The sequence below is a fragment of the Henckelia pumila genome, chromosome 4 (genome assembly GCF_033568475.1).
Source record: "Henckelia pumila isolate YLH828 chromosome 4, ASM3356847v2, whole genome shotgun sequence".
In the NCBI taxonomy this organism is placed as follows: domain Eukaryota; kingdom Viridiplantae; phylum Streptophyta; class Magnoliopsida; order Lamiales; family Gesneriaceae; genus Henckelia; species Henckelia pumila.
Window position 1 is genome coordinate 31,631,875 of NC_133123.1, and position 72,089 is coordinate 31,703,963.

At 36.4% G+C, this 72,089-nt stretch overlaps 5 protein-coding genes across 12 annotated transcripts; 2 read left to right on the forward strand and 3 right to left on the reverse strand.

The window, feature by feature from the left end:
• Positions 1-7,173: 7,173 nt before the first annotated feature.
• Positions 7,174-8,495, reverse strand: LOC140866608 (uncharacterized). Of its 2 annotated transcripts, XM_073271636.1 has the most exons (2): positions 7,474-8,495; positions 7,174-7,443 (listed from the first exon to the last, which is right to left on the reverse strand). In XM_073271636.1, exons 1-2 carry the CDS (start codon positions 8,380-8,382, stop codon positions 7,357-7,359), a joined length of 996 nt encoding a protein of 331 aa, XP_073127737.1. In that variant the 5' UTR covers positions 8,383-8,495; the 3' UTR covers positions 7,174-7,356. The 2 variants fall into 2 exon arrangements, with proteins under 2 accessions (XP_073127737.1, XP_073127736.1); XM_073271635.1 differs by having other exon boundaries at positions 7,174-8,495.
• Positions 8,496-9,978: 1,483 nt separating this feature from the next.
• On the forward strand, positions 9,979-19,258 carry LOC140859951 (uncharacterized). 7 transcript variants are annotated; one of them, XM_073262606.1, is made up of 9 exons: positions 9,979-10,362; positions 12,451-13,335; positions 14,146-14,231; positions 14,850-15,011; positions 15,103-15,494; positions 15,857-15,926; positions 16,069-16,247; positions 18,577-18,653; positions 18,763-19,258. In XM_073262606.1, the coding sequence occupies exons 1-5, from the start codon at positions 9,997-9,999 to the stop codon at positions 15,245-15,247; spliced, it is 1,644 nt and encodes a 547-aa protein (XP_073118707.1). In that variant the 5' UTR covers positions 9,979-9,996; the 3' UTR covers positions 15,248-15,494; positions 15,857-15,926; positions 16,069-16,247; positions 18,577-18,653; positions 18,763-19,258. The 7 variants fall into 7 exon arrangements, with proteins under 7 accessions (XP_073118707.1, XP_073118705.1, XP_073118708.1 ...); XM_073262604.1 differs by lacking the exon at positions 16,069-16,247 and adding an exon at positions 18,322-18,498; XM_073262607.1 differs by lacking the exon at positions 16,069-16,247 and adding an exon at positions 18,322-18,498 and having other exon boundaries at positions 14,871-15,011.
• On the reverse strand, positions 15,488-19,079 carry LOC140859952 (protein CONSERVED IN THE GREEN LINEAGE AND DIATOMS 27, chloroplastic). The gene is made up of 7 exons (XM_073262611.1): positions 18,852-19,079; positions 18,290-18,442; positions 18,008-18,085; positions 17,447-17,542; positions 16,463-16,498; positions 16,035-16,213; positions 15,488-15,949 (listed from the first exon to the last, which is right to left on the reverse strand). Exons 1-7 carry the CDS (start codon positions 19,077-19,079, stop codon positions 15,787-15,789), a joined length of 933 nt encoding a protein of 310 aa, XP_073118712.1. The 3' UTR covers positions 15,488-15,786.
• Positions 19,259-19,930: 672 nt separating the features above from the next.
• On the reverse strand, positions 19,931-23,404 carry LOC140865644 (uncharacterized). The gene is made up of 9 exons (XM_073270361.1): positions 22,858-23,404; positions 22,622-22,766; positions 22,234-22,402; positions 21,889-22,147; positions 21,601-21,689; positions 21,281-21,463; positions 21,093-21,178; positions 20,774-20,858; positions 19,931-20,535 (listed from the first exon to the last, which is right to left on the reverse strand). Exons 1-9 carry the CDS (start codon positions 23,045-23,047, stop codon positions 20,401-20,403), a joined length of 1,341 nt encoding a protein of 446 aa, XP_073126462.1. The 5' UTR covers positions 23,048-23,404; the 3' UTR covers positions 19,931-20,400.
• Positions 23,405-27,194: 3,790 nt separating this feature from the next.
• On the forward strand, positions 27,195-29,767 carry LOC140864943 (BTB/POZ domain-containing protein SR1IP1). The gene is made up of 5 exons (XM_073269383.1): positions 27,195-27,413; positions 27,506-27,575; positions 27,732-28,349; positions 28,431-28,970; positions 29,056-29,767. The coding sequence occupies exons 1-5, from the start codon at positions 27,307-27,309 to the stop codon at positions 29,614-29,616; spliced, it is 1,896 nt and encodes a 631-aa protein (XP_073125484.1). The 5' UTR covers positions 27,195-27,306; the 3' UTR covers positions 29,617-29,767.
• Positions 29,768-72,089: the final 42,322 nt, after the last annotated feature.

Here is a 72,089-nt window from a genome sequence, read left to right on the forward strand (position 1 = left end):
TCTTTAAAAAGATTATCCATCTTTCTTTGAAATATTTGGGGTGCATTAGCCAATCCCATAGGCATAACTTCCCAGATATAATGTCCTTGTGGTGTAGAAAAGGCTGTGAATTTTTTACTGCCTTCTTCCATTCGAATCTGGTAAAATCCAGACTTACAATCAAATTTTGAAAACACTCTAGTATTTCGTACATAGCTAATTAGATGTTCTCTACTGGGTATGAAGTACCCATCAAACTCCAGGATTTTATTAATACCTTGGTAGTTAATAACTAACCTGGGTTTTCCTCTTTTTATTTCACCATGATTTCTGACCAGAAAACCTGGGCTGCTATATGGTGAAACTCCTTCTTTGATTAGACCAAGGTCCAAATGTTCCTTGATAATCATTCGCATATCCCTTTGATCTGTTATGTTCATTGGGATAAGCTTATATCTGACGAATTCATACTCTTTGCCTTCCTTTAGCGTAAGACTGGCTTTGAGTTGATTTCTATCCCACCATGCCAAAGTATGCTCGTTGTAACTTTCTTTGAGCCTCTTTTTGACATCTTCAAGGGATAACTTATTTTCTAACTCTATATCACTGTGATTTAGAGTTACTTTGAGAAGCTCTATATCCTCTCTTTGGATTTCTTGTTCTGTTGTTATTTTCAACATGGTTTCTCCAAACCTTCTTGGATCTTTCATTTTTGGGTGAAAAAGTTGTCCTTTATCACCACACTGGCTGCGAAATATTATAGGTATTTGTCGATAAAAAGCAACCTTGAGTCGTTGAACGATAATTTTATGATCACAAATTATAGTGAACATAAGTCTTCTTGACTCATTGTCTTGTGTGTACTTTTTAAACATTTGTAAGAAGTTATTTCCTAACAGGATATCAACTCATGTATCATGGAAATAGATTGGTGGTGTCTTTACCTTGTACCAAGGTGTTTGACCTGCTCCTCCTATAAGGATCTCTGCTTGTTTTATTCCTTTGCAAAGAATTAAAATTCTGAGAGAGAAATCTCATCCAGCAATTTTTTGCAATTCTTTTTCTCATTCTTCAGGGAAGACTCCTCTTTTTGCTGTACAAATTCCTGCTCCCGAGTCAATATAAGCTGCAAAATATTCAGCCTTATATTGTTCATACAACATCTCTATTGGAATGTATATGGAGAAAGGACTTGTTGTCATTTTTTAAAGGGATTACTAAATGGCCCCGCCATTTTTAACAGACTGTGTTGTAACTCAGTAATCCGATTAAGACTATTTACCTTTAGTTTTCTTAATGCCTCAGAAGGTAAAGTATGGTTACTTATTTCCACTTCTTCAATGTGTTCTAGTAAATCATGTTCATGACTTACTAATTTCAACAATTGCTTCTTCCTCTGTTTGTAAACAGAGTTTTCGAATCTGATTAAGGGATTGTTCCTTATCCAATTCTCTTGGTTTTCCATCTCATAGAATTTTTATTGAATCCTCCAAGTCTTTTCTTTTGCCATAAACTCTATTCCTTTTTCAAGGCGTTTCCACGGTTTATGGTCCTCTAGAAACTCTAGGCCAAGAATGAGCTGATCCACTTCTTTTCCTGGAATTCCACAGATTTGAACTTCCAATTCTCCAATATTTATTAATCCTTGGTAAGTTCCTGTTACCTGCTGCTCTAAATATTAAATCGAGTTACAAGAAAATTGGTTCCTGTGAATTGTAATTTCGAATACTATTTGAATTTTTTCCATCCTTCTGGAGATCTAAGTTTTTCTATTATTGAAAACTCCTTTTCTTCTGGTGGAAATTCATGAATAGGAGATTTTTCCCACATTCGACTTGTCATTCGGTCACCTTGGAAAGATAACCTTCGGGGTTCTATTTTTAGATCTCTGTATAGAACCGGTTTATCTTGTATTTGAATGTCTGTTTCCTGAATTAAAGGAAACTCGATTCTTTCCGGGTATATTGCTTGAGCAACTTTTCCAAAGATTTCTGGAATTTCAATAAACTCATTTCTAATAAATAATTCAGAATGATGCGTATTAGAAAGAGCATATGAAATTTGATAAGTAATAGAATATGGTCTATTACCTTCCTTCATTAATCTTTTTTCCTTGAAGTTTTGATGCAACGTCAAGGCTCGACTAAAGTCTCTGTCAGCTAAATTGTAGGCTATTCTTGGATAAATAACTCCTTCAATTTTTCCTACACATAGATTTTCTGAGATCGTACCCAGAACAGCATATTAGATATTCCCCATTCTTTTATCACATACTACGATATCTATGGATGAATCTATTCCTTCTTTAAAAGTTGCATTGATCATTATTTGGATTGCTCCAATATGAATCCAAGACATCGTTCTTGCTACCTCACTTTTCAGCTTTTGCAATTTCTCTCTTACTTCTTCAAAAGGAATTAACTGCATCTCTATTTGATTACTTGTTAACTCCATCGGGATTGTCATTTCCCTTCTGGATACTTTGTAAATCAAATGATGTCTTCTTTGTCTTAGCCCTAGGTTGCCTAAGACCCTCTCTACTTGTCCTGCCGAAAATCCTTGGTACTTCTGTAATGTTGGATTTTCTCTCATAATCCTTTGGACCATATTATGAGATATCGTGGTTTGACTAAAAAATCCAGCCAAACTCTCATGTGTTTTGTGTCGAAACACTTCTTCTTTATTCTGATTCTGATTCTGATTCTGATTCATCTTCAGATTCATCTTGGCTAAACAATATCTCTTCTTCGTATATACTTTCATCTGAAGGGATATCTTCAAATTGATATACTTGGACTAGATCTTGAAAGAATACTGCATCATCCATATCTGGTGTTGCTTCAAAGAGTTTAACTCCCTTTTTCTTGTTTTCTGGACAGTTTGTAGATATATGTCCTCTTGCTCCACATGTCCAGCAGTTGCAATCCTTGAAACTTTCACTTGCTCTCGTATGAGTTCTTCTGAAAGTTCTTCTAGATGGTGTTCTTCCCCTGTCTTGTGATGAGTTTGTTGCTGGGGATGTTTTTGTAGGTCCACTTCTTCTACCTGATCTATAAGATCTGGCCTTTTGTTTGGACTAAAATGTTCTTGGTTTCCAAGAACTTTTCATTCTTTTATTGTAGGGATTATTTTTGAATTTTTTCCTTTTAAATCCCTGTGATTTATTTCCTATAACCGTAGGGAGATCATTTTTTCTACAACATAGAGGATTATGCTTGTTAATACCCCTTATTTTCTTGTAGTTCTTCTGTAATGCTGCCATATGACACCATTCCGCCAATTTTCCTTTCAAAAAAGAGGCGCGTCTTGCCAAAGTATCAAGATTATCCGGAACGTATTCTTTTATCAGCATTTCTCTCCAGGGCTTGGCATTTTTGCGATAAATAGCTGAATGGCTACATTTTCTTCAACTCCCGAATTCCATCTGTATTTGGTGAATAACATAATATATTCGTCAACTAAACAGATATCATGTAACTCGAGGCTATACAGATCTTGAGTATATCTTCTCTTTTTCTCCGTATCTTGATTATTGAAATAGTCTACCCCTATGAATTGTGCTTTAAAAAGGTTGGCCATTCTTCCTCCAATCTCGCTAAGTGATTCTCCTGCTAAGATTGATTCCTTGGTTTCTGGCATGGTCATTTCCCAAGCTATCTTGACAGATCCCATTAGACTCATTTCCAGAAGTATGATAAATCCTTATTTATTGAGATCTAAAGTTCCTGCTGCTAATCTCATGGCCGATGTCCAATCATCTATGAGATCTTCTCTGTTTTTGAAGTCCAGAACATCCAGGTTTAACAACCCCATAAGGATGTATCGGGTCTAAAACGGTTTTTCCATAAGGAGTTTGATGTATTGGTATATTACTCCTTCTTGATCTGGTTCCTGCTGGATGTAAATTTTCTCCAACATGGAACTCACTATGTGGTTATTCTGTTTTAACCACATATCTCTGGGGATTTCCTATGAGTTGTTCACCCTCAGGAGAATTCATTTTTAGATCTACTACTTTAAGATTCGAAAAAGAATCTGCAAAATCTTGTAGATCCTCGATATTTAATCTTTCTAAAGTAGTCATCAGATAGTGTTTTTCTCTGATACTGTCTTTATAATATTAATCGTCAATTCATCATCAGTTAAAGGTTTTTGAACCATTTTGGTTTTACCTTTCTGATGTAACAGAGGTTCGGTACCAAACGAGAGTGGTAACCTTCCTCCTGTATTTCCCTTTCTAGAACCAGAAGTATGTTCTAGATTTATAATTTTAGTTTGAAGATCCTTTAGAGTTAAAAGAATTTCTTCTTGTTTTTTAAGGATTTCTCCAATTTGCCGAGGTATTTCATACAGCTGATTACTGTAATATTGTACCGTCTTTTGAATTTCTCTAAGATCTCCGGAGAGTTTTGAGGAATCTGGTGTGATCTCTATAAATTGAGAATTAGAAATCATATTTCTTAATCTCTTCAGAGAGTATAAAAGACCTAAGTCTCTTTAAGTTCTATTGTAAAGAATCTATTTTAAATAGATTCACTTGTTTATGGGATTTCATATAAATGACATCCTTCTGGTTCAAACTCTTGTTTGAATCCATGGTTTGTTGAAAATATCTTCCTCAACAAAGAAAATTATGATTTAATGAATAATATAAAGTCTGAATAAAATTACCTAGGCTCTGATACCATTTTCTGAGTCCAGATGGAATATTAATTATAATTGTTAGAATAAGGGTATTATAGGCAATTTTTATTTGAGGGACATATTAAAAAAACTATTTGTTAAATAAGGGACATAATTAGGAATGAATAAAGTGTTAGTATATTTTTGGGAAAATTAAGAAACTTTAAGGACGTATTTGAGTTTTATCCCGATAAAATTTAATAATATCATATATATATTATAATAAAAATTATTAATAATTACTAATATATATATATATATATATATGTGTGTGTGTGGGTGTGGGGAGGGGGATTGAGATTTAGTCCCCGCAGGGATGAGAATGGGGAATTCACGATAAGAAATTATGAGGATGGGTAAAAAAAAAAATTCAAGTAAATAATGACTTGATTACGCAAATTAATTTTTGAAATATACATTTTCAAACTCACATGTTTTTTGACGTGTGGCCATTATTTCTTTAATTATAAATGCTAACATTTTATCTTTTATTTCAACCATTTTGTCTATGTTGAGATCACATATTCTTATTTATTTGGTATACTACATACTTGTAGTATATTGAAGTGTTGTCGTGATGTCGTCCTTTATTTATAAGCAATTTCATTATATCAAATCTTCATTCTTGTGTTATTGTCTTCTATTACTCGTAAGTCAATATCGTTAATAATCAATTATGTCATTGGACGGTCTCTTTTATCTTTAATTTCATGTTAAGTTGTTTGAAATTTACTATTGCAATGATTGTTGCTAAAATTTTTGCTTGAATTTTGAATGTTTTCGATTAAATTAAAATGCTAACATTTTATGTTTTATTTCAACTGTCTTGTTCATTTTGAGAAGAAATATATATATATTTTTTATTTGGTGTTCTAAAAGCTTGTAGTATATTGAAGTGTTGTTTTCCTATAGATAAAGTATATTTTATTAATTAATTGGTAATAATATATATTTTTTGAAAAAAAATATTTACATGTCTTAATGCTAATTAAAATCAATATAATTTTCAACGTCGCAACTAATAAAAATATTTACAATATTTTCAAACAATGTAACTCTTATAGTTTCAATGTTCATCATTTACGGTCATCAATATTCTATATATATATATATATATATATATATATATTAACATTTTAAAATAAAAAATTATCAATAACTCGTGTAAACTTATAGATATAATGTTTAATATAGTTATATCTTGACATAATATTGATATTGAAACTTATACAATTATTACAGCTCAGATTTTAATTTCCATCATTTTGTTGATTAATCTTGAGCAATTATGACAATCTTTGTACCATGAATTCGTCTTATTTTCTATCTCATGTAGTTTCGCCCTCGTGGGGATTAAATCATGTGGCAATATCCGCGGAAAACTGACTATTCACTATTTGGGGATACTTGAAGAATGAATTTGAAATAATATCCATTAATTTTGATGTATATCAAATACATATTCTCAATTACAATTATATCAAGCTAACTTAATAATTGATGCTTTGAAATTTGCATTTTTTTTAATCATTTGTAGATCAAACAATTATTATTTTATCAAAAATTATATCTAGCGATAATTAATAAAACAATGCAAGTATTCGATCCTGCAATGTAAAAAATTTGGGATCATCATATCATTCAATCCAAATATTCCCTAAAAATTTTACTCAAACCAAAATTCTAGATGATTATCATCAAGATTGAAGCTATGGAATTCTCCTTCACAATATTGCTTGTTCGTCTCTGTTGATAATCCGATAACAATGACCTAAGGAAAAATAACCATGTTAGAGCTAGGTCAGAGGAGGAAACACCTCCAACACTCAAATCAACAACGAGAATAAAATTGTGAGGTAAAAATATTATCTAAACTAAAACTGGATTTAGAGACTAATTTACTTTTTTTTTTTCTATTTAAAAGAGGGATGACTCGAACTCGAGTTTCCGCCAGTATACTGGTCGAGATGTGGATTTATGAAATATGAGACTATATATCTAGCTCGGAATATATATATATATTCCGAGCTAGATATATAGTCTCATATATATATATATAAAAGATGTAATTTTTTCCCCAAAATATGTGAGTAATTGGAGCTTATCTTTGTTTTCTAACCAAATAAGAATATTTTGTCGTTAATAAAAAAGTACTTAATTAATTACCTCGCTTAAATATTAACCATGAGTTAAATTTAAATAAATAATAAGTTAAAAAGTTCATTAACTTCCATGTATCTATCTCATTCTCATTGATATTAGTTTGAACATTTTCAGAAATATTTTTTTAAAAAATGTAAACTCAAAAGGTACAATAATTATAGGCGTTTTAAACCGATAGAAATCTCTAGATAACATTTTGAGTAACAATATGTGCATCACCAATAAAAAATCATCATGTATATTATGAGAAGTTATAATCAACAAATTGTAACTCATTAATTAAATTTGATACAAACCATCGAACCATACATAATTATAAATATTTTAGAGAATAATTTTGGACTCGTTTTAAACACGGGTGGTATGATTATGATAATAAGTGGGTAAAAATATTATAAAATTGAAAGAACCTTAAAAAGCAACTATACATACATGATTACTTGACAGTAAAAAAAAACCAAATTATTAAAACTCGAATTAAATTAAAAACCCCACAAAAAAGTGAAGCATGCTTGAGAAATATTATTGGAATCATGTTTCCTCCGCTGTGTCTTCAAGCGAAAGCTGCTTTAGCCATTCAAATGTTCGATAATGGGTCCCCTGCTTTTTCGCCGCCTGCTGTTTCGGCGATTCCGCCGCCTGCACCACCACACCCACACTAGCTTGCTTCTCCATCTCGCTCGCGCTTTTCTTCATGCTCGCGACTCTCGAGCGAACTGTATCCACCGCATCATTCGAACAGTTGCATCCACCAAGAAAACCTCTCGCTTTCCTTTTCTGGGTGTCGGAGATAATCTTGTTGCTGCTGCTGTTTCTGCTGGTCCTAAGTTTCTTGCAGTTGGTGTTGGGAATGGGACATCGTGTTTTCAGATCCTGAAACGCGATTTCTGGCGGGGACGTGACTAAGATTCCCAGTCGAAGAATGTTCCATACCGATGATGATGATGATGATGATGTTTTCTTGGAGCAGATTCCGTTGTGGGTGCGTATAATTCCCGGCATGGGGAAATTCGTTCTGGGTGGCGAGCTCCGGTGGGAATGTAAATGGTTTTGCGGCGGATGCGGCAGCTTCCTCCACGGCGGAGTGGTGGCTGCGGAGCTGCGACTGCTGTATGAACGGTGGCTGCTGCTGATACTGCTGCTTCTGCTAGAAAACAGAGTGATCGAAGAAGAAGAGCCGTCGATGGATTCGGACTTGGAGATGGACCGATGGTACTGAAACAATCCTTTGTCAGAGCTCACAGAATGGCGGAATGGGAGAATCTGGCCCTGGAAAAACACTTCATTTGCATCGCACATTTCTGAATCGCCCTTCGACAGATAGCAGAAATGGAAGTCTTCTTGAGCTTCACTTGCTCGCAGAGGAATCCTTTCTTCTTCTTCTTCTTCTTTACGTTTTCTTGACAAATGATCGAGTGGAAGATCGCAAAACGAAAGTGCTTCTTCTTCTTCATCATCTTCATCTTCACCATATTCTTGTTCATGATGTAAATTCACAGCATTTTCCGTTGAATTCGCAACTGCCAATCTTTCTAATTTAACAAATTTATTCTCCATTTTCTCGCTCAAGAACTGGCCGGCGTCGAGAAGGGAAATAAGAATTTGGGTTTTACTTCACATTTGGGAAACTATATAATTACGTGGGAATTTGAGAAGATTACAGAGGACAATCGAATGTTGGGTTTGGGAAAAAGAAAAAGCAAACTGTACTGGTGTGGGAGATAAGATTAAAATAGAAGTGTAGATTACGACTGCTGGTGGGGTAGTTTTCTGGATATTATTATATATACTATAAAAAAATTTATATTCCTAATTAAATATTCAATAACATACTAAATCATAATTTGACCCACATACATATGCTTTTGGAAACATATTCGGTTCTTAAGCAAGCCAACGTTTTTTTATGCTTAATTTCGTATCAAATTTATGTAAGTTAGTAAATTAAGATTGATATGGTCGCTTCGTCACGTTTGATTTTAACTAATGATCTTTTGTTTGTAGGGTTATTGCTGCAAAATAAAATGAAAACAAAAATTAACCTTCTAAGATAATTGTTAATTTAATTGGGACTCGGGCCGGCTCGAAACCAACCTTGCTAGTGGGATTAATTAAGAAATTTATTGTGCCACGCTTCATTGTAAAATAAAAATAAAAATCAATATGCTCATTAAGTCAAATTGAATAATAGAAAATATATTTTTCTGTTTGGCAAAATTAAATAGTGACGCTGGAGTAAATTGGCGTTACGCAACCAGTAAGATATTTAAAATATATAAGATTGCATGTTAATTTAATTGGAAACTTGTGGGAACTTTTGTGATAACAATATGTTCTTTACCAACCTGGTAGGCAAAGAATAAATGAAGTAGGAGAGCCACGGATATGACATATATGTAAAGTATGTGAGGATAACATGATGACGAGGTTACAAGTTCAAATCTCGATTTCGAGGAAAATATTAGATGTAAATTAAATTATAGTTAGAAGTGTCTATAAGTCATGGGCATATTTTTAAATTTATCTTAGGGGAAGACCATCATCTTCCAGAATTAGTTGGATGAAGTCGGGACACATGCATTATTAAAAAAATAATAGTAACAAATAGGAGATTCGATCAACTTAAATTCTTCTTGGATAAGTACTTATAATAATTTTTATAAGGTTTTTTTAACAAAAAAATTTGTAAAAGTTTTAAATGTTGTTTTAGGAATAATATGCGTTTGGACAATTATTTCTATTAAAACATTTTAATCGTAATTTTTCTCAATTTTTTCTTGTTTGTGATTTATTATCCCTTTGATCCGTGTTTTTTTTTCATTTTAAAAATATTAAAAAAACAACTAGCAATTATTTTTTTGAAATTATAGTTGAAGAAAATTTTTGTAGAAAACATACATAATTTTTTTAAAAATCAAAATATGTCCAATTACGTACTTTTAAGTATTTTTTTCACTTATCTAATGAGACGTCTTTAATTTAATTTCTTTCTTTGGTCATTTCGAGACCTGGGCTCACGGGCCTATTTTTATATAATGGGCCATATTGATTATCTTTAACAGGCTTCAGTAGCCGCCAGCTCGTAGCCCACCAACAGTTTGAGAAAGCCCATGGACCTAACGATCTTCTCGATCACATCGTTCGTTTCCCCACTCGGTGCTAATCCTGGATATGGCGCATGTCACCAAATTCACCGCGCTCCGTATTCTTCTCTCCGACCACCGCCGTCTGGTAACTGCGATTCCGCCTAATCACGCATCTGATCACGAGACGAATTATCATCACGTCCTTCATAACTTGTACCTGAGATTCACGGGGAAACGGTGGCAGAGCAGCAGCGCCGAGTGGGCGACGAAGTCCGATTTCGCCGGGAGGAACGCGTACGATATCCTCGGGGTGTCTCAATCTAGCTCATTCTCAGAAATTAAAGCTTCTTTCCGTAAATTGGCCAAGGAAACTCACCCTGATCTAGCTCGTTCGCAGAGCCATACCTCTAGCGCTTCCGATAAATTTATCCAACTACTCGCTGCTTATGAGGTACTTTTATTTTCAGAAGATCGTGATATCATCTTTTTGCGTTTATCTTTTGAATTTTTGTTTTGATTTTCTTAGAATTGTCTGATATATTGGGAACAATTTTTTCATGTTTTCTTTTATGTATAGTCAAATTATCTATTTGAAACTTGAGTGTCATTGTTGCTATGTCAATGCTACTACCTTTCTGGTGGGTTCATGAGCACTATGTAGCTATTTAATTTCTGGACTTCAAAGTAGAGTATTCGAAACATTACATCATTTCTGACTTGATGCACGGTGTCGACAGACAGTGGTGTGATATCCTGCAAACAAGAGTGAATTTTGATGATCATCAACGTATTGGTTCAATGACTTGCTGTCTTTTTATTAGAAGGGATATGATGGGCTTGAGATGGTCTCATTTGAAATTAGAGAAAGTTTAAAAAATCATCTTTGTTTGACTAAAATTTTGAAGTACAACATTTTCCATTTTCTATGATAATAATGAATTTACTATGATATTTTCTGAGCAAAAGTTATGTCTGTTGTAATGTCCCTTCGTCAACAAGAAAGCACTGAATAGTAATTGATGCAGACAACTAACTAATGAAGTGGTTATAGAATTTAGATTCTGGATTTGACTCACTTTGGGAGTTCCATGGCTTATTTTCGTTGTTTTGTTCAGTACCTAGGATAAGCATGGGATTACTTCCAAATCATTCCTAATCAGATGTTCAGCTGCCAGATACCTAGCCTGTGTTGAACGGTGGACCCCGAAACTGTTGACATAATTTTCATAAAATATGAATTTATATCGCATTATATTGCTTATCCCAATCTTTTAATTTCTTATCCTATCACTAATTCATCCTATCATTCGAATCAAGTAGTACCCGTGACAAACTTTAGTAGTTGAGGTCATGTGAGGTACAGGAGCAGGAACGGTAAAAAAAGAAATAAGAAAAAGATTGCGAAGAGATTTGGAGGCCCTCCTCGAATTTCATTTCACCATACAGGAGAGCTGTTTTCTGCTACATATTTTACCACACTAAATTCTTATTATCTGGAATATATTAACAACTCTATAATTTAATATTCGATAAATTAATAACATCTCTAAAATAATATATTTTCTCAATCCCGACTTGGACCGATGTACTAGATTAATAATTTCGATAAATTAATTAGATAATAATTTTTTAGAAGACCCTTGCATAATCCTATAGTTCCATCAATATTATATATTAATAATTCACTAAAATTACATAAATAACTAGGGCAATAACGCGATTTAGTAAAGTATGATTATATTGTTTTTTTTCATGATATTTAATTATATTATTGTTTTTTTAATATGGTGAATTTAACTTGATTAATCTGTACAATGAATATTATTTAGTTATTAAAAATAGTATTAACTTATTTATGCATACAATATATACATACATATATATAATCAATTTTTTATATATTAATTCAGATAATACGATGTTAGTATTGGTGAAACACAATTACTTTTTATGTGATTAAATTTATGTTAGCTGAATATAAAATTACTTTTTAAAATAATAAATTATTAATTTAATATATTAATTAATACCTCTAGAAATTAATAATATTTCAAGGTCCCAACATTATTAATTTATAGAGGTTTTACTGATTGTCTTTCGGCGAGTTATCAGATTGAGGGTGAAAGATCCATGGATGAATACCATGACATGTACACCAGAATGTGCAGCCTGATGTATGCTCAATATCCCTCACTAAATTTTGAGTAATTAGGTATCCCTTGATTAGTCATCTGGAGATTTTTTACGAAGCTGAGATATGCATTATGAGAGATGGATTTCCTAGGGCTTATAGTGCAGGCGTGTCCAGTCCGTGATTCCTCATAAAATGTTTTTTTCTTTTTTCTATCTGGACTTGGTGAGTTATCAGACTTTGTGGGCTACTACCTTTGTACTTGCAGAAACCGTTGGTTATTTCTAGTTCTTTCACAAGTTCCATTAAAAAAGGTCACGCACGAGAAGTTTCTAGCGAACTTTAAAAAAACTAACATGTCCTTTGTTTGAGGATGCTCTAATTTGGTTTCTAACTGATTCGATTCAGATACTGTCAGACCCTGACAAGAGAGCTCATTATGATCATCATCTTTTATCTCAACGAACCTTTGTTGAAAGAAACTCTAAACGAGACCCCATCATCTACAACTATAATTCATATGGAAGCTCAGGCAAGAAGATGGAAGTTGTGGAATGGTTGAAATGGTACAGATATACGGTGAATGACATTTTGTCTGAAAGAAGAGTGATAGCTGGATCTGGTTATTTTGATATCCTGGAAAAGGATTTTTATTCGGCATTGCATTTGGCGTATTATGGACCTGAGATTGAGTCTCTAGATCTCCTTCCCAACTGTTTTGAAGCTGAAGAGAGGTCTATGCATACAACATCAGAGGTGTTACACTTAGTTTCAGGCAGGGACCTTTTTGGAATGGTATGTCTGGCCAGCAGGTATCCTGAGTTACCACATGCCTACAATGTAAAGCTAAAATCTCATATTTCGAGCTTGGTCCAATCTGCTGATAATGTGGGTCGACAGTTGCAGTCTGATGATGATGGTCACAAAGATCTCCAGAAGCAATACAACAATATTGATTATGGTTTATCTGATTCTGATGCCTATAGAGATCTTGAATTGCACATATCAGGGATAGTTGTCGCTATGGCTACAAGAATGCCACCTAAAAATTGTAATGGCCTACAGGATGAGGATACCGAGGACCAAATACATGTTAAATTGACGTCGAATGAAGAACTGTTACATGGGGGCCAGGTTTTTCCTGGAAAGAAACTTGCAGATCCTTACATTGGATCTGGGATTCCTCTGGGAATTATCAAAGGTTTGGGAACCTCCACTGAAGAAGGAACCTGCAGTGTGTACAATAGCACTGGCACCAAGACCCACACGATCGTGAAGCACCGGACGTTGATGGTTCGTGCAATCTCCTTTTGCTGCCTCCACACTTTCTTATAAAACAAGAAAAAAGAAGTGAAATTTCCAAAAGAAAATAGTGCCATCAAACCTTGTGCAACTTAAAAGCATACAGCACTTCCAGTGTGTAATCAGTATGAAATTTATTACATCTATGTCTTTTTGTTTTTTATTTTGTTCTGTGGCCGGGGTTGTGCTTTTAGGATGTTATCATATTCAGTTCATGTTCGAGTATTCTCTATCCAGCTAAATTATAGGCATTGAATTAATCATTCGTTCATGCAGATTTGCTAACTTGTGCAGTATATCTATGAGGTTGTTGCATACTCACACAGTCACACTCAACGCTGTCAAAAGATGATTTTATACAGCCATGGAGTTTTCATTAAAGACTTGTCATTAACTTTTATTGGTATCATTTCACATGGAACTTTACACCCTCTTGTATCCTGTGGAAAAATTACGTAAGCCATCGTAATGCCAAAGATTTGGGAATTGGAGCGAACTTTGAAATATTACGGTTCCATATACAGGAAGATGAACTGTCTGCCTGTTGTCATCAAACATTTAGTCTGAATTCACAGAGACTTGTAGTCTCATGCTAGTTGTTAGTTCTTCTTAATCTAAAGGGCAAAGTTTTACTCATCCTGTTTTGCTTCTAGAGCTATATGCATATTGTGTGACTTTTATGTTCATTATCTTCTTGAATTTGCAAAAGATGAAGCGCTTTTCATTTAAATTTATGTGGAATGCATTCATAATCATACAGATGCTCTGGTTCCATGCAATTTTTACACACATTTATTTCAGGTGAAACACCTGCATTGGTATCGAGTTGGAGAGAAATTCTCAGTTTGTGAATGCAGATGTAGTAGAGCTCGTCTGCCACCAAGCAAGTAAGCATCTAAATTTTCTTGAAATTTATGGTTAGATCACATGTAACTTGCTCCGATAAGTGTAGGATAATGGGAGATATCAATGAGAGATAAGTGTTGTCACTTGGGATAGCATCTTTCAACTTTTCTGAAATGTTCTGAATTCTGTCCACCATAATTTGTAAAGAATCAACAAAATGTTCGTTGTTGAGATCTTTCCTTGTTCTTTCCGTCCTTTTGCTCATTTCCTCCCATTGTATAAGACTGATATTCTTCATTAACAGTTTGCTTTGGATCGTTTGTAGACAATGCATGTAGCATTAAAAGTCAAAACCGTCTATCTCAAATTAGTATGGTGCTTTGACAGATGTCGGGGTATTTATTTACGTGCTTTCATATTGATCTAGTTGGCTTATTTCTCCTACTTCTCTTCATGCATTAGATAAATTCTTTGCTGGAAAATGTGGACAGAAGCATCATTGGCTGAATTGTGAATGCAGAAATATAGGTTCTGAAGTTCACAAATCATTCCATCAGCTTGTTATTAGTTAATAATTTTAGAAAATATTTGCTACATTTACTGACCTAGGGAGTAAAAACTACTAACATAGTTTTTCATTTGTCTTAATGTCATTAAAGTATTAGATTAGCCTGCTGCAGATTTTGGCTGTTTGAGCCTCGCAGTGCCATGCATGACGTAGGAGGTTGGTATGTTGAAACATTTGGAAGAGATAAGAAAGGAAACAATGTTCTAGACCAGAGGTGTTGGGATTTCATAGATACAACCGAACAATTTGAAGAGTATGTCATTTACACTGAAATACAATTCTATGAAAAATTGAACTCTTCTCAGTTTTTGCAATCAATTTTTGCTTATCAATGTCATCTGCAGGAGGCTTCATCCAGCAATGTACATACTTGCTCTGGCCTATAGAACTCTAGATATTGAACATGCAAGGAGAAGGAAACAGACAATTAAAGATAAAGTTGAAGAAAAAATGTCTAGATTATTCAGTTGGTGTAAGAAGCTTGCATAGGTTTTGCGCAGCTACTTGATATGATGAAACTGATGCTGATATATGGCATTATAAAGATGTCATGTATTGGGGTGTATATATATATGTTCTCTGGGAGAGCTTGTGATGAGTGGAAAGAAGGAAAATACAATTAAAGAAGCTTATAATGAAGGTCCATTTGAAGCAAAAATGAAATCAACATCAATTCGGATGACTTGGGTCTTGAAGATAATTGCCCGGGAAGAAACATCTCCTGGATTGAGACATGGTATCTTGAATTTTTCAATTTGTTTTCTTGAATATGAGCAATACCCTCCGGTAACTAGCTTGCACCATCTGGAATTCTTCATTATTTATCGAACCGTATGAATTTGATCAATTGCTATTGTACAAACATTGAAAAATCCAAATTAAAAGTCGCGTGATTTCTGCTATTAATGCTTTTAAGCAACTCTGAGATATCTATATTTTCTTCAAAATGTAAGCCAAATGATTTACACCACCTGAAAATCTACATCACCTAGCTTGTGCTGATCATGATTAAATTGATTTTCACCAACTCACTTTAGTAGGTCTTCCCATTTGCAATATTGCCCACCTGCTAATGCACGGTAAAACCTGTCTCTGCAGTAGACAGGCCTTCCTTCTGCAGCCTCTGCAGCCGCGGCTGCTAGATCTTCATCAGTCTTTACATCAACTGGTAATCTTAACAGCTCCTCCTTCCTATATCATCATATTGAAATTGTAATGTGTATAATTGCCATGTTTTCTCAATCGAAAGATTGGAGTCTCCACTGGTAGTTGTTACCTTAAATTGAATTTTGAGCTGATCTTTGCGACAGAACCATTGGATTGGTTTTCTTGGACAAAAGTGTTATGGAAGAAGTCCTCTACTGGTGCAGCAAAAATAAATAATGAAACAGCTGTAACAAGCAGCACTCCTGTTCCGACTAGAGTCTGCTTCAGTAACTTGATGACTGGCTTGACCTATGAACATAGATCGCAAAGTTTCACGTATACAGTGAGTTCTAATGATGACCTGAGTCACCTGACTAAGACTTTGATGGTCTAAGAATGAATTGATTCATTTTTTACTGCACAATAAGCTCTTGATTGATAATAGTTTTAAGGAATTTTAATTTCATCTTCTTTTTGTGGTCCTGTGCAAGCATAAATTATGTTGTCATCATCAAATTCGAAATCTATGAAACACAATATACTTTATCCATCTTGTACCTTATATGATCCCAGTAATCTATCACGAGCAAGGATCTGTAAACAAAAGAGAGAGAATGGCTGTGATAAGTACTCAAAATGAGTTCATATTCGTCTTTGGAGGTTTTGGCTCCGTAACAGAAAAATCTCTTTTTAAGTCATCCAAGGCAACAAATTGACTCTGGTAAATCTTGTTTTTTCTTCTTCATTCTTAATCCTAGACTGCCATTTGTTTCTGTAGTTGACCCATTTCATCTGGAGGAAATAATTGGTGGTTATTTTTTGTTTTGCATTTGAATTCCTCTCGACAACCTAATAACTTTCGATTGTTATAACTGTACCTGCATGTCTCAAGTTAGAATACTGTGGCGAGGAAGTCTATTTACTTAATTACTTTACTTGGCGAGGAAGTCTATTTACTTTTTTTTAATAACGTTTTATGCCTTGTTTTACTTCTGAAATTTAGCCTATATGTTAATCCTGGCAGGGAGTACAGAAAATAGTTTGATTGGTTGCTACTATTTTCCAACCCAGATACATGTCTCTTCACGTAAAGCAAGTGTTCCTAATTAAACAGCATATTTTTCTAATTTATTTCGATTTAACGGCACATGCTTCTTATAATATATCTCCGGTTGATCTTATATATTTGATTTTTTCAATCAAACAGCATAATTTTTCTAATTTATTTCAATTGGGCGCTAAATGTTGTACATTTTTTTTAAAAACAACCTTCTGACTATCGGATAATCAAATGCTGTTGCACTCGTTACAAAAAAAATCTAATAGTTCACACCGCATGAGTGGGATTTCTTTTTTATTTTTTGTGAATTTTCCATTTAAATAGGAAAGATTGAACTGCAGATATCTACACCAAAATTTTGAAATCTGAGAAGGCTGGGTCTCATGTATTTACATGATGCAAGGCAGATATGGAGTTTGAAATTGATTTTTGGGCAAAAATTTCATCTTAATGCGGTCAATATAATTTGAATAGGCACTAACCTCTGGTGGTTTCACCCACATTTGACCATCATACCATCCAGTTTCTTCATAAGGTATGACCGCCGATAAAAGCCTATCTCCAACATAGCTCCATCCCTGTCAAATTCATTGTACTAAGCTTAGGATGCATGGAGGCAATAATGCCTCGAATCTTGACATGGGAAAAAAATTATTTGAATAGGTAAATCTGCTCAGTTACACAAACATGAGACATGTACTGCTCTTTTGAAGATTTATGAGAGACGTCAGGTCTAGATTAAAAGAGAGGCATGCTATTGTCAAATTTAATATTATTCTGTTTGTTCCAATTACTAGCTAACACAAACAGACGGAGATGCAGAAACTTAAATTAGAAACTATGTCCTTTCATTTCTAGACTATTGAATCCATTTCATATGAATTGCACAACTTGGCAAGAGATCTGACAGTAGCTAGTTCAGCTGAGGTGGATGTAGAGTTGTAGACTAACGTTTCTACCTTTTATCTTTTTCTTTTTTGGTGCTACCTAATGTCGCGTGATTCATTAAGTCAATTAAATATTTCATTAGGGACTGGACATACCAGGTAAATCCTCAGGACAATTAAAGAAACAAGAAAAAGTGTTCCTGTACCAGCAGCAAGGAAAAAACGTAAAGGATCCTGCATGGTTAAAAAAGTGTTAGCTTCTTGTAGTTTCAGAGAATGGGGTAGATATTTCAACACTAGAACTTGAATGAGTTGCCTGCATGGAGAGTTTGGTTATCATGCAATACAGAACCCTTCGTGGCCATCTGTTTCCTTAATCAACCTATATAAACTTTTAACGTAACTTATCCTTTAAAAATGTACACATACTTCCAGTACCTTTGATAGATTGAAGCTTGCTGCTGCAATAGGTACTCCCAGGACTGTGAAAGTGACTAACCAAAGTCCTCCCAGGCGCACGAAAAAGGATCCGGGACCCTGGTCGGCCCATGAGTACAGCGTTGATTCTTTCAGAGACGAGTATTCATTTACCTATGAAAGCACCAAATTTTGTTGGTGGAACTCAAAAGCAAAAATTTTTAATCAAAGTGTGATTTTAATATATCAGCATTTTATTGCTTCATTTTTTTTAAAAAAAAAAACAATTTGCCCTTCTGTTGTTACAGGACCTTCATTTTTACGTGATCATGGGGATTCAAGTTTGACAACCATTCCCGACTGATTCAGTGCAACTGAACATATGGTATGGGATTATGACGGTGGCTTAAACATTCTCTGTGTTTCAAAGATACTCTTACATGAGAGTACACCTCAAGATTGTCAATCTTTCTTTCTCAATTAATCGGCTTCAGGGATTTCGACGAAGTTCCGAGGTGTTAAGGAAATTTGACAGAAGGAATTAATTCAATTGTCCAAGAAAACAGAATTACATGAGACATACCGGCCTTTGTTCGAATGGCACCTCGATTTCTAATCCAGGATCCCAACTCTGACCAGACGCCCCCCAACCTTTGCCTCCGTCCATTTCATCCTTCAGGCCCCTGGCAGCAATCCTTCTCTGTAAAATCCGGCATCTTTGGCATGTAAACATGGAGCCGAACCCCTTTCCAATCTTGATCTCATGTCTAGGACTCGAGACTAGAGTACAATATATACTCAGTCGGAGCATTCTTGATTTCTACACACTGAGAATTTAGATTGGAGGAGAACTGAGTTGGAATTTCATGTCATGTTTACGGGGAGGGGAAATAATGTGGCGTTCATTTGTCATTTGTTTTATAGTTGGAAGGTCCACTTAATACATTTATTTTAATGTGGTGTAGTAAAATGGGATTATCCGGAGGAAGATATTTGTTTTTGTGGCTGAGGCAGATGGTGTGCGAGTGTGGACTGGGTTTAGCATTTCGTGCCCTCGACATCTTTGCACGCTGTGACCTCTTCATCACCACGTGGAGACTTGTCTTTTACAATGGACTTCGATTCAGCAAAAAATTGTCTGAAAACAAGGCCATTTTTGCTGATAAATTTTCTGATTAGTTGATTGATATTAATGACGTATTATGCATCCATATATCCATTGCATCAAGTTATATTTAATTATGTTATTTTTTAATCTAAACTTTTACAAAATGATTTGATTGTTTTCTTGATAACACTCTTTTAAATTGTGTTTTTGGATATGAATTCTAGGAATTAGTATGAAATAAATTGGAATCTAGTTTCTTATAGTAATTGGGTAAAAACCTTAAATTACATAATTATTGGTGAACCCTAGATACGTAAAAAATGTATGATAAACTTAAATAGCTGATTAAAAATTTAATTAAATTTTAATAAGAGATGATTGTATGTGGTTAGTTGGATGTATATTTACTAAATTTTTTGGTTCTTAATTTCGAGTTTCGACTTTTTCGGTGGCTTTTTTTTTTTTGAAGCGAATAATATTTTGCTCTTAGTCTAAAAATCTGGAAATTTTGGCACGCAGTATATATGATTCAATCCTGCACTAGCAGATCATGAATTTTGATAACAATGATAAGAACCTATTAGCAAAATATATGATTTTCTTTTTATTTTAGAAATAAAGATAACTTTAAAATAATTATCATCTGACGCACTGGACTTCCTAAAAAATGCCGGTCGTTGCTCTATCTCAATTTCCAGGCACCCCATCTATCATGCATTAGAGACCTACAAAACTGGATCAACTCCGACAACAGGATTAGCCACCATATGCACTTCCCTATATCGATGTTGCCGAGGCAAAAGACAGCGAAACCAAATTTGCAGACATAATTCTGCTCAAGTTTCATATCCCAAAAAACTTCTATAGTTGATGATTCCGTCCACTTTCCTTTTCATGTGGCACCAGCTAGTACGCTTCATGCAGCCACTCACATCGACTTCTTGAGATCGATGACTCAAGGTAATAGAGTTCCTGTCTCAGAGACTTGATCGATATAAAACACTTCAGACAAGATTTGTGTAGATCACAAGTGATGCCTACTCTGGTGAAGCTGTTTTCCCCATTTTTTAAGCCCATACATGCAACCAGCAGCGGAGAACAGCCCCAGAGCCGCCAATGCAGTGAGAGTCGAATTCCCAATACATTGATAGTAACCTCTCTGCAAGATAAACAAAATTCGAATAATTTTAATCACACTCTCAGTTCCCATGTGATTGATTCTCTACAATCATCTTTTCAAGCCTTCTTTTATTTATTTAGAACAGTCCTGTTTCTTGGTTAAGAAATTTCAAGATGGAGACATGTACTCAAAAGCAAAAACAAAGGTTAAAATAACACAATTTGTAGCTCCGTAATTATTTATATTTTTAAAGCAGCGTGATGGTCAAAGAGTGTACCAGCATCAGGAAAACCAAGAGTGCCGCACTTGGGGGTGCGAGTGACAGGGTCATCATTCCTCCACGAACTTCATTCGGCACATACCTATGAATTGTATTGAAAGGTGAATTAGGATGCAAGTAACTAAATTAAGTCATGGTGTCTAACGCTCAAACTACATGCTCATCATATCATATCATATAAGTAAAATGCAGGAGTAAAGTTTACAAACCATTGGAATTCAAAATAGCAGCAATCATCCACACCATAATGAATCAATGATCCTCAAAAAGCCAGAACTTGTGACTAAAAAAGAGCACAAAAGCAATAACAGCTTACATGGTTCTCAATCTTGCAAGAGATGGCAGCACCAGGCCCATGCAAACATGAAATATGCAAAATAGTTTCACAAGAAGACCAATTTCCTGAAAATATTTACATATCAATGGTATTATCAAAACAGGAAATTGGAATTTATGAAGCTCAATTGGTCCCACAGATTAATAAATTATCGAAGAGTTCCATACCTGATAATCATAGGCAACAATAGACAAAGCGGTGCCCATTATAATAAAAACATATACTAGATATTCCTCTGTACGAATTGCTAACGATCCTGGTAAAAACCATTGAAATCCAGTGCTACCGAGCATCTTAGAACCCAACATACAAGGATATATCAAACCCAATGATACTTCTCTCCCATCAGCCTACAACAGTGACAAGTTACAAATTTTTTCAGGTAAATCAAGAGGAGGGTTACTCAAAGATTCAAAAAATAATAATAAAAATAATAATTGAACTAACAGAGAAAAATATCTTCCATCAGTTGCGCTCAAGATCTTACCACTACAGTTGGAGCCCAAAGAATCCAAAATGCTGTAACAGAGAAGTGAACAGAAGCTTGCGCCAATGATAATAGCCATATTCTCTTATCTAGAAAATGAAAATCTAAATTAGTTTACTCGAAGATTTGAACAGTTTTAGAAAACTAAATCTACACAAATGTCGTGGCAAACAATGGTACTGACTTCTTGATCTAGTTATTTTGCAAGTAACTTGTGTGCAAAAGTACTAAACACAATATATCAAAAACTGGTGTTTTGGATATCAATCAACTAAGTCAGAAAATTACCACAGAGAACGTGCCTATGAAACACAATACTATAATCCTTGAAGAGTGTTCTTTTAGGAGCTTCTTTCCAGCCTCGAGTGACAAAGATAATTGCAGCAACCACCAAAAACATAGCTACTTTCCACATCGATTGAAAGTTTTTACTGACATCGCCATCAATCAGATAATTTCCAAGCACTTGACTGCCAATGAAAGATGCAGATTCAAAGAACGTCATCAACCAAAACATATGATTCAACGAATCTTGCCTCTGACCGAGCTGCAAATCATACAATGCCAAAGATAACTGTCATTGCTAATCCAACCACCTGTATTTGCTTAGCTAAGACAATTTTTATGGCTAACCTTGTCATGCTCGACTACCATCCATGTCTCAAAAGAAAAGGAAAATATTGAAGAGGCCAGTGAGAGACAAATGCTTGCCAACCAAATCGCAGGAGTTCCATTGATCATCTTCCATATGCTCACAAAAAGGTGCAGCATGTAAAACAATAAGCATAGTTTCTTATGACCCCTGCACGTAAAAGATCTTCTTAACAATCTTCCAAATAACAGAGCGGAACCAGCTTGGGGAGCGGGAGCAAGGCGCCAAGGACAACACATAAGTTCTTTCAATTAGCTCAAACTAAATTAATAATCCAACAGATAGAGATCGACCAAAACAACATGTTTCCACATTCTAACAGAATCAATCTAAAATAGCACAATCATTTGTTAACGAAAGTACACTTACACTATATCAGAAATAACTCCAAGAAAACTCCCGATAAACAGAGAGACCGCACATCCAACACATAACGAAACCAGCATTTGTTCTTTATTCAATCCGTAATAGGTCAATTCGTACTCTCCAAACACAGCCCACAAACCCTCCATCACTATCACGCAAAATCCAAAATCAGCAAGCAAGAAAGACTTAGATTCAAAACCCACAAAAATAATATCTTAAAAGATACAAAATTAAAATACCAGAGGAAAGTGAGTAGAGCAGAAGAAAGTCTCGCTGAAAACGAAGAAAGGAAACGGGAGGCGCGTGATCGAAGACATTTGACGCAGTTCTCGCCGGATAAAGGAATATCGAGAAGAAGCTGGAGATGAATAAAAATACATATACAGCTTTGTTTGGCTCCCAGATTTCGGACTCGATTACAACTCCCATTACTGAGAGAGAGCACTTTAATGCTGAAATATAACAGAGTAAGATCAAAGATTTCACTTTGGACTGATATCGTCCGGATCCTTCAACACACCGGCGACAATCATGGTAATACCAGCAAAAACAAAAGCAAAGACTCCACTTTAATGGAAATTGTTCGGATACTTCAAATCCCAGAAGGGAATCATGCAAAATTTACATCAAATAAATTATTCCAGACGCGATGGTAGATTTTAGTAGCTTGTATGGTTTGATTTGAGAAGTGTGGACTGGTCCCTGGAATCCGTACGGAAAACCTAATTGATTTTGCTTTGGCCCAACGGTTTTTTGATGTGAAACGATTACATTAATGACCCAACCCAATCAAAGATCCCGCTCTTAAAGTTGTTTGTGTGAATTTATAGGCTCAGTCGATTCTAGCGTATTATCTTATGTTACATCTGACTGTTCTATCTTTGATGCACGTAACATGTTCATATGTACAAAAAATCTGAGTCATTGGGATAAGATCAACAAAACCGAATTGATAAATAACATTTTTTTTTAATCTACTTTTTATGAAAAGAAAATACATTTTAAATTATGACAAGTATAATATATAGAACCAAAGATTTATTTTTTCATGGTCAAATAAGTATATACATGTATAATACTAGTGGATACACACCTAGATAATATATGCTGCAAATACATTGTGTATCAAATGTAATACATTTAATACCAAATATATAAATATATATATATATATATATATATATATATATATATATAATCTCAACATGTTATTTGAGAAAATATAAATATACCTCTTTTGCATAAATTTAAAGACGAACCCCTATTAGTCTATTACTACTAGATAGGTTGTATCAAATCATCAAGTAGTTAGTATTGACTTGGAAAGTTGAATATAAAATACATTTTCAGGGCATCTTCAACCATTCTATATTTATCTCCAAAATAGAGAATGGAAACCCTCCAACCATTCTCCATTTACACTCTCTATTTTAGAGAGTTCTATAGTGATTCTCCAAATATATATATGAAAAATCACTATAGCAATGAAGAATAGTTTTGAATTTTTTTGCTATTTTTATTTTGATTTTTTGTTTCATTTCGATATATATTTTTATTTTTGTCATTTTTTTTCTTTAAATTTAATGGTGTTTTGGTATTTTTAATTGATTTGAAGTTTTCTCTATTTTTTATTTATTTATCGTAACACTATTTGGGGAAAAAAACAAAGAAAAATAACGAAAATACAAAAAAAAATACATTGCGTATTTTATTATGAACACAGATCGAATTAATTTAACTTGAGATGAATTAAACATGCGAGCAGCGAGTACATTAGAACATAGAAAATTGAACAAAATAAATGCATTATTTTTAAAAGTTGAGTCACATTTAATTGAGTTATGTTTTATAATACATTACGTAATTATTTATTTATATATTTTTGATGGTTGAGAATGAAAAAATAGAAAATAGAGAATTTTATAACATTTAGAAAATGTGTTGGAGAAGATTTTTAAAATAAAAAATATAAATCTTTATTTTAGAAGATACATAATAGAAAAATAGAAAATTGGATTAGAGATGCCCGTAGTAATATGAGTTTGAGAAACAAATTAAATAGAGAATGCTACATGAACATTGAAGATTACACATTGATTTGTATATCAGTTTTGAAATTATAAAATTATCTATGTACTTTATTTCAAATAAACTATTTCAAAATGTATTTAAAATAATTTTATAATTTTTAACATAATGTGTAACCCTCTACGTACATATATCATTTTCAACAAAAATTATTTGATGGGTACAAACTATGGAAAATGATGAGTAAGCTTATATATATATATCTTTCGGTCGTGGTGAAACAGAAAAAAAAAATATGATTTAGGTAAAATATTTGTAAGATGATAGTGAAGAGGAATAGTAGAAAGTTTATATCTAAACTTTCGTAGCAAAGTCTATATTACTCATGGAGAATTACACATCATCATTTTAAAAATAATTGGATTACATAATTGTCCTACATATATTCATGGGAGACTAATTCCTAATTTTGAAATCCAATAGTTAAAATTTTGCTAACATAGAAAAAAAAAACTTGTTCCAAATATAAGGCGTCAAGTGTCGTTGATTACTGCTGATCGATGTTTAACAACTTGATGTTTGTGTCATTTCAATTTCAATCTTCACTTTCCCTCTTATCTAATATTTTTTTAGCTCTATGCTATTGTCATTTCAAAACAATCACCCTAAATAGATTTTCATTTTTCTAAACCCATCAAAATTCCACCAAATAGGAAACCTTTTTGATTGCCAATTTGAAGAAGAACATGAATTGAGGTATAAGTGCAATCGAACATCGATACAAATGTTTAGCTGAGCGAGCGCCACAATTAAAGAACTATGTTTTAAATAGTGTTATATATTAAAATATATATATATATATATATATATATAACCTACTCAAAATTTTTTAAGGTTTGTAAAAAAAAAAAAAAAAGAAAAACCCCACTTCACAAAATCTCATCCCTAAAACTAGATATGTCAATTCGCCCGACCCGCCATTAAAAAATGGCGGGTTGGGTTGAAGAATTGGCATCTCGTTTAGGGGCGGGCCTAGACGGGCTGTCTCGTTTGGGCCGCGAGCCAAGGCGAGATGGGGCGGGGAGGCCCGCCAATTTTTTTTTTTTCACAATTTTTTAAATTTATATTATAATTAATATTTTAAATATTTTATGTATGATTGATAAATTTTGAACAATTTATATTATTTGAAATATTTTATATATGATTATAAGTTCTAAATGACTTATATAATGTTTAATTGATTAATTTTAAAAATTTATATTATTTAAAATGATTTATTTATTTTGAATGCGTTATTAAATTTGTATTTCATTTATAATTGTTTATATATGATTTTTTAAATTTTATTTTATTTTTTAAAAAAAAATTTGAATTTTTTTATTTTTTGGCGGGTTGGCCCGCCCAATCCATGAAGGGTTGAGTTGGGTTGGGATATTCCCAACCCGCCATCAATTCGGGCCGACTCGCCCCTCCCTGTCTGATGGCGGGTCGGGGCGGGTCGGTCCGAATTGACATGTCTACCTAAAACAACCATAAAATAAATAGAAAGGTGGAATGAAACCATTGAAGATTTGTACAATTGAAAATGTCACTATTTGGAAGTCGTTTTTCGATTACGGGCCAAGGGCTTAAGATATTTTAATTTTCAATTCCCTTTTTTTTTTGTCTGTTTTCAAAGAAGAGTTAGTTTTGTAAAGATTGGATGGCATTTATTCAAATCTAATCCAAATCCGAAAATAAAAAATTAAAACAAAGCATGAAAATTGAATTTCTGGAAAATGAACGACCACTCACTCAACATGGCAGGGAACCCTTCGGATATAAGAGAAAATTGGAGCTCATCATTTATAATTATAATTACTATCAACCAAGCACATTGAAGCAACTCTTGGTGTTATGCTACAATGATGGTTAGAAAGGGAAATCGAAAAAAAATATGAAATCTTTCTTTGTAATGAATTAGTAAATAAAATAGAAGAGGAAAAAGTTTTAAAAAGAAATATTCTCGAATTTTTATGCGTAGAATAGATGAAACACCAATAATATTTAGGAAATTATTTATCCTTGAATTAGTAACATTTATCCACTTACTCATTATAATTACTAGTTATTGAAGCATAAGTATTGCATGTGCAAAAATTAACGATAAAATCGAAGCGTTGAGATTTGAGTCGATGGGTATTTTATATATGTGAAATTGAAAATAGACATCATTGTTTAATTTGAATGAAAAATTGAATAAGTAGCTAGGGGGAGATTTAATTAAATTTTTTGCATATCCATATTTAGATTTAATTTTTGCCTTTAGAAATATAAAAAATATGGATTTTTTTGAAGTTTTTTTTTTAAAAAAATCATCAAATCAAAAGTAACTCTATGATATTTAACTTTAATTAAAAGTATAGATTACTTCTTTTATTTTATAAAAAAAAAATATACTTCAAAATATATAATTTTAATATTTTTAGAATTATTTGTTTATCATATGTTGAATACAAGTGAGAGAACTGTTGAGAAAGAAAAGGACACGGTTATCAGTTATTTCTTATCCATATCCAGGAACGAAGGGGAAACCGATTCGCTGTACTTTCGCCCTTCGATTTAATGCAGCGAAGTGAAATCCCCATAAAATAAAATAAAAATATTTAAATATCAACATGCTGTATCTTGACCACAGGCACCACACTGCACAATCCAATGATGCAATCATTTCTTCCAAGAAAAACCATCGCCTTTCTGCTACCATGAAGAGGACTAGCGAATGGTCTACTTCATTTCTTCTTCCTAAATCTTTTCTGTGTTCTTGATTTTGGGAGTGTAACAAGAATCTGAGCTTTTTGTTTTGAAATTCAACAGGGTTTTTTCCCAGGAGATTCCTACCGACGTTACTGTTATCGCTGGAGGAACCTCCTTCTCACTGCACAAGGTAGCTAGATTATGTTATAAGAGAGAAAATATATGCTAGGAATTCACCTATTTCTTGAATTATTTCAGTTGGGTTTTTGTTATTCAACTTCATTTTTGGTTAAATTTCATGGCTAAGAATTGAGGGAATTTGATTTATATATGTTGAAACGTACAGTTTCCTTTGGTGTCGAAAAGTGGATACATAAGGAAGCTGGTTTCGGAATCCCTAGATGCTGATCTTTCTATCATCGAACTCCCCGATATCCCCGGAGAAGCGGACGCATTCGAGCTTGCAGCAAAATTTTGCTATGGAGTCAACTTCGAAATCAGTACAGAGAACATAGCGATGCTAAGATGCGTGGCCGAGTTTCTTGAAATGTCGGACGATTACGCTGTCGGAAACTTAATCGGAAGAACCGAAGCGTACATAAATGAAGTAGCACTAACAAATCTCGCGGGGGCAGTGTTCATACTACATTCTTGTGAAAATCTTTTTCCCATTGCGGAAAATGTTAATCTGGTGAGTCGATGCATCGATACGATAGCCTTTGTTGCTTGTAGAGATAGCCAATTTGCTGCGCCTGTGGAGCCCAAAAGCGGAGAGTTACACGACTTTGTTTCGCATAATTTCCCCGTCTCGAAGCCTATTGTGGATTGGTGGGCTGAGGATTTGACACTGCTTCGAATCGATCTGTTTCAACGGGTTATTGTTAAGATGATATCGAGAGGATTCAAGAAACATGCACTTGGTCCTATACTAATGCTTTATGCTCAGAAATCTCTTCGAGGTTTGGTGAGGTCTTGCTCCTTGAATTTGTTTATTATACAACACACCGAGTCTCGCTAATGTGGCAAACTTTTCTGAACATTCCAGGAGTTATTCGCGAAAAGTCGAAAGAAGATCGATACAAAACAACAGCACGAGAAAAGGGTCGTTTTAGAAATGATGGTTGGTCTTCTTCCAAGAGAGAAGAACTCAATGCCTGTTAGCTTCCTGTCGATGCTTCTTCGAGCTGCAATATGTTTGGACACGACGTTTGCTTGCCGGCTTGACTTGGAGAAGATGATGGGTTCTCAACTGGGACAAGCTGTGATAGATGATTTATTGATTCCTTCATATTCTTTAACAGGAGACACATTGTTCGACGTGGAGACCATACAGCGAATCGCCACGAATTTCTTCGAAAGCAGAATGGAGCTAAACAGAGTGGGATATGATGCGGACCAATGTCACATTTCCCATTCATCGAATGAGATGGAGAATGTGACAAGATTAATGGAGAATTACCTTGCAGAAATTGCTTCTGATCATAACTTATCCGTCCCCAGGTTCCTCGACTTCGCGGAACTTATCCCTGAACAATACAGAGTAACTGATGATGGAATGTACAGAGCCATCGACATATACTTGAAGGTTGGTTTATTCTATGGAAATTAAATAATTTTCAAGTCTTATACATGCATAATGCTTTTTTTATCTGCACAATTCCATTGTATAGGCGCATTCGGCTTTAAGCGACATGGAGAAGAAGAAGATTTGCAGTTTAATGGACTGTCAAAAGCTATCTCGTGAAGCTTGTGCGCACGCAGCTCAAAACGACAGGCTTCCGGTGCAAACAGTCGTTCAAGTTCTTTACCACGAGCAGCAGCGCCTCGGGGAGGTGGTGGATGGCGGACTCCACGAATCGCCCCCGGCTCTTAAACCACCTAAAACCCCGGAACCGATGGAAATTCACGCGATTCCAGATGAAGACTCGATCACAACTCTACAAAGGGAAAATGAGGACCTGAGATTGGAGCTGATGAAGATGAAAATGAGATTGAAAGACATGGAAAATCCTTCGGTTAGAATACCTGCAGCTGGTGATCATCATCATGCTCGTCCTAATTCGGTCATGTCGCGCACAATGTCCATTTCGGAGAAGCCTCTTCCGGCCCGGAAGTCATTGTTAAGCTCCATGTCGAGGAAACTTGGCAGGTTCATTAGGCCTGAGGGGAACACGCCGGGTTCCAAAGGCAGAGTGAAAGCAGGGAAAGACAGGCGCCACTCTATTTCGTGACACTCTTGAGATCTTGGTCATTTTTGTTGGGTTAAAAAAATTAAAATTGCATTTTAGATTCATGCATGTAGCTCCTATTTTTTATTTTTAAAACTGAAAAATTGTATGTATTTGTTTCTATAACAAATTTTTTGAAAGTATATATGCATTATAGTTTTCCTCAATTTCTAACTAAAAATATATGTATTTTTTTAAAACACAAAAACTACGGTCTCACAAGTGTGATACAGATTTCCTATTTGATCCGAACCATGAAAAAATATTAATTTTCATATAAAAAAATATTACTTTTTAATGTAAATATAGGTCGTGTCGATCCATTTCACATATATAAATATGTGAGACCGTCTTAGAAAAGATCTATTTTTTTTTAATAAAAAAAAACTTTCAATGGATAGTTTTAGATATTAATTCTCATAAAATAAAACCTTTCTATGAGTAATTGAAATAAAAATCAGGGAAAAAAAAAAACATCCTCCTTGAACAAACAAAGTAGACCCTAAAGCACGATTTATGATTTTACAATTGAATTAGATATATTGTTCAAAACATTTTTTGGTCCCTATATTTCAACTTCTGCGTATCATTAAGGACGAAATTTTGAGTTCGAAACTCAATTGTGATAATCTCTAACTCAAAAAAAAATAAAAAAATAGTCCTCTTTAGGCGTTAAAGTTAACGGGAGAGGGAGATTGGGGGATTTCATAATTTCTCACCCTCTTTCAACTGTTTTTCTTCTCAAACTCAAACATTCAGTTTGTTGATTAGGGCTACTTTTGTACAGAACATACCTTCTATTTTATTTTATTTTTTGGGTGAATTGGTGTTCAGTCCCTAAATCCAAAAGCAAATTAAGAATCAGTCGCTTGTCAGAAAAAATTTGTTTGCACTCCCTGGACCCACATTATTTTTCTCGGATAAAATTAAGTACAAAACATTGAAAATATGGTACAAATACAAGATATTTGAGAACTAATTGTTCAAGATCGAGTACAAAAAATACAATTTTGAGTATAAAATCTAAACATCTTTATTAATGTGAACTTGCAACATGTGTTTGAGTACTCAAAAATCATATATTTGTACCAGATCTAACACATTGGGTACTCAAAAATCATATATGCGTATCATATTTTCAATGTTTTGTACCGATTTTCATCCAAATAAGATAAATGTGTTATTAATATCAATATTTTTTAGTACTCAAAAATCATATATTTATACTAGATCTAACACATTTGATACTCAAATATCATGTATTTGTACCATATTTTTCATGTTTTGTACCAAATTTCATCCGAAACAAAACATGTGGGCCCAGGAAGTTTAAACAAAATTTTTTTCTGACAGGGACTGATTATCAATTTAAGTTTAGATTTGAGGACTGAATTATAAATTACCGTTATTTTTTTGACAGCTGGAAACTTTTATTTATCTTTCTCCTACAGCTTTCTTACGAGGGTCCTAGCTTGCTTCTCACAAATGATATAAGAAGGATCTAGGGGAACTTGATTCTATTTTTCAATGATTCATATTATTGAAATATATTGTATATTTATTGTATATTTTGTTTCCTCTTATCTTGTAATCTTTTATTCTTTGTAATCTTTATATTTCTTTAGTCTTTATTGTTGTATATAAAAACATCATATGTAATCATCTTTGAGATATATAAAAATATTATTCTCTCATTAGTTTCTACATGGTATCAAGAGCCCACGGCCTACGCCAATAAACGCTAACACTAGCCTCCAACCGCCGCCGCTATCCCGTCACCGGAAAATTTTTCTTTTTTTTCCGATAGACTCTATGGCTACCACCGGCACTGTTTCTTCTCCAATTTCCTTCAATGTTGCTGCCCACGCGCCCTTGAAGCTTACTTCTTCGAACTACCTCTCTTGGCGATTGCAGTTCACGACCCTCCTCACAGGTCATGATCTCCTTGGCTTTATTGATGGTTCTCATCCTTGTCCGGCCAAGACCATCACCACCGTCGCCACGGCCACCGCCGCCGCCACTCACTCTCTAAATCCTGAGTATATCTTCTGGATCCGCCAAGACCAATTGATCCTAAATATCATCATTGGATCGTTGTCTCCTTCATTGATTTCGTTTATTGCAACTGCCACCACCTCTGCTGTCGCCTGGAACACTCTTGCCCTCACCTATGGCAAACCCTCTCGTGGTCGCATCACTAAACTCAAGACATAACTTCGAAATACAGTAAAGGGCTCTCAATTATTACTGAATTTATGCAGTTCATCAAATCCAAAGCTGATGAACTCGCTCTCATGAATGCATCTCTTGATATTGAGGACCTTACCATCAAGGTTCTCCATGGTCTGGATGATGATTACAAGGAACTCGCCAATGCCATCCAGGCGCGGGACACTGCAATCTCGTTTGAGGAGTCACATGAAAAACTACTCAATCATGAAGTTCATCTTACTGCTCGCTGGGATGCTACCGTTTCCCTTCCAGCCACGACACTATCCTCCGCCCACTCTAATGGCTCCTACCGCCGTCCATTGTCCGCCGCCGTCCCATAACCCCCTGTCGTCAGCCGCCATCCTGGCTTCTTGCCCTCTTGGCCGCCGTCGAATCCCAACCAGTCGGCGTTGGGTCAGCATGCACCTCGCCCGTATCTCGGGCGCTGCCAGCTCTGTAGTCGTCAGGGCCACTCTGCCCATCGCTGTTCGGATATTCAGTATCTGCCAGCTTCTGCACCTACGCATGCGCCTCACCCTGGCCCATCTGCCTCCCATGTTGCTGCCTACACGCTTACCCCATCCTCTTCATCTGACTGGATCCTTGATTCTGGTGCCACTCACCATGTGACATCTGATCTTGCCAATCTCTCCATGCATGCTCCCTATGTTGGCTCTGATGGTGTTGTTGTTGGTGATGATGTTGGCCTTCCCATCACTCACACAGGTTGTCTCTTACCGCCCTCCGCTTCGTGCTCCCTGAAGTTCCAACATGCCCTTTGTGTTCCCTCCATTAATAAACAACTTTTATCTGTCTCTTAACTTTGCAAATCTAATGATGTTGTTGTTGTTTTCTCTTCTACTGCCTTTCAGGTTAAGGATCCTCAAACCGGGGCCATTCTCCATCAGGGTCCACTTAAAGGCGGTGTTTACTCCTGGTCTGCATCCACTCCTTCTCCACCACTGGCATTATCGTCCTCTGTCGTGTCCTTGCCTGTCTGGCACAGCCGTCTTGGTCACCCGTCTGATCGAGTCTTACGTCAGTTAGTTGTGTCTAAGTCATTATCATCTTTTAGTTCTCCTTTGCGTCAATTTAATTGTAATTCCCGCCAGTGCAATAAAAGTCATAAATTACCCTTTCATGACTCATCTTTTTCTTCGCAATTTCCGCTTGATTTAATTTTTTCTGATGTTTGGACTTTGCTAGTTCTTTCCTGCGATGGTTATAAATACTATGTTATATTTTTTGACTATTACAGTAAATATATATGACTTTATCCCATAAAACAAAAATCGAATGTTATTTCTGTATTTCGATGTTTTAAATATCTCGTCGAAAAACGGTTTAATCGTCCTATTATCACCTTATACACTGACAATGGTGGTGAATTCCTGGCCCTCAAAGAATTTCTTGGTTTGCACGGTATTTCTCACCTAACTACACTCCCTCACACTCCTGAGCATAATGGCTACTCCAAACGTCGTCACTGTCATATTGTCGAAACAGGTCTTGCCCTCCTTCACCATGCGTCGGTACCTACTCGATTCTGGCCGTATGTCTTTGCCACTGCCGTTTATTTCATTAATAGGCTACCTAAACGCAACCTTTCTTACAAATCCTCTTTTGAATGCCTTTTCTCTGCTTCTCCTAATCTTTCCAAGCTCCGTATCTTTGAGTGTCTGTGCTATCCTTGGCTTCGCCCTTACGCCCCGCATAAGCTCTCCCACCGCTCTTCTCCATGTGTCTTCCTTGGTTACTCTCTTACCCAGAGTGCCTATCTGTGTCTTGAACCTTCCTCTAGCAGAATCTTTGTCTCGCGTCATGTTGTTTTTGTTGAGTTTGAGTATCCTTAACGTCCTAGAACTACTACTGATTTTTTTTAACTCTCTAACTATAAAATACTGAATATAAATATATATATGCTCATACATATATATATCATACTTAAAAATAACTTTACTTAATTTAAAATACATGTACACAATAAATACAATAAAAGTACACGCATGCAATTAAATATTTAAAATTAATTACTAAATATTCATTTATAAAAATTCCATAACGAAATTTCTAAATAATAATTCTACACCAAAATCCATGCAAACATTAAAATAAATAATTAAATCTAACATCCATGCATATACTAAAAATCTAAAGTACTAAAACATGTGCGGAAATAAGTGTTCTAAATCTCAACGTAAAAATAATCATAGAGCAATGGTCACGGGTTCTAGCCGCCTGGAAACTCATACGCCATCACCGCCAGTCGGGAACACATTATACTCATTGACATTTTGCTCACCTGTACCATTTAAATCTAGTGAGCCTAGAGGCTCAGTACGTTCTATCCTTATATAACAAAATGAAACCACATGCAGGCATACATCATATAAAATACGTGCATAATAATTATACGTGCATGATCTTTAAATAATATGCATATAAACATGAAATAAAAATTATACTGCTTAATTATCATGCTATAACATATATCATCATACTTAATAAATCTCATAAAATGACTTATCATGAATTATTAGTTCTCAACAGGTCGTATCCATGTCGGTGACCTCATACTAAGTGATTGATCAATTTTAAAACCAACGTATGCGGCGGTGGAGTTTCCACCTCTGTGCTGCCACTTCACCAGCCGTCTCAGCTGGATCCATAAGTTCATCATACATAAATATCATTAGGAAGGTCACCGGGCCCAGGTATCTCGGCCTCCATCCACATCACTTTTCACCTTCACTTCAACTTCCATAAAAATTATATTTTTCTTAACATGCATTTAAACTTATCATAAAAATTCTTACATGATGTATGAACTTGAAAATTCTCACTTATTTCTTTATTTTCATGAAAATTTTCCCGTAAATATATATTTAATTTATTTTCTTAAAAAATCATACTTATATAACTAATAAAATACATGCATGAAGTAAATATATATTTATTGACCCTTTTATTTTTCCAAGAACTTGTTCGAGCTGTTGACCACTTAACTTAAACCCATAAATTTCTAGACTGACTCAAAAATCCAAAAGTCCAGCCTGACCTGACCCATTAAGTTTCATGGGCCCCCAGCCCCATGAAAAACTAATGGGCTCACTAAAAACCTAATTTAGGCCCATCAACTTATTAACTTAAAGTTAAATTAATAAAATTATTAACTAACCATTAACTTATAAATTAGACCGATAAAATTTCTAAACCCGACACAACTTGGCCCAATAATTCTCATGGATCACACGGCCCATGACAAATTAGTGGGCTCACTTCAATAATTATTAAAGCCCATAAAATTAATTCAATTAATTAATTAGTCAAGCTCAACTCATTAATTAACTACTTAAACTCTTATTTAATTTTAAATAAAAATATCCGAGCCCAACTAATATAACCCAGACCCTGACCAAAATAACTTGACCCATTATATTTTAGACCAGACCCGGACCCAAAAAAACCAAGTCCGACCCGCCAAAACACAAGACACAACAATAGCTTACCTCTCCCTAAACCCAACTCTAGACAGCCCTGAGCGGCTTCAGAAAATCTGATCGTGCTGCCTGCTCAAGCCACCTTTGACCATGAAATCACCGCCCATACTTAGCCAACATCCAGGCGGTTCTAACCCAACAAATTTGAACTTAAACAGAGCTCTGTATAAGGAGAACAAACCAAAACAATCACACTCTAGTTTCTGCTCGCGTGCAGAACGCCTATTCCTTGACATATGCATTGCATTTATGCATTAACCTAGAGATTTCTATGGTTTAGAATATGCTTTTATAAATGCTAGTATGTTATTTTCATTCAAGATTTGAATGAGTTTTTATGCTTAAATGATGTATATGCATGTCGTTTGTACTGAGATTTATTCTCTCCGGAGTTATCCGGCTGTTGATTTGTTTGTATGTGTGCATTGCATCAGGTTGGGGCATGAGCAAGTTAGAGTTGGATTCGATAGCTCGAGAAGAGTCATAACACGTGGTGACTTTGGGTTTTAGCATATGGTGTACCAAATTGTGAACTTAGACAAGATGTTCTTTATTTGGTATATGATGAAGTTATTAGATGTTGTAGTAACTTGAGAATATATATGTTTGTATTTCCTTTGAAAGAATCTAAGTAGATTAAGGATGATGTTTTCATGTTGCAAATGAAGTTATCCTGTTCTTATACAATTGTACAGCATATATAGCATGTTTAGTTGCATTTACATCAGAAAAACATGAAAGATCAGCTCAAGAGCAGAAAGTCAGCAAGCCGGGCAGAGCACAGCTCGCTCGAGCGGCTCCCTAGGCTCGCTCGAGCGAGCCATGTTTGGGTGTCAACCCGAGAGGTGCTTGAGCCACCCTATCTTTTAAAAAAAAAAATGGTGCTTGTTGATGTTCTCGAGTCTTGATTTAATTATCATACTTTGTTGATGATTATTCATTAATTGCCCCTTAAGATGAGATTAACAACCCGAGGTCCCCACAGCTATTGACATTTCTTATTCATCGGACAGAACAGGAGGAACAGTAGGTACAGATGCAGGTGCATCTGTCTCAATAGCAGTAGCAGCAGCAAGTGGAGTTCCTGATTCAATGGACTCACTCTCAGAGGAATCACTTGATGATTTACTTTCAGCGGCAAAAGAAACAGGAATAGCTTCTCCAGACGGTTCCTGGGTACTTGAATTTCCCTTTTTTTGGCGTACAAGCTTGAAGTCTTCATCAGAGCTCTCATCCCCAGAGGTGAATTCAGTGTCCACCAGAGATGGTCTTGATGGTTGTCCTTTTCCACGAAATCATTTGGAGGCGGTGTAATCTTGGTTGTATCCAGCTTGTCTCTTGGATAGGCGAGTTAAGGGTTTCGTGGGAAACACCTTATTCACCGCACTCATGTCTGGTAAATTCTCTACATCGATGGCATTGCCAGGCTCTCCTGGAGCGATGGAGTCCAGAGGCACAGGTTCCTCGGCAACATGAATGATTGCTTGCTCAACCACAGGGTGTGGTGATGTAGGTACCGTGACACCTTCCGCAGCATCTTTCGTATATCCCATCTCAGAACGAATATCATGTGAATCAAAACCTTTTCCTGCCATTAGAATGTGAAAGAGTAAACAAAGAAGAAATTTTAGGCAATGGAAAAACAGGGAGTACAGAGGATACAATGGTGCGAAACAAAGCAAGGAGATAATATCTTTCCTTAAGCAGATAAGCACACAAACATATAAGGCACCAAATCTTTTCCTATTCTAACTCGGATTCTGAGTAGGCCCCAACGGTAACAAAATCTCCAACGGTAACTATGAGGAAAACGATAACAAATCCGATTTAATTTGGCAATAAATCTCTTCGATTTTCTCCGATAATTTCGGCCCAAATATTTCACCAAATATTTCCAAATTTAACTCCTCATCAGAATATAACACCACTGAAACAAAATTCAATCACATTCAAATTCAAAAATTCAGAGGATAGGGAAAAAATCACAAATTTTGTTCGATCAGAATTTTTAACCTTTTGGCTTAGTATATTCACAAATATGCATGCCCTAATTATGTCTAAAAACAGAGTGTGACACAAAAAATAAAATGCAATTTTATGCACAAATAAATGTTGACAAGTGAGGTGTTATCCACGATGTTGGCAACATCTCCCAGCAATAATTTAGGATTCAGAAAAATTATTATATCCAATTCATTATTTTTGCAGAAGTGGTAGTCTGCACACTAAAGGAACGATCTTCAAATGGACCCCTTTAGGTAGCTTTTTCCATTTGCTTCTGATTATCAATCAAATTTGATGATTGATTCAATTCAAGCTTCATCATTTTTTTTTTGTTATTCTGAATTTACAAAGTCACTTTTCACTTGGGACAAGATCATGGAATGCACGAACGTCCCTCCACTACTTCATGACAAAGTCAGAACTCTTCTTTGATTAATCCACATTAAGCTGTAAATTTTTTTGATGAGAATCCTGAGTGAAAACTAGTCAATGGTTACAAAGTATCAACCAAATCACAAAACAGAATGAATGCATGAATGCAGTATGCCTAGAATCTTAAAAATGCACATGCATGAAAAGGTTTTGTCACAGGGTGTTGGCAACACTCCTGACAACATCTAAGTTCTGTTTATAATGCACACATACTGAGAGACTTCCTTAGATTGAAAAATATCTCGAAATCCAAAGCTTTTGTGAATATATCAGCTAATTGGTTATTAGTTCCAACAAACTCAATTAAGATCATGCTTTTCTCGACCAAATCTCGAATAAAGTGATGTCTAATGTCAATGTGTTTGGTTCGAGAGTGTTGTACTGGATTTTTGGATATATCAATGACACTTGAATTATCACAGTACACAATAGGAGTATCACTCTTAACACCATAATCATTTAGCATTTGATTCATCCAAAGGAGTTGTGAACAGCAACTACCAACAGCAACATACTCAGACTCGATAGTAGACAGTGAGACACAATTTTGTTTCTTACTATACCAAGATATTAAGTTATTTCCCAAGTAGAAACATCCTCCCAAAGTGCTCTTTCTCTCATCGAAATCCCCAGCCCAATCAGCATCACTAAATCCTACCAAATTAGAATTGGTTTCTTTAGTGTACCACAAACCCAAATTCAAAGTTCTAGCCACATATTTCAGTATACGTTTTACGGCCTTCAAGTGAGTAATTTTTGGGTTAGACTGGTATCTAGCACACAGACAAACACTATACATGATATCAGGTCTAGTAGCACTTAAATATAAAAGACTACCAATCATGCTTCTTTAGAGGGTGTTGTCAACACCTTCGGCAACATCCTCCCTAGACAGTTTTTCATTAGACCCCATAGGTGTGCGCATGTGTTTAGTGTTGTCATTCAGAAACTTCTTTACAAGATTTTTAGCATACTTGTTTTGACACAAAAATATACCATCATGCATTTGTTTCACTTGCAAGCCCAAGAAATATGTTAACTCACCAACCATGCTCATCTCAAATGTAGACGACATGCACTTCACAAAATCATCAACAAGTTTATCATTTGAAGCACAAAAAATTATATCATCCACATAAATTTGGCAAATTAATATATTACCTTGAGACTTTTGCACAAACAAAGTCTTATCAACTTCACCTCTTTTGAAGCCAATATTGAGCAAGTACTCAGTAAGTCTCCCATACCATGCACGTGGTGCTTGCTTCAATCCATACAATGCCTTTTTTAACTTATACACATAATCAATATGATTTGGATCCTCAAACCCTTTAGGTTGTTTCACGTAGACTTCTTCATTTAGGATCCCATTCAAAAAAGGCACTTTTTACATCCATTAAGCTTCATTCCCATGTTACATGAAATAGTAAGCAAAAGTCGGACTGACTCAATGCGTGCTACAGGAGCAAAGGTTTCTGAAAGGAATATTTTATTCCTTAAAAACATCCTAATATAAAAAGATTTTATTTAATATCTTTTTCCTTTCTTGGACATGAAGTAATCTTTATTTAAGTGTTTTATTTCATATTGATAAGCTGATTAGAATATTTATCATATCATATCTAATACTTATCTTTCCTTATTTTATGTAGATTTGATATGATCAAATAAAAGGAATCCTACGCCTACAAGAAAACATATTGAAGAAGGATTCTTTGCATATATATGAGATTAGAGATCGACGAAAGGAGATTGAATAGAGAGCTTCACATACGTACGTGAGAACTGAAGAACTTCTAAAGCTTGTCACGATCGTGGTTGCTTGAAGCCGTGAAGAACACTCGAAGATTGTTGATCGAAGAGTGTTTACATCTCACATGTTTTGACTTCAAGTTTTTCTCCTTACTATATTTTCGTTATTCTATTCCATATAGAATTTTTAGGAGAACTTTTATTCTTTATATCTCATTTGTATTGAGAAATTGAATTTTATAATAATCACTAGTTTTAGGATTTGTAAAACTTTTTGAAAGTTTTTCTAGTGAAGTTTTGCCCTGAGGCGCTGCAAGAGTATTTTATACTCTTGCTTAAATCATTTGAGTCTATTGTTACTTGTTTATTTTATTTATGCTTTAATTATATTCCGCTGCAAACTCAAGGTGTTATAGTAGGTGTTGTCAACACCTTGTGAGAACACCTCAAACTGTTTATGTGCAACCCCCATTTCCTGACAAGTGGAAACAGAGCCATATTCTTGATACACTAAGAACTGATCTTGATTTGTTTATTTTATTACAGGAAATAATATGGACTCATCGTCTGTTGCGAACTCGTTCCTGAAACCTCCGGTCCTTGATGACACGAATTACGCACTATGGAAGAATAGGATGTGATATACTATTAAGGCTATGGATGTGCGTGCTTGGCAAAGTATTCTGACTGGTTGGACTCCTCCAAAGACGCTAGATGAAGATGGAGACTACATCATCAAGCAAGAAGAAACTTGGACTGCCGAGGAAACACAAAGTTCAAGCTACAATGCTAAAGCACTCAATGCAATTTTTGCAACTGTGGATATGAGGATGTATGGAATCATAGCCGACTGCACTATTGCTAAGGATACTGTGAAGGAACTGATAGCGTGAGAAGAACAAGATTGAGATTTTTAAATGCAAGATTTGAGAATATCAGGATGGATGAGAATGAAACTATTGCTGATTATGATAAGAAACTTAGGGAGATAGCTACAGAGGCGCATGCTCTTGGAGGACCTATTGCTAGTGAAACTATGGTGAACAAGGTTCTTCGATCCTTGCCTAAAAGATTTAATGGGAAGATTTGGGCGCTTGAAGAAATTAAAGACACTTCAAAGATGAAGATGACTGAACTGATTAGCATCCTTCAAGTTTTTGAGATGAATAATTCAGAACAAGAGAAGGATAAAGAAAAATCAATAGCCCTTCAAGCCTCAAAACCCTCATACGAGGAGTATGTTCAATTTCATCAAGAAGTTCATCAATATGACTTGGAAGATGAGTCGATCTCTCTTATGACTAGGAAATTCAATGATTATCTGAAGAAGATGAAAGTGTCAAGAAAGACGGATCAAAAACTCAAGGCTCCAATGTTCTCTAACAAGCCTTTAAGGATTACTGGACCAGAACAATCACCAAGAAAACCTGTTGATACTCCTAAGCCTCGACTGATGTTTGAAGGGAAGAAGAAGTTTGTCTCAAAGAAGTTGGACACTGTTCAATGTCATGCTTGTCAAGGTTTTGGACACTATGCAAATGAGTGTGCCAACACACTTAGGAAAGGAATGAACACATCTTTGAGTGATGAAGAGTCCGAAGAAGAAGAACGTGAAGATGAAGAAAGTCATACTGCCTTATCTGCCCTACTGAAGAGCAAGAAAAAGTTTCAAGTGAATCCTTTAGGTGTTGCCGCAGGTGTTGCCACACCTGGCCGCAACATCTCCCAAAGGTCAGTGTGTTTGAATTCCTCCATTACTGATAACATGTGTGATAATGATACATGTGAAGAGACAATGTCCATGGAAGAAGCTCGGATGATGTTTGAAGAGTTACATACTGATTGAGTTGAAAGGAATAAGATGAATACTATTCTTTCGAAGCAAAATTCTGATCTAAAGGCTGATGTGTCAAGACTGGAAGTCATGGTGAGTAAGAAAGACATGGAACTAAGCCAAGTGAAGAAAGAACTCGGAAAAGCAAATGCTACATTGGCCAAGTTTAATTCAAGCACTTCCAAGCTTGATTCGTTACTCATGATGGGAAGAGATGGTACGACTGGTTTAGGTTTTGAAAATAGCATATTTGAGGTTGGTGAAAGTTCGAAAGGCCCTGTGTTTGTCAAGGAAAACAGCAGTGCAAAAAGCTCAAGCAAAAAGGCTTCACCAAGTGATCCTCCAAAACCAAAGCCACAACCTGCTGCCCCTTCAAAATCTAGAAGGAAACGTAAGTACATCTGTCATTACTGTCATAAACCAGGTCATATCAAACCATACTGTTTTAAGCTACAGGAAGACTACAGGTATAGATCTGCATCGAAGGTGTTGCCAACACCTCCCCACAACATCCCTAGAAACAGATCTTATGTAAGAAAGATTTGGGTACCAAAAGCTGATATTCGATATCATATGATTTATACTGCTTTGAGAACTAATGTTTCAGGTGCATGGTACTTTGATAGTGGTAGCTCTCATCACATGACAGGTTCCAAAAAGTTTCTCACTGACTATGTTGAACAGAAAAGTGGAAAAGTAACCTATGGTGGAGGTTCAAAGGGAAACATTGTTGGAAAAGAAACTCTGGATGTTGCTGGTCTGCCCAAGCTTCGCAATGTGCTTCATGTTGAAGGATTAACCGCAAATCTAATAAGCATAAGCCAACTTTGTGATGATAATTTGCATGTGCAATTTGATAAGAAATTATGCAAAGTTTTTGATGATTCAAATTTGTGTGTCATGAAAGGTACAAGTTCATCGGATAACTGCTATCAACTCGGAGAAGAGATGGCTTGTAGGCACACAAAATTGAATGAGTTTGATCTATGGCATCAAAAATTGGGTCATGAAAACTTCAAGACTTTAAAGAACTTAAGTAAGTTAGATGCTGTCAGAGGTATGCCTAACACTACAAGAAAATATGGAAACAACAACATAGATATAACAACTTTTTGATCGTGAAAGTGTTGTTAAATGATGTTTTTTGACCTTTCACAACACTTTTTCTTAAAAGCGTTGTCTATAAGCGCTACTTTCACCTCAACGACAACACTTTTAATAAAGCGTTGTTAATTTGTGTTGTAATAAATATTTACGACAACGCTTATTATAAGGGGTTGTGGATGAGCGTGTTTTTGAGAGAGATATATAATAGATATAAATATATAAATTTAATAGATACATACACCACTTAAAAAAAAACACATAATCGGTATCTTCTCTCTCCTTCCCAAAAGCCATTCTCGCGATCCCCTTTTCCTCAAACCCTAGCAGCCTCTCCATGCCGTCGATTCACCGCCCTAGCCGCCGAAAAGCTACCGGTTGAAGCTAGAAAAGGTAAGAGCTCGTACTTGGCTTCAATTTAATTCTAATATATCTAGGAATCTCGGGCCAAAGATCAAATCGTCACGCCTAGCTCGTTCGCGATTGGAGCTGCGCTAGTTCTTGTTCTTTACGACTTTGATCTATTTCTTTTCATTCTTGGTTTTCTAGCTTCGCTCAATCGATCGTCTCTCCTCTTTGCTCAATCGATCGTCTCCAATACTCCGTGTTTCTCTGTTTGAAATTAGCCGTCAGAAAGCTACCCATTTCATAGTTGGTTCGACGCTGGGTAAGATTGTTCATTTGCCTCGAGCTCTTGTAGATTCTCTTTAGATGAAATCTGATTTCTGCTAATCCTTTAACGTTTTTCATATTGTACATTGTGTTTCCTGAAATGCGAATGTTATTTTCAACCTTAGATGTATTTTAACTTCAACATCCAAGTTTTTACTCCCGATGCTTTTTTCTGTTCCAAGTGTTACGACGACGATGGTCGCCTCAAAAGAACTTGTATAGTTTCTTATATTCTCAGCCAATTTTTCTTTCATGTAAAGTTATGTTCTTGATTGAATGGTTTTCTTTTTTCCTCTGCCGTGAATAGGTACTCTCTGGACTGCAAGTGCTCATATCATAACAGCTGTGATTGGGTCTGGTGTTTTGTCCTTAGCTTGGGCCACAACTCAACTGGGGTGGATTGCTGGGCCAATTGTCTTGTTCTTGTTCTCTTTTGTCACCTATTACACCTCTTGTCTTATGGCAACATGTTACCACACCGGCAACCCGGACAACGGGAAGAAGAACTACACTTACATGGATGCTGTCAGAGCCAATTTGGGTATGTTTTTCTTGATACAGGAAGCTTGTAGTTTTGTATTCATGTGAAGTAATTCTGCATAGCCATCAAAAGAATAGTTTGTTAAAATAGTGTCGAACGATGAAACACCATCTGCATAGCCATCAAAAGAATTGTGTTTCAATAATGATGCTAATGTGTTTCATTCTGATATGTCAAATATTCCGTTAGCTGTTGTCTTCGTAGATTAGAGAGCAAATATTCCGTTAGCAGCTCTTGATTTTTTCTCTGTTTTCTCTTCTCGTGTTTCGTATGTGTTGAACATTAGAACTGTTATTGAATCTCTTTGCATTCAAAATGAATTTGCTATTATATTTCTAACCAGGATGGGGACCAAGGAAGACTGCCTGTTCTAATATAGAAACTGAAAAATACTGGTGAGAAGAGAAGGCCAGCAATTGTCTTCTTACATAGTAAAAATAAATGCAAAGAGTGGTCGCGACCATTGCTCGAGGTAACCAGAAGTACTTTTTTAGATGCTCAAGGCATTACCAATTTCTTGATGCATTTTTTGAAGAGAAGGCCAGCAATTGTCTTCTTACATAGTAAAAATAATTACTGTGCAATGTATCGAATACTATGTAGCAAATGGTGATTGTATTGATGCATTTTAATTTGGAAATGCAGGTATCTTGCTTGTTCGCAGGTATCTTGCTTGTTCGCTGTATTTTTAGACCACTGTTCTTTTTTCTTCTCTCTGTGAAGCAGGTATGCATGTTTGTTTTAATTTATTTTCAATTTTTGTTATCCAACAAACAAATAACTTTCCTTATATCGGTTTTTTATTCAAAGAACAAAACAGTTGTTGAAATCAAGCTGCAAATTCTGTCAAAATAAATGCTATAAGTCAATTTTAACAAAGATATATTATGGGTCGAGCATTGGGAAAGATTTTTCTTGATTTTATTTGTGCATACCTTAGCATATTGTTTCAAAGTCATATTTGTTTAAACTCCTGTTGAATGTGGTAGCACATGCAATGCTATGATGCCAGTTGTGCTCATTATGAATTGTTCCTGATTAACCATACCTATATTTTAACCCAAGGCATTCTATGAATATCTGTGCTTTTACTTGTCACTTGAAGAGGTTGATATAAATAAACTCGTCTCAAGTTTAATGTCATTACTTTTGACCAGGATAACAAGTGTATTGTGTTAGTTTGGCCCCTGACAACAACGATGGTGGTCTTGCGGAGCATGACTGACTTCATTTATTTGCTTCATATCCTTCTTTAGGTAATTATATGTACTTGGTGGAGCAGAGAGGCCTTATGCTTCGTTTATTTTTGCTAGTAGTTATATGAGCTGGAAACTAAAGTCAGTCATTTAATTTTACAGTAAGGATGTGTTTAATTTTTTTAATTCTCTTGCTGTAGGATATTAAAAAGACACGTAGAGGATTTTATAATTATTTCTGATGCTTCCTTTTTGACGAACATGTTTTACGAGTGAAGATATGTGTCAATTTTGCAGGTCCGATTGGCTTATGTTGCTCCTGAATCTAGAGTTGTGGGATCTGGAGATTTAGTTGATGATCCTAAAAGGATTGCCCGGAATTATCTTTATGGATATTTCATCATCGATGTCTTTGTTGTATTTCCCCTTCCACAGGTATCATACTCTGTCTTCCAATGATGATGTTAAAATCCAAGATTCCGTTCGATTTTGTCCCATGACGTTATGATGATTGAGGCATGTCAAGTTTTTAACATATAATGAATTCTTGCCATGATATTATCTAGATGGAGTATATCACATTGCTGCCATTCGCATTTTCTTTATGACGTTATGATGATTGAGGCATGTCAGCTTCTTCATCTTGATAAATGATATTTATATGTAAAACTTTGAGATATTTGGCTGATAGGGATGAGGTTTTGCTCAAAAGTATCATGCTATGAGTGGAGTCTTTGGTTGGCCATCTGTAGCTGTTTAAGGTCATGGACACTGAGAAGAACAAATTCAACGTTTTTAATTTGGAAGTCATTATTTGTTGGTCTTCTTTTCCTTGCAAAATATTATAAACTATATTTATGTATTAATTTCATGATTATATACGATGTATGATATGTATGCTCTTGTATTATTACTCATGGTTAAATAACAGTTCTTTTAATGACATAAATGATCTATTTTGGTTAGAATATATATCACGTTTTGAACAGTTTCGAGAATAATTTGCGGATATTGGCGTTGAAGAATTGATTCGTTTGCTCTCATGCTTTGACAGCAGCTTTAGCGCTCATGTAGCTTAGAAATTGAGTATAATGAACTTGAATAGTACAGATTCTGAATCTGCATTATGAAGAAAACTTGTAGTGCTCTGTGTTGTCTTTGATTTGGCACTGGAAACAGGTCATTTGAATTAAAATTTAAAGAGATATGCCCATTTTTCTGAAACTGCACTGTATGAAGAATAATGTTTTGCACCTACTGTCATTTCGAAATCTGGTATTTATCAGTGCATATTTTGAGGTTGAAATTCACATAAAACTTGTAGATAATTGTGTTTTCTTTGATTTGTAGGTTGAAATCTGGATTTGTATGGGATACTCTAGGCCACATTGTCACAATTATCATGTCATTCGGGGTGCTTCAGATCTCAAGTACCTTCTTCAATCATTTTTTTTTTTGTTTTCTGTAATAGATTTTGCTTCTTTTCATTAAATCAACCCTTGTTGGTTTCAGGGTCACTCTTGCAGACGAAACCACTTGTATTTACCTTATCAAATCTTATACCCACGTTGTATTTTCAAATGGTTAGACAAAATGACTTGACTAGTAATTTTTTGTAGTGGGTCTTGTATATATATTGTTAAAGTAATTTCCTGGGCATATAGTGTAAGGATTCCACTTTAATGTTCTAAAAATCATTTCATCCAGCATCTTGCTTTTATGATTTTCCGTTTTTCATTTCTACTTGATAGATCTCTGTTATTCTCTTTCCATTTGTGACTTTTATGTTATTTTTATTTCCTTGTGTCCAGCGGTTAAAATTTTTTTACTGGAAGCAAATTTTATTTTAATGACTGATATCTTCTTCTTCTCTCTCTGTTTTTTTTCAATAATCTGTTAACTAGTATTTGTTTTGGAAACAAGAGCAAAATGAGGCAGTAAAATTACTATGCAAGATGTAGAGATTGTTGGCGTTGGAATTGCTGGCCTAGCAACAGCCTTGGGACTTCAAAGGTATCTCTGATTTCGCTGTATATAAAAAATTAATCATGGGTTTTAAGAAAATTAAATCGAATCTTTTTTTTGTAAACTAGCTATTATATATTTGATTTCACAGGTTGGGAATCCGAAGTCTGGTGTTGGAATCGGCAGACTCCTTGAGAACAACATTCAACTTTCTTGGAATGTGGCCGAATGCTTGGAAGGCAATGGATGCACTTGGTGGCATTGGACAGACCCATCGTGCAAAACACACACAGCTTACTGGGTGACTCTACTACCTGATCGAGTGTTAATTTACCATACTCCTTCACATTGTTTGCGTCTTTGGTTTCTTAAGAATCGTGTGTTTCCCTTTTGTGCAGCATCGTGACTACTTCTGTAGTTTCTGGTGAGATCACTGCAGACAGGCATATTAAACCCACAGACTTGGAGTAAGTACTTTGGTTTGTTTGACAATCAATTCAGAGTGTAATCTTGGTTGCAAGAGTCATAAACACAGTGGTTGTAATTGATCTCGTTATCAGACTTGGATATTACCTGTCAAAAGTTACAAGTTAAATTAATTCGGCCATTAGAAAGCATCGATCACTTCTAATTAAACTTCTATATATTGAGGGTTTATATATGTTTATGTACTTAATTGGCTCGAGTCGAACTAGAAGAGAAAGTTACACGACAGAGGGAGATTGGGTATCGACCAACGATGGTGATACCTCAACCATTGTTCACCATCAAGCAAAGGTACCTACTAACCACCAAAATATATTGTATATGTTTATGATAATTAATCTGTTTTCTGTTCTATTGAAAGAAGTTAAGATTATCATACCATATCTTGCATGAAAGTTGATTAACGATAAAACATGGGCCAGGATGAATCAGTTCGGCTATGGAACATCCATACTGGAATATGTATTTTGATATTTTCTGGTGCTGGGGGACATCGTAATGAAGTTCTTAGTGTGGTATGTTCTATCTGACCTTTTGTCTTCCCTGTAAGAAAATGCTCTGAATATGGTGTAGGAACTTCAGGTAGAACTTACTCTGAGCATCTATCCTTTCATTTGTTATGAATATTGTATGACTTCCACCCTTCGGACATGTATCGTATTACAAGCTGTGGAATGGATAACACTGTAGAGAAATTTTTGCTGAAATTTCAAAATAACTTCGTGCAAGGATCAAGCTCTCGAGCCCTTAAATTTCAAATAGAGGAATTTCATTTTAATTTATTTTATATTTTATCATAGTTTTTATTTTCCATTTCATCAATAAAATTTATGCTTCTTCATTAATTCCAATAATTGAGATTTGTGTCTAACAGTAATATAATCTGCTAACATGATTCTACCTGGACTTATGGTAGCTGACATAAATTGAATTTGATTCAAAATTCTGGACGTACGTGGAGAAATCATTTACTTGGACAGACCTACCTTCCAAGTTTCCCACTAAATATGTACAGTTCCCTGTAAGTAGTTTTTCTTCTCATCCTTTTTCTCCTTTTTTTCCCTTGAATGTCAGGTAGCTGGATTGAGTTATTTTTCCCACTGATCTGAATCAACATTTTTGTGTTTCAGATATTTATTGCATTAGTACACACTAATTATGTTGACTGCAATCGGTGGATTGGTGACTTTATACTGTCCAATGTGAAGGGCTTAATGTTTTTTATAAATTTTTTATATATAGGAATTACATTCATCATCGGTCATATACATATGTGGCATTTTGTAACACGATATGTTATTTCGCATTGTCGAAGCGAGCTTAGAGAAAGAAGAAATTTTTATTGATCTGTTTGAATCACATTAAATTATGTTGTTGTTAGTGTTATCTATCTACAAGGGGGCACTACGCCTTTATAAAAAAATATGCATTGGAAGTTGTAAAATTAGCTTTTATGTTTCAGAGCCTTGTATGCATCAACCATATTTTGCATGTTTTGTGCATATATAGATTCAAGTATCTTCAGGACTGCCGTATATTCCTCCGCAAAGACATCAAGTGAGACACAAAGTAGCCCGTCTAACTTTTTGGCTGAATTGTGTTGTCAAATTTGTTTTCATTTTAATTTTCTTCTTTGATGTTTGATTTATTGTGTCATTCATAACCATGGCTTTGAAATTTTATTCTTGTTTGCTCCTATTGTTCAGCACATTCCCAGTCCTCCAAATGGATTTAACATTCTGAGAGTTGGTCTGATCGCCGACTCCGGTTTGAGGCAGAAAGCATAGCGCACATGGCCGAGATGAACATGAAGAATTTGATTATTTGTTACATTTGAATGATTTTTGTTATATTTGAATAATTTATAACATTGAAATACTGTATATTAGATTTAATTTTCTAAAATTTTGAATATTGAGTGATTTATAATATTGAAAATTTGTGAATTAAATTTTATTTTTTTTGTTTTTTATTTGAGAAAAGACAACGCTTTTTAAACGTTGTCGTAGGTAGTTTAAACGTTGTCGTTGCTAAAAAAGACAACGCGAAAAAAGCGTTGTCTTTTTTAAATATCACAACGCTTTTTTCGCATTGTTATTGTTACGAAAAAACGTTGTCATAGCCAGTGTTGTGAAAGACCGCGGTCAAAGACAACGCGGAAAAAGCGTTGTCATTTTGATCAAAGACAACGCTTTTTATGCGTTGTCTTTGCTCAAAACGACAACGCTTTTTTCGCGTTGTCTTTGATCGAAAAGCGTTGTCTTTGCTCAAAACGACAACGCTTTTTCCGCGTTGTCTTTGATCGAAAAGCGTTGTCTTTGCTCAGAACGACAACGCTTTTTCTGCGTTATCTTTGACCGCGGTCTTTTACAACACTGGCTACGACAACGCTTTTTCATGACAATAACAACGCGGAAAAAGCGTTGTCGTTTGCCTTTTTTCTTGTAGTGTAACTTAAAATCTGGTATTCCATTTGTGTGTGAAGCGTGTCAGAAAGGGAAGCAGACTAGGGTGTCACACGAGGTGTTGCCAACATCTGTGACAACACGCTGCCTTGAGCTTTTACATATGGACTTGATGGGTCCAATGGATGTTGAAAGCTTTGGAGGTAAGAAATATTCTTTTGTTTGTGTGGATGATTTCTCACGATATACTTGGGTAAATTTTCTGAGAGAAAAATCGGACACATTTGATGCCTTCAAGAAACTGCTCACTAAGATTACGAATCTACATAATCTGAAGGTAATCCGTATTCGCACTAATCATGGTAAGGAGTTCGAAAACTCTTCTTTTGCTAGTCTGTGTGATAAGAAAGGTATTTCTCGCGACCACCGCATTTCGGCCGTTCGGCCGCCCAGCTCCGGTCATTACCGGTCGGGGCACTACATGGAAAAGCTTTCCTAAGGTATTGGGGTTCTAAAACAACTAGAATCACCCTAAAACACGCCCTGTGGACCGCTAACGATCCAATCTCCAAACCTCGCTCAACCTGCGCAATCTGTTGCGCATCAGGAGATATGCCTCGATTCCAGCCCTTTCCAGTCTGAACCACCCATCCAAAACAGACCCTAAGGACCCTATCTCAACCCTTGAACCATTGGTTAGCCCCTCGAACAGCCTTAGATCAGCAGCTATGCAAAAAACGTGGATATGCACCATAAAATGTGAATTTGCATGAACATGAGAAGAACTTCATTCAAACCACAAACACGTGCATAATCTGAACATTCAGCTTAAAAACAATGTAATATGATCTAAATGGTGTTCAAGAATGAATTCGAGACGTGCCTTGATAATTATTAGCAAGAAATAATGCTTATGTCGCGCGCAAGGCTCTCCGGGACGAACGGATCTCCACCCGTCGCCGAACCCCGCCCCACTACCCCTCGGCCTCTTGAGCCACCTCTCGACCCAGCCACAGCCACCCCACCCATACCTTCAACCTCTCATCATATGGTTACCCGTTCCCGAAATAATATATTCAAGCCCAACCCTCACTTTGCCCTCACTGCTATCACTGACACCACTTCATCTGAGCCATCCTCACACACTACAGCTCTCAATGATCCTTGCTGGCGTGCCGCCATGTCTGAGGAGTTTGATGCTCTTCTTCGCAATGGCACCTGGAATCTTGTTCCATCTGTCTCTTCTCAGAATATGGTCGGCTGCAAATGGGTGTTTTGGATTAAGCGGAAACCTGATGGCTCTGTTGATCGTTATAAAACTTGCCTTGTTGCGAAAGAATTTCATCAGCGTCCTGGACTTGACTACACTAATACTTTTAGTCCTGTGGCCAAACCCACTACAATTCGCATTCTCTTATCCCTTGTCGTTTCCTATGGGTGGCCTCTTCGTCAGATGGATGTCAATAATGCCTTTTTGTAGGGTCAACTCGATGATTGTGTGTATATGATGCAGCCGCCTGGGTTTGTTGATCCTAATGTTCCCTCTTATGTCTGCAAGTTGAACAAAGCCATTTATGGTCTTAAGCAGGCGCCCTGCGCCTGGTACACGGCACTTCGGCAATTTGTAGTCAGTCTTGGCTTTACTGCCTCCCGCGCTGACACATCTCTTTTTATTTACTGTTCTCGGGGTGTTACTATGTATCTTCTTGTCTATGTTGATGACTTGATTCTCACAGGAAATAATTATGGCGCCATCCAGGACTTCATTGATCAGTTAAGCCGTCGGTTCTCTATCAAGGATCTTGGATCCTTGTCTTATTTCCTTGGTGTTGAAGTGGATTCCTACTCAGAGGGCCTCCGTCTATCTCAGAAAAAATATATGCTTGATATTCTTACACGAGTTAACATGGCAAACTCAAAGCCGGCACAGTCTCCTATGGCTACGTCCCCTTCGCTCCACCAGTCTGATGGCTCGCCCACTGTCGATGCCACTGTGTATCATCAGACGGTTTGTAGTTTACAGTATCTCTATTTTACTTGCCCCGATATTGCTTTTGCTGTGAACAAGCTGTCTCAATTTATGCACTCTCCATCCTCTGTGCATTGGGGGACGGTCAAGAGGCTCCTGCGCTACTTCAATGGTACATGTTCCTATGGTCTACTTCTTCAGCGTTACAATTCTCTATCACTTCATGCTTATTGTGATGCAGACTGGGCTGGTGATGTGGATGATCACATGTCCACTGGTGCTTATATTGTGTTTCTCGGTCCCAATACTATTTCATGGAGTTCTAAAAAGCAAGGATCTGTTGCTCGATCCTCCACGGAAGCTGAGTATCGTGCCATCGCTTCTGCTGCTGCGGAGGTGCAATGGGTTGGCTCTCTTCTTGCTGAAGTTGGTGTTGTTCTTGCATCCTCTCAGGTTCCTATCTATTGTAACAACATCGGTGCCACCTATTTATGTGCAAATCCTGTGTTTCATTCTCGCATGAAACACATTTATTTGGATTATCATTTTGTACGAGAGCTGGTTCAGAGCCACAAAGTTCGTGTTTCTCATGTCTCGTCCTCTGACCAGCTGGCTGATGCCTTAACAAAGCCGCTCTCTGGTTCTTGTCTTCGTCTACTATGTTTCAAGATTGGTGTCTCTATGAGTCCACCATCTTGAGGGGGCCTATTGGAATATATTGTATATTTATTGTATATGTTGTTTCCTCTTATCTTGTAATCTTTTATTCTTTGTAATCTTTATCTTTCGTTAGTATTTATTGTTGTATATAAAAATATCTTATGTAATCATCTTTGAGATATATAAAAATATTATTCTCTCATTAGTTTCTACACATATATGGTTGTCGAACAACATATTATAAGATGGCTTGGATTGGGGGAATCGACGAAATCAAATGAAAGATAATTATGGATCGACGAGTTACAATTGAAATTTTCAACATGTTGGGTATGATCCGATTGGATATCTATCAGCTGGATATGGATATCATGTTAAATTATAATATATACTAGACACGATTCTTTTGATAGATCATTTGATTTTTCAACCCCCTGATACAAGTAGAATTAGACATCGTGGATTTGATTATGGGACAATATTCCAATATATTGGCGATAGATACAATGAATAAGAGAGTTATGTTGATAATGCACACAATATAATTCTTAATCCTTCATCATCCATAAGGCGTGGTATTGAACGTCATGATCCCCGAGTACAAATAATCAAGTATGATGACTGATAATTCTAGTGGATGTGGTGAATCAGGTGTTATAGTCATCGTGACGAAAAAATGTCAAGGAGTCGATCATCTCATTCTAATGACATTTCATCTTCCCAATCAAATCAATTCTGATGATGTCGATTTTTTACCTCGGGTTCGGTCTGGTATAATGGATCCTCCAATTCCTTTCTAGAGCCGGTCGGGTCGGATATCAATGAAATCTGCACAAGCAACAGCTAGGTCAAGGGACGCCAAAGGTATTTTTGGCGTGACCTCTCCGGTGCCTAAGTCAGTGTCTTGAAAGCAGAGGGTATGATTAATGCGAAAACTGAGAGATATGAGTGCGTGAATTTAAAAGTGAGAGTGAATGTGTGATGAATAATGAATAGTGAGTAATGAATGAACACAAGCATAAAAATACCTGTAATTATAGGGTAAAAATAGTAAATTACCTAGTCAAATTATAACATGTTGTTGGGATCGGTTCAGAGGGTAGAGGGGGGGGGGGGGTGAATACACTCTGAAACTTATTTTCTTTCTTTTCAAAATGATCAAGTGAAGTTTAGTTCACTTAATCTGTTTTCTCAACTTCTAAAACGTTTTGAACAACTTAAATAGTGCGGAAATAGTTCAGAGGTTTTAGTGATGCAAAGGCAAGTTATAACACGATGTATGAGCAATATATAAGATAAATATGCAGTAAAGACTAAGGCACGATTTATGGAAGTTCGAAGGCTTAATCCTTCTACGTCTCCCCTTCTTCCACTTAGGAAGGAATTCACTAGAAGACTTTGGTTATTACAACGTCTTGCAATACACCCACTTCAGACTTAGGACTTATCCAATGCCTAATCCGAAACTCCTAGATTTACACAGATAAGATTCTCAGTTCTTATCAGACTGGTGGAAGCTTTCAGAGTAGCTTCAAGTCTCTTCAATAATGAATACAGTCCGGTTGAGCTTCTCAAACTGCAGAGCGGTCGAGAGGCTTGGAAACCCTAGGATGATCCTTGAAGATCAGATATGTAAACTGTAGGCGAGGGTTTATTTGAGCAGCAAGTGAATGATCTTGTAAGTGTGCTCAAGTATTGCTTCAGTATATCAGATGAGGACTTCTGATAGTATTCAAGTGATTGAGTTGATTGAGATTTTTCGTGTTGCTTCTCTTCTTGTCACTTCTTGAGCAATCTTCCCTTTATATAGGTCAATCAACAACGTCTTTATTTTTGAACGTTCTGATGCTGCATTGAATGCACATTTAATGCTTCATAAATGCATTGATGATTCTGCATGAAGATCGTACACTTCTTTAAATGCAGACAACTTCCAGGGTCCAAAACTGGTATAAACGGTCGAATGCTTTATCTGTAGCCATTCTGCGTTTTTGCCATTTTAGTGCAACCTGTTGTCTCGATGCAAGAGTCAACAGATCTTCTAATACGCTGGTTCTGCTTTTGATAAAAGATCTTGCAATGAACGTCTTGTCTCAAGTATTTGTCTTGAGATATCTTGATAAGCAGTTGGCATTCTACCGGTAGATAGATTTATCCTCTGCTGGTTTGAATAACCAGTCGATAGGCTTGTGACTGCAACCGGTCGAGAGACAAAGGCGGTTGACAAGCTTCCAGTAGATAACTTGAAGGGTTTAGACGGTTGCGGTAGGAGTTGTAGTAGATTTCTGAAATACAAAAGATTGGCAGCACATTCCTATATAATGAGTTATTGTTTGTTATCACCAAAATGTCGGATTCAACAATTTCCCCCTTTTTGGTGATGACAAAACTTAAGTGCTCTGAAAACAATATGAAAGCATTAAAATGAACTTCATTGAGAGAATGAATTTCATTAATTACAATAAGCATTTTTATTACACCTACTGAAGAAAAACAAAATGAGATACAGCTGCGATAAGTAAAGAAGAGACAAGTTGTTCATCTTTTGAACCAACTGGCTCCTCCTGAACTATCTCCTTCTCTTCTTCTTCTGTCGGCTTCTTCCTTTCTTCTGGATTCTTCTTCACGTCTTCTTGCCTCTGCTGCTCTTCGTTGCTCTTCTTCCCCCTTTTTGGCATCACCTTGGTTGAGTCGAAGGATGATCTCAGTGAGTTGAGTGCCAAGGCAGGCTTGCATAGTATCAATTTTTGCATCTAGTTGAGCAATTAGAGTAGCTTGCATAGTGTCCATCCGATCATTCAACTGCATATGAAGGCGGTTTTTGGATCTGAAAACTTGTTTGAAGACGGTAGAGAGCGTTTGGATTTGAGTGCGATGATGGGCAGCGATCTCTTTGGACAGATGAGCAAGGTCTCTAGACACGGTCTCAAAATGCCGAATCATCGTCGTGCGTGAATTGTCAACCCATGAGGATGTGTTTGTGATGGCTTGTGAAAAGGATCGAACTGTTTGCAGGAGCTCATGAAGCCTATTCATCAATGTGTGATCCAGAGCTGCTGCCATGGCTTCAATATATGAGTCATTAGTCTGAAGCATTTGACTATGTGTGTCATTCCTTGGTGAAGCCGGGCCAGACTCAAGATGATGTGATGCTGGTGATCTGGCTGGTGAGCTAGCTGATGGACCTTCCAATAGTGGTACAGTTGGAGATGTAAGGGTCTCGACTGCAGCCAAGATGGTTGGTGGAGTAGCAGGATCAGCACTCGGTTCATCCATTAGGAGATCTTCCACAAACTTTTCAGTAGATGGAGACGGTTGAAGTTCTGGGTCAGCATCAGTCATTGGCTATTCTGGAGGTGCAAGTGATACAATAGTGCTTGGTATCTCTGTTGGGGGCACTACTGCTTCACTGCTGCAAGGAGCCTCTGTCACAGAGGTGACATGAATTTCTTGTTCAATCACTTCTAAAAAATCTTGTAGACGACTGGGAGAGGTGTGAGCGGTCGCCGCTGAAGATGAGTGAGCAGTCACAGCTGCTTCCGGTTGAATTACTGCTTGGACTGCGGTTGAGGCGGGGTCGACCGATGAAGATGCTGCCATAATCGATCCTAGAGCGGATGACTGAAATAGGTCAGCAGTGATGAGACCGGTCAGAATCCCATCTGAAAGAGTAATAGCAGAGACGTCTTATTCACCCTGATCTTGGGTAAGAAAAGTCTTCATCATCACCTGAGCTTCCAGTCCATAAGCCTGTATACAAGCTGCTGAAGCTGTCGTCTTTACGTTGTTAAGAGCTTGGAAGTGCTGAAGTAGTTGAGTGATTTGACGTAGACTATTCTGTAGTCCAGTCAAAATCACAAAGTCATCGGTGGCGGTAGGACTCTTGGATTTGAAGTTCTTGAGACGCTCAGTAATCAACAGAGATATCAGGCTTCCTCGAAGCTTCAAGTTGATGAGCTGTCTTCTTCCCAGAGCCTCCACGATGTCTTCAGTGTCAGCAAAAAGAAGCATCTTCTGCTCAATAACGTTCAGAGCTTTCCACTTAGGAAATATTTGAGCAAGCGTCAGGTGAGTACGAGAATGATGCCATCTGTCAAAGCGCTGTAGGTGACGCTTGACAGTGCAGAGAACGTGAGAGATGATCAAGTTGAGCTCTACAGTAGTTGCTGGTTGAGCCTTAGGTGAGTAGATCATCACACCTTTCCCTTTGTCCTTGGGATCAGCGAAAGTGACCTTTGGAGTTGATGAGGCACCTTCCATGATTATCACACCCTTGGTAGGACGTGGAGCAGTGGTAGCAGTAGTGGTAGTAGTGGTAGTAGTCTCGACCGTTGGCAGAATTGGTGTTGTAACGGTAGGATAAAGTCCAGAAATGGACTTTAACTTCTTGTGCTGCCTCTTCTTCTCGCCTGCAGGCGTGGATGGCACAGCTGCTTTGGAGACAGAAGGAGATGACTTGCTGAAGGCTTGAATCAGTGGAACTTTCTCACATGATTCTTCTTCAGAGTCAGACTCTATGATAAGTTGACGCTTGGCAGATTTCTTGGTATGAGCTGGTTTGGCCGCTACCGGGACTGTTGAAAGCGGTTGAGTGACAGCAACAACACTTGCGGTTGAAGGCAGAGTGTCAACCGCAACCTCTTTCTTGTTCAGAAACTTGAAGATTGTAGACTTGTTGAGCCATTTGGTGGGATGCAGAGGCTCAGTCTTGGAGAAGTCTACTCCAAGGACGCTCAAGGTGTGGCAAATTTGCAGAGCAAATCCCTCGGATTGCCCTTTTCCCCTGATCATTTCACATAAAGTAGTGAACAATATGTCTGACCAGTTGATGTTGATTTTGGAGGCGATACAAGCCATGTATTGGAATTTCTCCATCGTCACCTTGTCGTACGATCCAGCCTTGGCAAGAAGATTCTTGGCCACGATGTTGGTCAATAGCCTGAATGGAGCTTTAAGAGATGTCTTCTGAGCCGGCAGTTTGATCGGAGCATCAGTGGTTGAGAATTCCTTCAACCAGTATGAGCAGTTACCATCGGGAAGATCCGCGCATTTTGTCAAACCCCTGGAGGGCAGATCAAATGTGCTGGCGAAGAACTTTTGATTGAAGGAGTAGGACTCTGTCCGGATCAAGCATTTGACAGTCCCATGCTCAATTTGAGCGGTTGCAAAGAACTCCTTCAAGACAGGCAGATCGCAGATGGCGCTGCTTCCCAAAAACTTCTTCAGTCCAGAGGCTTCAAGCATGGTGAAGACCTCAGTGATTCCTGCATTGTTTGCCTCAAGAACGGAATCAAAGTTGATTGCAAGGCAAGTCTTCTGGATCGACATGATAGCTGTAGATAAGAACTCGAGCAGAGAGTAAGCAAAAGCTTGATAGTAATACGATAGAACTTTTAATGCAATATGAAAGCTTTAGCAACGGTGAAAGGTTGATATACGAGTGTAAAGAAGTATATATAGGAACCTATGGGCCATATGGTGATGTCATGAAAAGTATTTTTGAAATTCAAAAAGTTTTGAAGAGTATAATCACCGCGCCCAATCAATGTCATTTGGTTCAAAGCACAAAGCTGCTAGTACGGAGCCTGTCAGAGACTAGCTAAAGGCGGATGATATGCCAACATTTATGGCAATGTAACAGCTAAGCTATTAACGTCATGCTAGCAATCATTCCCCCTAAAAGCATGCATACTAACTTAGATCTATTAAGCCAAGAATATTTCGAAAATATGAAAACTTAGCGTCCGGTAAAGGTTTGGTGAATATGTCTGTTGCTTGCTGATCGGTAGAGATGTATTCCAGCCTGATTTCCTTCTTTAAGACATGATCTCGGATAAAGTGATGCCTGACATCAATGTGCTTTGTCCTAGAGTGCATCACTGGATTGTGAGTGATGGCTATGACACTTGTATTGTCACAGTAGATTGGAGCTTCACTCGACCGGATTCCATAATCATTAAGCTGCTGTTGAATCCAGAGTATTTGAGCACAACAGCTGCCAGCAGCAAGGTATTCTGCTTCGGCGGTCGAGGTAGCAATTGATGTCTGCTTCTTACTTGACCACGAAATTAGTCTATCTCCAAGGAATTGACATGTGCCACTTGTACTTTTGCGATCAATTCTACAACCTGCATAATCTGCATCTGAATAGCCAATAAGATTAAGATTTGAATCTTTGGGATACCAAAGACCCACATTAGTAGTTTCTTTAATATATTTAATTATTCGTTTGGCGTCAATGAAATGAGATTGCTTAGGTGCTGCTTGAAATCTAGCACATAAACAAACTGAATACATGATATTCGGTCGACTGGCAGTCAAATAAAGCAATGAGCCAATAAGGCCTCGATACATTGTTACCTCGACCGGGATTCCCCCTTCATCTTTATCAAGCTTGATTGATGTACTCATGGGGGTAGATACAGTTGAGCACTGTTCCATTCCAAACTTCTTTACCAATTCCTTGGCATACTTGGATTGATTGATAAATATTTCAGTTTCAAGTTGCTTCACTTGCAATCCAAGAAAGAAATTTAGCTCGCCCATCATGCTCATTTCAAATTTCTCCTGCATCATCTTAGAGAACTTTGAGCACAACTTGGGGTTAGTTGACCCAAATATAATGTCATCAACATAAATTTGTACTAGTAACACATGATCACCTTTTACAAATTTAAACAAGGTCTTATCGACCGTTCCAATTTGGAAATCATGTTCCAGTAAAAATTTTAGTAATGTATCATACCATGCACGCGGTGCTTGTTTTAATCCATAAAGGGCTTTGTCAAGTTTATAGATATATTAAGGATGAGTAGGATTGACAAAACCTGGTGGTTGTTCAACGTACACCTCTTCTTGAAGTAGACCATTGAGGAATGCAGACTTGACATCCATTTGATAAACTTTAAAGTTCTTGAAAGCTGCATAGGCAAGAAAGATGCGGATTGCTTCTAGTCTTGAAACTGGCGCGAAGGATTCCTCAAAGTCTATGCCTTCTTCTTATCTGAATCCTTGTGCAACAAGCCGAGCTTTGTTACGCACAACAGTGTCATGTTCATAGAGCTTGTTACGAAACACCCATCTAGTTCCAATCACATTTTGATTTTTCGGTCGAGGAACTAGATGCCAAACATTGTTGTGGGTGAATTGATTCAACTCTTCTTGCATAGCTTCAATCCAGCTGGCATCTGATAGAGCTTCATCTATCTTCTTGGGCTCTACCTAAGATATGAAAGCTGCATGCAAGAATTCATTAATCATTTGACCATGTGTTTTTCGAGGAGCAGAAGGGTCACCTATGACCAACCCAGGTGGATGATCTTTGTTCCACCTAAAATAATTCCCTAAAGGGTTGTCATCAATTGGTTGACGAACGTCCTCGTTTACTGGATCATCATTGGCAGGAGGATCGTTATCAACCGGTGGATCCTCTTCTGGCCTTGTTTGATCACACACGGTAGAGGAAACTGGATCATCCTTCTTTGGAGGATATGGATCACTGTCACTCTCTTCCTGTAGATTTGTGTTTTCCAGTCTATGACTCAGATCATTTATGCTCCCTTGAGTTTGTTCTGTACAAAGAGTAGATTCATCAAAAACAACATGAATGGTTTCCTCGACCGTTAGTTATCTTTGATTGAACACTCGATAAGCTCTGCTAACGGCTGAGTAACCAATAAAAGTTCCTTCGTCTGCTTTGGCATCGAAGGCTGTCAAATGATTTTTGCCATTGTTGTGGATAAAGAATTTGCACCCAAAAATTTTGAAGTATGAAATATCAGGTTTTGTGCCATTCCAGATCTCATATGGAGTTTTGTTAAATCGTTTATTAATCATAGATCTGTTTTGAGTATAGCAAGCTGTGTTAACTGCTTTTGCCCAAAGCCTTTGAGAAACATTTGAATCAGCAATCATAGTTCTGGCTGCTTCTTTTAAAGTACGGTTCCTTCTTTCAGCCACCCCATTTTGCTGTGGGGATCTAGCAGCTGACAACTCATGCTTGATTCCCTGATCATCTAGATAAGTCATAAGAGTGGTGTTTAAAAATTCAGTCCCTCTATCACTCCTGATTCTATCTATCACAGTAGATTGTTCATTTTGCAAGCGTTTAAAAAGCTTAATCAGGTGAGGTGCAGTTTGATCTTTTGAAGAGAGAAAGATGACCCAAGTAAATCGAGAAAAGTCATCTATAACAACAAGAGCATATCTCATTCCCCCTATGCTTCTTACTGGTATAGGACCAAATAGGTCCATGTGAAGTAAATCTAAGCATTTGGAAGAAGAAATACACCCTTTATTTTTAAAGGTTGCTCTCACCTGCTTTCCTAGTTGACAAGCAGGACAAACTTTGTCTTTTATAAAATCTCCTTCAGGCAGACCAGAAACCAAATCATGCTTCCTCAAGTTAGAGATGGACTTAAAATTTAGATGATTTAACCGCGTATGCCACAACCAATGTTTATCATGATGAGCAGTAAGACAAGTAGGTGAAGAAATATGTGAGCAAGACCAGTTTACCTTGTAGGTGTTTAGGTCTCTTACACCGGTCATAAGAGTCTCACCTTTGTCATTTTTGATGATGCAAGTGTGTTTGTGAAACTCGACCGAATGATCATTGTCACATAGTTGACTAATACTTATCAAATTATAGCACAGTTTGTCAACAAGTAACACATTTTTAATAATGATGTTACCATGGATAATCTTACCCTTACCCACGGTTTTACCTTTGGAGTTGTCTCCAAAGCTGATCTTTGGTCCTTTGCACAGCACAAATTCTGTTAGAAGTTCTGGATTCCCTGTCATGTGCCGTGAGCAACCACTATCTAAGTACCAGGTAGTTTCCTTGATAGAAGTGGTCTTCTCGCTCGTTTGGACTTTTAGTACCTGCAAAAAGTGAAGAACTTTTGGTACCCATATCTAGTAGGGTCCAGGTCGGATTAGCCCTTTCGAGACCCACACCTGAAACACCCTTACGGGTTTGCCCGTGTGTGTGTCCAGAAATCTGTGCGGTCGATAAGCAGTAAATGTGTGTGCTTGTGAGGTTGCTGTGTGCTACTTGCCTTTTTGATCTTTATCAGTTAGCCTGTACCTCTTTTGAACTGGCCTGCAATTAAAGTACTGGTAAGGCTTCTCCTTTGACCATCTTCTCTTAGAGTAGTTAGACACATTCCATGGCCTTTTGAAATTAGATTGGTTTCCCTTTCTTCTTTCATTAGGTTTTGGTTTAATCCAAGTTCCTCTTTGATTAGAGATCTGGGGATCCACATATCCCAGCCCTCTATGCTTAAAGCTTCGTTCGTTAGATACTTTCTGATTTTTGTCAAAGCTGCACTCATCATGTTCATATATCGTGCTGGACCTGACAAATCTTATTTTGTTAAGATTGCCTTTGTCCAGGCTTGACTGAATACAAGATTCCATAGACTGTTCATTTGTTCCAAACCCTAGACCGGTTTTGTCATGTGCCGGTCTTTGGATTTCTTGAATCTTGTCAATGGTTACAGAAGATTTATTCCAAGCCTTAATTGTTTCAAGTAGTTTTTTGTTCTCAGTCAAGGTTGCTTGGAACACTCTTTTCAAGGTGTCATTCTCAGTAGCCAGCAGACTTAGCTTGACCTTAAGACCATCAAGCTCTTTTCGCTGCATTCAGCTTGATTCGCTTGACTTATCTTTTAGGTCAGCTATTTCTGCCTTTACCTCCTCGAATTCCTTGGATAATGCTTTGTATTCATTAGCCATTTCGTGTAAAGCAGTAACTAGATCACTGTGAGTAAATTCAGGTGAACCAAAGTCAAATACCTCCTCAGCTTCTTCTTCGATGTCAGCCATAAGGCATTCCACCTTTTCATCATCGCTGTCATCTGAAGAGCTTCCGGTATTGGGGTTGTCAGAGTCAGACTCAGCCCACTTGCTTTTGCTTTCGTCTGCTACTAGAACCCTTTGGTCTCTTCCTTTTCTAAACGTCCTCTTGTCCTCCTTGCCCCTTCTTCTTTCGAAGAACTGCTTCTGATCATTGCTCTTAGGCTTGGTGCAATCTACAATGAAGTGGCCTGGCTTGCCACAGTTAAAACAAGTAGGACCATCGTCTGTATGGTCCGATTTATGATAATTTTTAAATTTAGAATTGTTTTTACGCATAAATCTACCAAATTTCTTGACAAAGAGTGTCATGGCTTCGTTGCTGATTTGCTCAGCTGATCTCTTTGGAGCTTCCTCGACCGGTGGACGTATCACCGTTGAGGTTAAGGCCTTGGTTGGTTGAGAGGTAGATGGTTCATCTCCTGTCCTCATGTTGAGCTCGAACTCGTAGGCTTTGAGATCTGCAAAGAGATCATGCAGTTCAACCTTGCTTAAGTCTTTTGACTCCCTCATGGCCACTGTCTTGATCTCCCATTCTTTGGGCAAAGCTCTCATAACCTTCACAGCAATTTCACGGTTAGTATAAATTTTTCCTAAAGCAATAAGATCACAAATGATACTACTGAACCGTTCATCAAATTCAGCCATGGTTTCCCCTGGCTTCATTTTGGCATTGTCATATTTTTGAATGGCCATGGTGAGCTTGTTTTCCTTGGTCTGGTCATTTCCTTCACACAGCTGAGTGAGCTTCTCCCAAATCTCCTTTGCTGTGGAGCATGACTTGATTTTCTGAACATGTTCTTGTCCAGTGTTTTGTATAGGATGTCCCGGGCCACATTGTCAAGATTGGCCTTCTTTTTGTCCTCAGTAGTCCACTCAGCTCTTGGCTTCTCAATCATTTGTCCTGCACCATCGGTTAGAGCTGGGTTGACCTTCATGATTTTGATAGGACCGTCTGTTATGACATATAGCATGTCATCGTCCTGTGCTGCAAGATGTGCCTGCATGCGAATTTTCCAGTCATCATAATCTTCTTTAGAAAACATAGGAATTTTGTTGAAAGAAGTCATGATTTTAAAACTTTAGATCAGCAGTTGAGAAAGGAACCCGCTCTGATACCACTTGTTGGGATCGGTTCAGAGGGTAGAGGGAGGGTGAATACACTCTGAAACTTATTTTCTTTCTTTTCAAAATGATCAAGTGAAGTTTAGTTCACTTAATCTGTTTTCTCAACTTCTAAAATGGTTTGAACAACTTAAATAGTGCGGAAATAGTTCAGAGGTTTTAGTGATGCAAAGACAAGTTATAACACGATGTATGAGCAATATATAAGATAAATATGCAGTAAAGACTAAGGCACGATTTATGGAAGTTCGAAGGCTTAATCCTTCTACGTCTCCCCTTCTTCCACTTAGGAAGGAATTCACTAGAATACTTTGGTTATTACAACGTCTTGCAATACACCCACTTCAGACTTAGGACTTATCCAATGCCTAATCCGAAACTCCTAGATTTACACAGATAAGATTCTCAGTTCTTATCAGACTGGTGGAAGCTTTCAGAGTAGCTTCAAGTTTCTTCAATAATGAATACAGTCCGGTTGAGCTTCTCAAACTGCAGAGCGGTCGAGAGGCTTGGAAACCCTAGGATGATCCTTGAAAATCAGATATGTAAACTGTAGGCGAGGGTTTATTTGAGCAGCAAGTGAATGATCTTGTAAGTGTGCTCAAGTATTGCTTCAGTATATCAGATGAGGACTTCTGATAGTATTCAAGTGATTGAGTTGATTGAGATTTTTTGTGTTGCTTCTCTTCTTGTCACTTCTTGAGCAATCTTCCCTTTATATAGGTCAATCAACAACGTATTTATTTTTGAACGTTCTGATGCTGCATTGAATGCACATTTAATGCTTCATAAATGCATTGATGATTCTGCATGAAGATCGTACACTTTTTTAAATGCAGACAACTTCCAGGGTCCAAAACTGGTATAAACGGTCGAATGCTTTATCTGTAGCCATTCTGCGTTTTTGCCATTTTAGTGCAACATGTTGTCTCGATGCAAGAGTCAACAGATCTTCTGATACGCCGGTTCTGCTTTTGATAAAAGATCTTGCAATGAACGTCTTGTCTCAAGTATTTGTCTTGAGATATCTTGATAAGCAGTTGGCATTCTACCGGTAGATAGATTTATCCTCTGCTGGTTTGAATAACCAGTCGATAGGCTTGTGACTGCAACCGGTCGAGAGACAAAGGCGGTTGACAAGCTTCCGGTAGATAACTTGAAGGGTTTAGACGGTTGCGGTAGGAGTTGTAGTAGATTCCTGAAATAAAAAAGATTGGCAGCACATTCCTATATAATGAGTTATTGTTTGTTATCACCAAAATGTCAGATTCAACACATGTCCTGGACTAGGACTCTTCATCCATTGGTCTCTTTGTAAGCTTATCTCTATCTCGTGAATATTTGAAAAGATCCAGGCTTATCTCATATATATCAGAGTCCTACTTGAACTCGAAAATAATACTTGCGGCCCATTAGAAATATCCTAGATCGGCCCATAATGACCAGCCCAGGTCAAAGTCCAACATAGCCCAAACTGGGCTAGACCTTGACAAGTTGGGCCATATCGGGTAGACTCATTATAAACGGGCTCGGGTTGAAATATTTTCTCGGGGTTAACAATATATAGTACCTCCCAAACTGGTCTAAAAGAAGAATGAATATAGAGCATGAATGTCAGACCTGCCTAGGCTTTGAATACCACTGATGTGAGCCACTGAGGTGGACTTTAAGTGTCAGACATGCCTGAGATTTTAATACCACTGATGTGGGCCACTGAGGTGGACTTTGAGTGTCAGACCTGCCTGGGCTTTGAATACTATTGACGTGGGCCACTGAAGTGGGCTTTGAGTGTCAGACCTGCCTGGGCTTTGAGTTCCACTGATGTGGGCCACTGATGTAGACTTTGAGTGCCAGACCTGCCTGGGCTTTGTGTTACCACTGACGTGGGCTTTGAGTGCCAGACCTGCTTGGGCTTTGAGTTCCACTGATGTGGGCCACTGAAGTGGGCTTTTGAGACAACTGATGTGGATTTTTGATGCCACTGAAGTGGGCTTTTGATGCCACTGATGTGGGCTTTTGAGACCACTGATGTGGATTTTTATGCCACTGAGGTGGGCTTTTGATGCCGGACCTGCCCGAGCTTTGTATACCACTGATGTGGGCCACTGACGTGGGCTTTGAGTGCCAGACCTGTCTGGGCTTTGTATACCACTGATGTGGGCTTTTGATGCCACTGATGTGGGCTTTTGAGACCACTGATGTGGATTTTTGATGCCATTGATTTGGGCTTTTGATGCCGGACCTGCCTGGACTTTATAAAGTGTTGAACCATAAATTGGGCCTTATAGCTAGATTGCATGCCCGATATGATATAATTGGGCCTTACTGCGAGATTGCATGCCCGATATGATATAATTGGACCTTACTGCGAGATTGCATGCCCGATGTGATATAATTGGGCCTTACTGCGAGATTGCATGCCCGATGACGTAAAATAACCCAAACAAAAATACAAGGGAAAAGAAGTCCAGCAAATTTGATCACAAGAAAACAAACATGTAATTTTGATAGTAGAAGATGCCTCAGAATATTATTAATAATGATAATAAATAAAAATTTAATAATTTAATTCAAACATAAAGATGATTGAAATACTTATCTCGTTCATGCGTTGTCGATGACATGACTTTGGATGTATAGCAAGATAATATCTTCTATACTTTGATCAAAGAACCGACTTGATGTAGCAAGCAAAAATAGATCTCAACCGTCCATAATGTGCCTCAAGATGTTCTCAACTCATGATAAAAAATTCAAATACTTTCAACGGTTAGATTTTTCAGAATGACTTTTTCAAGAACATTGCTCAGAAACTATGCAAGCAGATTGTGTTGCAGCTCGGCGGTCTGAGCCACCTTTCCCCAAGTCCTAAAATTCCGATCATGATCTTTACCATCCAGATACTAGATATCATAATTATAAATACTCATACCAAATTTGAACTTGATCCGACATTTCAATTAATTCCAATTATTTTTGCAAGGTTTTGATGCGCAAGCTATGCGAAAATATACAGAAACTGTGCGAGTGAGCAGCTGCTGTTCGGATTTCAAAATACCATCCTACAAGACTCCATTCACGATCTCCACCTTTCAGATCCTAGAAAACATATTAATAAATATGTCTGCAAAATGTGAACCCGATCCGACGGTTCAATTAATTCTTATGATTTTTCCACGTTTCTGATGCGCAAACCATATGAAAAACACATAGAAGCTGTGCGAGCGAGCAGCATCTGTTCGGCGGTTCAGATATGATTCTAAAAGATATCAATCACATCTCCACCATTCAAATTCTACAAAACATATTAATGAATATGCATACAAAATAAACCCGATCCGATGGCTCAATTAATTTCAATGATTTTCTCAAGTTTGTGATGTGCAAGCCATGCGAGAATCCAAAATTTGTTTCTTCTCTTGTCTTCATCATCTTAACCCTTTGTTTTCAAATTCCCACAGACGGCGTCAATTGATGATGTCGATTTTTTACCTCGGGTTCGGTCTGGTAGAATGGATCCTCCAATTACTTTCTAGAGCAGGTCGGGTCGGGTATCAATGAAATCTGCATAAGCAATAGCTAGGTCAAGGGGCGCCGAAGGTGTTTTCGGCGTGACTCCTCCGATGCCTAAGTCAGTGTCTTGAAAGCAGAGGGTATGATTAATGCGAAAACTGAGAGATATGAGTGCGTGAATTTAAAAGTGGGAGTGAATGTGTGATGAATAATGAATAGTGAGTAATGAATGAACACAACCATAACAATACCTGTATTTATAGGGGAAAATAGTAAATTACATAGTCGAATTATAACATGTCTTGGACTAGCACTCTTCATCCATTGGTCTCTTTGTAAGCTTATCTCTATCTCGTGAATATTTAAAAAGATCCAGGCTTATATCATATATATCAGAGTCCTACTTGAACTTGAAAAAAATACTTGCGGCCCATTAGAAACATCCTAGGTCGGCCCATAATGATCAGCCCAGGTCAAAATCCAACATAGCCCAAACTGGGCTAGACCTTGACAAGTTGGGCCATATCGGGTAGACCTATTATAAACGGGCTCGAGTTGAAATATTTTCTCGGGGTAACAAATTCCATATGTTAGAAACCAATTTGATCAACGGAATACTCAAAAATTTAATATACCAATGCTGTCTCCTGCTCCTCCTCTCACTCCTCGCGATATTAGCTCAAGGCGTAAGGTGTAAGGTGTAATTTTATTGTATATTTCTTATTGTAGTACTATTGCCAAATAGTTTTGTATTAATGTAATAGTTTTTAACGACTTCATATATTTTATATTTTATTCGTACAATATAATTTATATTTAAAAGGATTTACCGATTTACTAATTTTTGGAATTTTTTAAATGTTTTATATATAAATATGCACCACGACCGTTCCATGACAAAATAGGATTTGAAAGATGATTGTCTTAAGTCTTAACCAATGTTTTCATAATCGGATCGGTGACCGAACCAATTTATTTTTAAAAAACAGTACAACCGATCGGTCAGACCGAAAAACCGTTTATATAATATAATATAATTAATAATATATTTTAAATTTTAAAAACCTAAAAGATGTATAAAATAGAAAAATATATATTTATCATAGTTTGAAAACTAAATAACCATATAAATATATTCAAAATATTAATTATAGTTATATATTTTTAAAAATAAATTAATTAATTAAAAAAACTCTAATATTATTAAAATAATATTTTTAATGAAGTAAAAATTCCAAAAAATCTGTATATATATTAAAAATATTAAATTAAAATTTTAAAATTTTAAAAACTAATTTTAAAAAAATAAAAAAAATTCGAAAACCGGTTGAACCGGTTTTTGTTCAGTTCTTGACCGGATCTGGGTCGGTTCGACCGGTTCTTGACCGGTTCTGACTGTAAAAACGATTTTTAGGAATAATCCAGATCGAACCAATGACCGGGTTATCGGTCGAACCAGCCGGTCACCGTGACAAGCACCACAATTTTTTCAGTGAACCTTGTCACTCAAGACCCATCTCGCACGCTCACATTATATATACGGATATACCTACCTATACTAAGCACACACACACAATACTTAGTTTCATTTACTTTTCCGAATAATATTACAGGTACAACGAAATTTGTACATCAATTTGTATTACATAAAAAATTCAATATAAAATTTTCATTTATCAAAATCTCATGATACTTTGAATATAAAATCTGGTGATATAATAACAAAATTTCGCAATATAATTATTATAAATATCGTACCTTTAGCTATCCTACTTTTTCGGAAACAAAATGAAAGCTCAAGTATGAGAAAATTGCATACTGTAAGTCCTAAATTTCTCAATTTGAGCCCAAAAGGATTTGCTTTCCTTTAATAAATATATGATATTAACCGTTGTATGGAGGCAAATGACAATATACTTTGTGTTTTTGGGTTTCTGTTGAGACTTCAGAATACCAGGCCGATGAATAGGAATAAATTCGCAAATAAGTGAAATAATTTTATTTTATATTTGGTGTTTAAAAAAAGAGTGTTTGCTCTATATAAAAAAAGAGTTGATATTTACACTCCATTTTGTGTTATCTACACTCCACTTCATGTGTAAAATATGTGTTTAATTTACTCACAAGTGAAGTACAAATAACAAAAAATGGAGTGTAAATATCAATTCCCTATAAAAAAGGGTAGTCATTCTAAAATTTCACTGTCAAAAGGAAAGTTATAATTCAGTCCCTAAATAAATAAAATCATGATTCAGTCTCTAACATATAATGTTTTTGTTTTTGTTTTAGCTCTCTGTCAACTTAAAAAAACTAAAATATCCCTGCGTATCACATGACAAGCATGTGTCGTGTTCTTCCATATTTTAAAACTGATTTTTGTATAATAAAAAAAAGTGATTAACTGATGGTTTTTATGCAAATAATGTAAATATTTTTGATTAATTTCTCTATTTTATGAATATTTTTAAATTTTTCACATGCTTTATTAGTTTATAGTATATAACTAAAATAACATAAGGAAATTTACTATAATTAATAATTAATATAACGAAAATAACACTAGCAAATGTACGTACTACAGTGTAACTAAAATAACATTTAACATAATATTATAATATAACTAGCAAATGTACTATAGTGTAACTAAAATAACATTAACATAATATTATAATATAACTAATATTTTAAAAAGAAAAATGATGGGACGCCAGTGCAGGAGTACAAAATTAATTAATTAATTAATTAATTATATATATATATATATATATATATATATATATTTGGTTATGAGAACGAGGATGAGGACTTGGTCCCTACAGGGATGGGGATGGGGAATCCCAGATAAGAAATTATGGGGATCGGGGCAAGGATGGAGACGGGGTTTGAATTTGGGGACAAGGATGGGGAAGACTGAAAGAGTGGGTGCCCGGTTAGCCAACTTGTGGCTAAGGGCTTTTATGACTCTATGTAAAACAATATTTTTTTTAATATAATTTACATTTTTATAATGGTATTGACTTTATCTTTCTTCATATTGTTATATTATGATATAATATTGTTGTTTTGATAAAGACCTTGAATATACTATAGTGTATGTACGATGTGGTAGCACATGGGGATGGCTATCATGAAACACATCTTATAGTCACTGTATATTCTAAACTGTTCCTAGTCAATTGAGCCGTCCGCAAAAAAAGGATAAGGATCGCTCGAGATTGAGACTAGCATTTGCGATGCCGAGTACCACGTTTCATTAGTATGGAACATAGAGATGTTCAAAGCATGCAAATGGATATTCATATGATGAATGATCGAACTACCCTATTCGGACTTTCCAAGTGGTTATCACTTATCGAGTGGATAAAGTCCGCGGTTTTAGTTGTACACCATTAGTCCTTATTACTTGAAACATCATTGAGACTCTATATGCTAGTACTGTACTTTGACTCGTTTACCGACTCTATTGGGGTCATCAGGTGTCGGGATTGGGTACAGTTATGACACATATAGGAGTCGATGCTTTGTTGTCAAGGATTCACCACATACTTGCGAGTGCGGATATCCTATGCGATCTGAGGAGCTATTAGTGTGACGAATCTCTGGCCAGAGTACATGATGTGTTTTAGGTTAATGGGTTATCCTAGTAACACATGCGATGTCACTAATAGATCTCCAAGATGTTATGCATAGTTATCGAATCTCGAATGACTCTCGATATACCAATGGTTGTTGATTCGATCGGGATATTTGGATGAAGGAACCGTACTGTACGCTAACCAAAATCTACTGGTTCTTGCAGACACTATCAGTAATACCTAGGGAATCATGGGGCGATGTTGCTAGGCGCTCTTACCATGATTCTATGGGTAAGTCGGAAATTGTTATTCCGAGTCACAAGGAGTTGTGAGCCCACGGCTAGCTGTATTCCTGAACCATTGAAGGTTACACAAGTAATGGATTACTAAAACCCCATAGAGATAGTTAAATTTAAAGAGTTAAATTTAATGAAAGAGAAGTTGAACTTCTTAACTAAAGGGAGTGAGATTTCCTAAAATGACATAGGGATGGGCATTTTTGGAAATCACTGAATTCGGATTCAGAAAAATTATCTTGACTCTAAAAGATGCAGAAATGGTTTCTATGCACATTGGTGAAATCATTTTATCAATCGGAGTCACGATGAATTTTATATTAATTTCTATAACAACGGGCTTGGCTTGTTGGGCTTAAGTTATGGATTGTGGGCTTTAAGGAGTTAGAGTCCTGATACAATTATAACTAGAAATTATCTATAAATAGAGGTGTTGGGTTCGAAAATCAAACACATTGTGTCTTATAATTTTCGAAATTACACTCTAAATATTTGAAGGGGATTTTCGAAATCCTCTGTCCCTTTCGGAGAAAATTCGGCTTGTGATTTTTATGAAAAATTACAATCTGAATTAACAGATCATATCTGTTTATTCTCTACACAAACTTCTGATTGATTTCTAGTGCAGTCAATCAGAGGGTTTTGTTTTCTATTCGTGGACCTGATTGAAGAAACGTTCGTTCATCAGTTCCGGGGATATACAACAAGAGCAGATTAAATTCTGTTGGTGTCCATAATCTCTCTTCGAGATTTTAAGGTAAAATATTTAATTGTGATTATTTATTTTACTTACACAATTTAATCGTAAAAGTTTTGATACCCAGATATGAAATCGTTCCATATTAATAAAATAAATTTTTAAACTTCCGCTGCACCGGGTATCAATTCTAATTGATCTGAACACCGTTTTCCAACAGTGGTATCAGAGCCAGGTTGCTCAGATCAAACGATTAAATTAATCGATTGTACAAAATTTTTAAGCCTCGTTTTTGAAACAAAACAAATTTTTAAAAAAATCAAAATTTTGACGGGCAAAACACGGGCAGCGACGGGCTGCCCGGGATTGTCCCGGGCAGCCCGAAAAATTAAAATTTTAATTTTTTAAAAATTTTGAATTTTTGAAATTCTTGTGCTTGATCCGATCGAAAATTGTTTTTGATTAGATCACGAAGCATCGGATCGAATTGTTCGAGTCCGAAATTTTTAAAATTTATTTTTGGATAAATTTGAATTTTTGGAAAATTTATAAATTTTATCCGTTAAATTAAATTTTATAAAATTAATTATTTTGGTACAATTGATGATAAGATATGATCTTATGGATGGATAAGATAAAATATGATTTTATCTTTTAAATTATGATGCCATTGCATGT

Coding starts and splice junctions, on each gene's coding strand:
- LOC140865644 (XM_073270361.1), bottom strand. CDS start 23,047: ATGGGAGTTGTAATCGAGTCCGAAATCTGGGAGCCAAACAAAGCTGTA. Junction 21,690..21,888: donor TCATAGGCACGTTCTCTGTG/GTAATTTTCTGA, acceptor TTCATTTTCTAG/ATAAGAGAATATGGCTATTA. Junction 20,536..20,773: donor TCTTGGTTTTCCTGATGCTG/GTACACTCTTTG, acceptor TTTATCTTGCAG/AGAGGTTACTATCAATGTAT.
- LOC140859952 (XM_073262611.1), bottom strand. CDS start 19,079: ATGCTCCGACTGAGTATATATTGTACTCTAGTCTCGAGTCCTAGACAT. Junction 16,499..17,446: donor TGTGGGTGAAACCACCAGAG/GTTAGTGCCTAT, acceptor TTTTGTTTACAG/ATCCTTGCTCGTGATAGATT. Junction 16,214..16,462: donor GATTACTGGGATCATATAAG/GTACAAGATGGA, acceptor CTATGTTCATAG/GTCAAGCCAGTCATCAAGTT.
- LOC140864943 (XM_073269383.1), top strand. CDS start 27,307: ATGCTGTATCTTGACCACAGGCACCACACTGCACAATCCAATGATGCA. Junction 27,414..27,505: donor ATGAAGAGGACTAGCGAATG/GTCTACTTCATT, acceptor GAAATTCAACAG/GGTTTTTTCCCAGGAGATTC. Junction 28,971..29,055: donor CCATCGACATATACTTGAAG/GTTGGTTTATTC, acceptor TCCATTGTATAG/GCGCATTCGGCTTTAAGCGA.
- LOC140859951 (XM_073262606.1), top strand. CDS start 9,997: ATGGCGCATGTCACCAAATTCACCGCGCTCCGTATTCTTCTCTCCGAC. Junction 10,363..12,450: donor AACTACTCGCTGCTTATGAG/GTACTTTTATTT, acceptor GATTCGATTCAG/ATACTGTCAGACCCTGACAA. Junction 13,336..14,145: donor TGAAGCACCGGACGTTGATG/GTTCGTGCAATC, acceptor CATTTATTTCAG/GTGAAACACCTGCATTGGTA.
- LOC140866608 (XM_073271635.1), bottom strand. CDS start 8,382: ATGGAGAATAAATTTGTTAAATTAGAAAGATTGGCAGTTGCGAATTCA.